The sequence below is a fragment of the Mus caroli genome, unplaced genomic scaffold, assembly GCF_978045245.1.
Source record: "Mus caroli unplaced genomic scaffold, Mus_caroli_1 scaffold_14, whole genome shotgun sequence".
NCBI classification, from domain to species: Eukaryota; Metazoa; Chordata; class Mammalia; order Rodentia; family Muridae; genus Mus; species Mus caroli.
This window is the reverse complement of record NW_028227269.1, coordinates 21,721,757-21,793,845: the sequence shown is the minus strand read 5'-3', so window position 1 is coordinate 21,793,845 and position 72,089 is coordinate 21,721,757. Positions and strand designations below refer to the sequence as shown.

The 72,089-nt window shown below is 44.6% G+C and overlaps 1 protein-coding gene across 2 annotated transcripts; it reads left to right on the top strand.

Annotated features, from left to right (window-relative positions):
• Positions 1 to 15,470: 15,470 nt before the first annotated feature.
• LOC147001199 (uncharacterized) lies at positions 15,471 to 59,138 on the top strand. 2 transcript variants are annotated; one of them, XM_085830243.1, is made up of 4 exons: positions 15,471 to 15,862; positions 32,364 to 32,490; positions 32,693 to 32,753; positions 58,290 to 59,138. In XM_085830243.1, exons 1-4 carry the CDS (start codon positions 15,737 to 15,739, stop codon positions 58,441 to 58,443), a joined length of 468 nt encoding a protein of 155 aa, XP_085686369.1. In that variant the 5' UTR covers positions 15,471 to 15,736; the 3' UTR covers positions 58,444 to 59,138. The 2 variants fall into 2 exon arrangements, with proteins under 2 accessions (XP_085686369.1, XP_085686368.1); XM_085830242.1 differs by lacking the exon at positions 58,290 to 59,138 and adding an exon at positions 34,076 to 35,920.
• The last annotated feature ends 12,951 nt before the right edge of the window (positions 59,139 to 72,089 follow it).

The window sequence follows — 72,089 nt, the reverse complement described above, 5'->3', positions numbered from 1 at the left end:
ATAAAGTTAAAGTGTACAGAGTTTGCTTATAAGTATATGTATATTGTTTCCTAAGTGAAAAGTATTTTAGTTACTTATGCTTTTAAGGGGAAATTAACTTTAAATCCTTGCTCTCACACAATGAGCTTTTAACTTCTGGGGGGTAGCTGTTACTCCAGATAAGATTCAGAGGCGATATCTTTTAATACTTAGGATTTTTAGCTATATTAGAAAATCGTGGCACCGAAAAGCTAAGAAGAAAAAAATTGATTTGCTTCAAAATTTTATTTTCAAAAGCTTCCAGGAGATGTTAATTGGCTAAGACCTCACTTTGAGGCCTTAAAGCGACTTAAACCTTTGTTAGGTGTTATCTAGTGGGATTCAAAATTACTGGTGAGAAACAAGAAGGTTTCACAGAAAGCAGAAGAAACTTCTGTGATCAATTGTTATCAATTATAATCAATGGTAATTAAATATTACCTGCTCATTTTATTTATGTGCCCACAACCAATCTTTGGCAAGAGAAAACATTGTTGTAAAATCATCCTTCTTCATTTCAAAGTAAAGTTTTAACAACCTATAAAGCCACGGTGGTGATAATAAAGAATTGTAAGATAAATTCATATATTTTTGAAAAACTATACGAAAAATTGTGTCTTAAGAACATGACTAAGTGTCTGTTCCTTGTTCCAAATAGCCATTAATTTGGTTATTACAGAATATTGATGTTTGATCTATTGCATACCATCATATTAAACAAAATTGATAATCATTATCCTAAGATAGTTAAAAATTGTTTTTATGCATGCTTCTATAACTTCTATAAATTCATGCATGCATGCATGCATGCATCCCATTTATTGTGTTTAAAAACAGCCCTTCTATGGGAGAAAAGTATATGTGAATTGGATCACACACTTATTCTTCTGAGTTTCCTCCTGTTTCAGCACAGATAATTAAATTGTGTGCTGTAGATGGTGTTGTAAAATGTTGAACAATCAAACTTTAAGTTGTATATTAATAGTCAATATTATATCTCAGAGCTTACAATTGCTTAAAAATTGTTCATCCCTCAGACGCTATTAATTCTCAAGCTTGCAATTGCTTATGAAACTTATAAGAAAAAATACTGTTCCTTTAAGAAGACTGTTTTTGGTCAGTTAAGAAATTGTCCTGGGTTGCCTGGAAAAGACCCCTAGGATTTGCTTTTGTGTTATAGAGGTTTACATAAAGCTTTAACTGATAAAGATTACAGATAGCTCCTGAAAGAATACAAACTCAAGATCCTTATAATTATTTGGGTTTTAGACTTACTGAACAAGCTGTTTTTCGCTAGAAGTTAGTTATTCGCAGAGACAACTTAAGGACTTTCTCTTATTTCTGATTAATAAATAAATAAATTTTACACATGTGACTATAATAACTTTTCAAGCATTCTAGTTTCAATCTCTCTTCAAGAGAAACAATTGAAAGTGTAATTAGTCACTGCCCATGTTATATTAAAACTGACTATAAGTCAAGTGTTTGAGATGATTTGTCAACAATTTAATAATTCTCAAAGACAAGGTATTGTGGAACTTTAAAAACTCTATCTTCTTAAAAACAAAAAAGGGGAGAAATTATACCCCCGTGCACATTATTTAAATCATACTTTTATTTTTAAGAATTTTGAAATTTGAATGTCTAAGAACTTAATAAATGCCTCCTAGTATCCTAAAACTAGACATAATTATGTCTAGGAGAAATGAAAAGGATGCACTTATTGACACATGGCATGAACCTGAATAGAAAGTTAATATGGGGAAAGGGGGGTGGTGTTTCTGTTTTTTTTTCCACAGAATGCTACAGAAGCATGCTAGCTTCCAGAATGATTCGTGTGACAGACTGACCTGTGAGTTCATGAGTGCCCTGACAGTGATGACAAGAAAACTGTGTTGAGTGTCCAGAGAAAGAGTAATCAGGGAGAGCATCTACTTGCAAACAAGATGAAGAAACTTCCCATCTCTGCCATGGGCAAGGAGAGCCAACCTTCTGTCAATTTGAGGACAAATATAAATGATGACCCCTGAGGCAGAGGGACTGCTACAGTGTATTTAACAAGATCTCATCAGATACACTGTTTTTGGCCATTCAGACCAACTCCCCTATAGCTGTGAAAGCTTTTGTACCTTACCTATATGCTATATTGTTAGATAATTTTAAGAGTTAAGATCACCAATCTTGACAAGTCTTTTCATATTCACTGTAATTGTTGTCAATTAACTAATTGTGTAGATCCTAATTTAGATAAGGAATCTGCTGTTATGATTTCATTATAGAGACCTGCTTATGTTTTGTGGCCTGTTAGAATTAGGAAATGATCTTTGGTTTAAAAATCTGGGAATGATAACTTGGAAAATGTCAAATGAGCAATTTTAAGATTTACTGCTTTAATTGCAATTTTAACTTCAATATCTACTACAGCTTTAAATCAACAGCTGCATACTGTTCATTTTGTTAATTATATGCATAAGAATATTAGTAACTTATTGTAGATAAAAAATTGGAGGCAAAGGTTAATGTCTTAGAAGTAATGGTCTCAACAATAAGGCAGGATATAACAAATATTAAGGCTACAAAGACCGAAATTTCAGATATTAAAAGAATGTTGTTTTTATTCTGATATGACTGGCTTAGTTCAAGATAGCATAGACAGTTAGAACTAGTTTAGAAGAGCGAAAACGTAACAGAGAGAAACAAGAATATTGGTATCAAAATTGGTTTTCTACTTTATGCAAGCCAGTTGCAGTTCACTACCATCAACTGGATATCAAAGACTCAGACGAAGATGATCTTCCTCCCACCAGTGAAGAAAAAGCAACTACTGGTCTCCGGTTTTCCACCCTTGCTGCTAATTCAGGGTCCCCTTGGTTCCTCAGGCCATGGATACAATAGGGATGAAGAAGGGTGACCTCCAGTTCCTAATATAGCCTAAGAGCCACAAATTTTGGTGTTACAATTGGCATAATTCTTGTAGAGGCCTTGCTGAATCTGAGGTTGACAATTCTCCTTTGGGAGCTGCACAGGACTCAGAACTGTACATGCTGGTTCGTGATAATATGAATTAAGTATGGGTACCAGCGTGGGTATGAGGCTAAGCACTGCAGGGGAAGGTCCAATTTGGCCGTTTCTGAGTTCCCTGAGAGACACACCCCGTTTGCACGGAGGTTGGCATCTAGTTCCAGTTACAAATAAAGAATCTTTCTAAGGCTCTGCCTCCCCTCCCCAAACGATACCAAGAGCCATAAGTGTGGGTCGTGACAGCACCCATGGGAGGAATCGGGTCAATGCTCCCCAGCAATGGTTAATGCCCACTCATCCAAGGATGAGAAGATCATTTGATCACCTCAGTTAAGTGTGGCCTTATTACATTTAATTGAAAAGGGGGAGATGTTGGAGACCATACCGTGAGAAAGCGAGCTTTTCACAGTTTCCCACCCTGACAAGACAAATGGCCTTGTGATAAGGAGACAGTCATCACTCCCTTCTCCTTGTTCCCTTCCTGGCACCTGAGGCAGTAAAAGCTGAATTATAGTCCCCTCTTCCTTATCTCTTCCTGATTCTCATGACATCCAAGGACATGAGTTACACACTGTGCCCAGCCTGACAACCAAGGCTGTTAAGGAGGGTCTATGTTCTGGAGATAAGACGCAGAGTGCCCACCGCCTGGCGCCTGACTTCGGCCCTCGTATCCCCCGATGCCCACTTCTTTGTTCTTTGTTAATTCCCCCTCAACCCCTCCCTATTCCCCTCGATGTATGCTTTAAAACACTGCGTTTCAGCCTAACAAACTGAGACCTTAATAGGACCCTCTACTTGGTCTCCAGCTCCTTTTTCTCTTCCTCCCATTTTCTCCCAGGTTTGCAGTCCCCCTCGCACCCAGGAATAACTGAGTCCCGAGGGACGGGATGTCTGGGCAGGTGGTCCTGGAATGTAGAAGTAGGCCGAGCAACTCATGAGGAACAAGCCAGTACATAGCCCTTCTCACTGGCCTCTGCTTCAGTACCTGCCCTGAGTTCCTGCCCCTACTTTCTTTTATAAGGAACAGTGATGTGAAAGCGAAAGATGGAATTAACCCTTTCCTTTTCTTCCCAATTTGCTCTTGTTCTTTGGTTTGTTAGGGGTTGTTTTGTTTGTTTTTTGAGACAGAGACCAGTTTCTCCATGTAGGCCCAGAACTCCCTCTGTAAACAAAGCTGACCTCAAACCCAGAAATCTGCCTGCCACTGACTCCCATGTGCTGGATGAAAGGTGTGTACCATCACCAGCTTTGGTCATGGTGTTTTGTCTCAGCAACAGGAACCCTAAATAAGACACAGGGTTTGTTGCATGCTAAATAGTCTACTGTTTCCACTGAACTTTACTTTGAATTTTCAGTCATTCTTAAATTTTTTAAGCTATACCCCAACCCATTTGATTTACAATTTTGATTGTGATAATATTTGTAGATGGATATACACACGTATTCATATATGTGTATATGTATATCTCCAGATATGTATTCTCTAGCTACCCAAATCATATACTTTATATAACCCATAGGCAAGTTTGTAGGGCATTTTCTTAATTAGTGAGTAATTAATTAGTGATTTATTAATTAATTAGTTAGTGATTAACATGCAGTTGACTGTGCCAGCTATTTTCAGCAAAGCTTTTAGAAAAATCTAAGATTGGTCTTGGAGGAGACACATGATGAGAATTAAGAATCCAATGAAAAGTGAGTGCATGGTCAGGAGGGGCTCTTCCAGAGCTCTGATGGTCTCTTAAAACCCAGCATCCAACAAAAAACTTGCATTCTGGGGCCTCTAGCTCATCACAATGCCCAACTTCATAGCTTGCTTGCTTAGCAGCAGGCAGGAAGGCCACCACTGCCTGGAGCCCCCTTTATCTGTAGTCCACTGTGGCTCCCACCTTTACTTCCTTGATGTGTGCTGCCAAAACACACCCATGTATAATTTGATAACGAACCCTGTCATTTTGTACAAATAACATAAGCTAATTAATTTAAAAGGTGGGTGTAATCCGACGTTCTATTACTAATAACTGCTTTACCATCTGTTTTGGCTCCATACTTAACCCATGAAATCATTTCTTTAAAAGCAGTAAAGGAATATTTGTGTGTGTGTGTGTGTGTGTGTGTGTGTGTGTGTGTGTGTGTGTGTGTAGCGTGTGGTGTATGCATGTGTGTGAGTATCTATAGTACTGTCAACATTGGATTATTGGATATCCCCTTTCATTGCTCCCCTGCCTCTTGTCTTGTTAATCTTAGACAGGGTCTCCAGCTCAACCTGATGCTCACCAATTGGCTACAGTGCTGGGCAGTGTGTCCCTGGGATTCTCCTGCCTCTGTCTATCAACAGTGGGATGAAAAGCTGCCAGACCCAGTTTGTACCCGAGTGTTAGGGGTCCCCATGCTGGAGCAGTGACCACTTTACCTGCTGAGCCATCTCCCCAGAGTCATGTCTCCTTTATTTTTAATGTGAAAGGACAGTTGTGTTAGTTGCAGACATGAAAAACCACACTCTAGAAGGTTCTAGGGCCCTGTGCAATCAGTGCCTGCCAATGTCTGCAGCACTGGCTTTCTTTTCCTTTGAGGGCAGGGCTCTAACCCAGGTAAGGCCTTCTTTCTCACAGCCTACAAATTCCCACCTCAGGGCCTTGGCTCTCTACATTCCTTTGGAGGACTCTCCCCAGCCCCTTAGGCTCAGCTGTTTCTTCTCTTAATCTCAGACTTAGCTCGAAAGTTGCTTCCTCTAGGAAGCCTTTTCTGACTGCCACTGTTGATGTCCTGCCCCTGCCCCAGTTACTATTACATCACCTCATTTTGTTTCTCTCAATAGGACTCACAGGAGGACTGGAGATGTAACTCAGTGGTAGAGTCCTTCTCCAGCATGCACAAAACTCTGAGTTTTAACTCCAACCACCCCCACCCCCTGTACTGACCCCAGAACAAAATAAACGGTGCATAGAGTGTATTCCCACATATGAGAGGTAGAGGCAGGAGGCTCAGAAGTTCAAGGTTATCATAAGCTATGTATCAATTTAGAGGAAAACCTGGGAGACACATGAGCCTAAACACACACACACACACACACACACCTTCAAAATGACACATTCATATGATAGAGACCCAAACATCTGATTTTTCTTAGATTAAATCCCAATAGTACAATAGAGTTCCCACACTTTGAAATAGTAGCCTTCTGACAAGATGAGAAAACAAAGTCCTTGTTTTTGGTGTATCCCTATGTAAGCTAGAAAAACATCTCTCAAAGGTTAAGTGCAAACGAGTTAGCTCGAGGTCTCCCTAAGTCTTGGTAGGAGTGAGTTCTGCATTTCTACCAGGCTCCCAGGCCGCTGCTGCTCTCCAGACAACAGTTGTCACACCACAGATTGAGGCAGGAGTTCCTTTATTCATATGGAACTGTGTTCATGGCTGTCGGACTCAATATTTGGCCAAAAACCAATCACTTCACATATCAGTGAGGATGGAGACAGGCAGAGAAATGGGTGGTAGGCGTCTCGCTGTGTACTAAGATCTATTAGTATTATTCTTATTAATAATAGTTCTTTTTTCTACAGTCCAGTCATTATCCCCCTCCTGGTCTAACCTCCGGCAGTTTCTCATCCCTTTCCTCTTCCAGTCTCCAAGACGATGTCCCTCCCCTCTACCCCCATGCACCAAGACCTTAGTGCTGTGCTCTGTTCTGTTTCTTTTCTGCTGCCTCACAGATTCTGTCTAAAGCTTCAAGGAAGGAGAGTAGCCAAGACCACCAATTTTGCCCAGACAGGCTGAGAAAAATTGAAAAGAGCTGGACCCTCAGGCTCAGGTTTGGGGTTGATTCTGAAAGATGACCAAAACACTTCCCAAGCAGTCAAGAAAAAGAAAGTGTTCCAGGCCAAGGATTTGGTGCGAGGGTATGAAGGTGTGTGAAGATGAGGAAGCTCACGACAAAGTTCCAGGGTCAAAAGCTAGCTAGTCTGTCCTACAGGAAGCCAATGAGGAGCAGAGCTGCTCTCAGTGGGGAGACACAGAGGGGCACTCTGAGCTGCAGGGAAGGGCAGCTTGAAGTCTCAAGGATGTGGCTGATACTCTCTGCTGAGCAGGTCTAGTGTACTGCAGATGCTTTAGTGTGGGGCTCTTGGGGGAGTGTTGCAACTTCTCAACTCTCTACATGTGAATGAATGGTGTGGTCAAGAAAGTTTCTCAGACTGGGTATGGTGGCACATGCCTTTAATCCCAGCACTCGGGAGGCAGAGGCAGGTGGATTTCTGTGTTTGAGGCCAGCCTGGTCTACAAAGTGAGTTCCAGGACAGCCAGGGCTATACAGAAAAACCCTGTCTCAAAAAAAATAAAAAACAAAAAAACAAAAAAACAAAAAAACAAACGAAAGTAAGAAAGAAAGAAAGAAAGAAAGAAAGAAAGAAAGAAAGAAAGAAAGAAAGAAAAGAAAGATAAAGTAAGTAAGTTTCTCAGGGGAAGAGAGGTAAAGCCGGGTGACCTCTGAGGATCCAGTGACAGGTTGGAGTGTGAGTAATGGTGTGGAGTTGTGGTTCTAGATTCTCCCTGGCCTTGCCATTATGGGGGTGTGCTTGATCATCCTTGGGGTGTCCACTGCATACATGCACAATTTCACCAACAGGGGCAAGGATACAGCTGCTCAAGTTCAGCCCCAAGGGCCTGGAGAACATTGACTAAGGAAGTGTTTTCTAGGCTGATGAGAAAAATCACTCAGCTGTGGTCATCTGTTCCTGTTAGAAGGTTATGCAGCATATTATATACTATGTGCATGTTATGAAATTCATAATAAAAAATGTTTCCCAGTCATTCATGGCTGAGTCCCACAGAACCTGTCGAAGTTATTCTTAGTGGAAAGCCCCTACACATGCAGGCAGGGTTTGGAGGTCCTTAGAGGTCAGAGGGTAGCTGGGAGAAGGGTTGGGGGAAGGGCTAGAGTAGAATCAAGAGCTTCACTTTTATTTCATAGACAATAGGAAAACACTGGAGAAATGCCTGCCCCATCTAAAGGAGAGGGAGGGAAACCTATGAATGCATCCACACGCTGAAGGAAGAGGGATTTTTTTATTTGTTTGTTTTGTTGTCTAGAAATAGGATCTCACTATGTCTGACTTCTAATCAGCTCTGAAGCCCAGAATTTGTAGCTTCAAATTCCTAAGCTTCCCACTCAGCCTCACCAGTGCTGGGATCACAGGCTCGCACCACCACACCCAGCTATGAAGAGAGTGCTGTGATCTAAGAAAAAAATAAAGTATGCAAGCACTCTTTAAAAGCTTTAGCAAAAGCTCTCTGCATATGGAGTGCTAATTAAACTCTTATTTCTTTTGGTTTGTTTTGCTTTCCCATGAAAACAAACCCCGCCCTTTTCTGGCACTTGTTTGTATTATTCTAAGTGCTTGAAAACAACAAATGGCATTCCCTTAATTGCTGAAAGACAAATAATATTTTTAACACTCATTGCATTTGCTTGCATTTCAGCATATCAGGGCTTTAATCCTATATGTATTTAATTCCAGGAGCATGAATCAGAGTTGGGAGGGCCACTGTTCTGCCCGTTGGCAGGAAAGATAGAAATGTATTCAAAGTGGGCTAGTAAATACTGAAAGGCTAGTCTCTGAAAATAGATGTGTGTGTATATCCATAAATACACTTATTTTATGTTTGCTGACTTACAGACTGGACAGCACACAGCCTGCAAAGGATTCAGAGATATCCACTACTCTATGTAGCTAATTGATTCTCATACATGCTCCCATTGATTTTTGCCAAGTGGTTACATCAATACCCAGTCTGCAGTTTAAACATGCCTGGACAAAATAAGACGTAGAAGAAATGCTTATTATCCAGCTCAGTCAGCAAAGAAGTAGCTGCTGTCATTGACAGGTGAGTCTCTTTCCGACATCAATGTCAGTTGGCATTTGTTTATGTTAATGAGCAAGCAAGGCTGGTAAAGATGTCTGGTGTAACTTCATCTGCCCATGACACCTGTGGCCTCCTTGATATAACAGAGAGGATTGGCAGCGTTTTCCCTCAAACCTCTTTGCTACTCACAATGCGGTGGCTCAGATGTGCCTGCGTGTGAATATAATCCTCAACAAAGTCCCACCACTCCCCTGCCTTGTTTGCTTAGACAATCAGTTAAGTAAGAAGTCCAGTCATGGTCAGCCGCTGCCCATTTCTCTGGTGTAAATACTCCTATGAAGCAATTTCAAGCTGCCAGACTATGGAACTGGGAAGAGATGCACAGTGACATACCACCATGTAGTATTTCTACCACATACACAAGTTCCCAAACCCAGCTTTCCTGACTGTGTGGCACAGCTCACCTGACTAGCCCCCACAGACTCCAGTTTAAGGCTTCTTTATCTAGGACTGTCTACTTTATTTCAGCATGGAGAGTCTACAGACTTTATTAAAATGACAAAATGAACAGTCTTTGTGTTCTGTTCTGTAAAATAAGCTGAGGATAGATCTGCTTGTCATTCATTTTCTAAAGTCAGTCATAAAGGTGACCCAGAAAACACACATTTTCAAATGTTGAGGCCTAAACTGGGCATGGTGGCACTTACTTTTAATCCCAGAACTCAGGAATGTAGAGGCAGGCAAATATCTGTGAGTTTGAAGCCGGCCTTGTCTACAAGAAAATTCCAGGCTATCCAGGCTACAAAGTAGATCCTGTCTCAAAAAATAAGAACAAATACAAGTGTCTGGGCCCAATGATGAGCTTCCTAAGGTATTTTTTTCTTTTCAGAAACAAACACAAAACATGGATAATGGGATGGTGAACACTAGAGCAGAGACCTGTGGTGTAGACATGAGCACATCTAGGACATATAGCTCAGTGGAAGAACACCTTTTAAAGGGGGGATGATTCAGAGGTTGAAAGCAGGTTCAATTCCCAGCACAGAAGTTTACAATCATCTGTCATTCCAGTTCCAGGGGATGTGATGCCCTCTCTGGTCTCTGAGAGCACTGCATGCATGTGGTGCACAGACATACATGAAAGCAAAACAGCCACATAAAAAATGACAAGAACTTTAAAATGTGTGTGTATGTGTGCATTATATGTGTACACTTGTACATGTGTGTGCATGTGTATGTGTACACTTGTACATGTGTGTGCATGCCTGTGAGTGTGTTTTAAAGATAGGGGTGGGGTGGAGAAATGATGACTCGGCAGTTAAAAGTACTTGTTGCTCCTCCCAGCACTCACTTGGTTGCTTACAACTATCTGGCCAGGCAGTGGTGGCACACCACTGGGACACTTGGGAGGCAGGGGCAGGGGCATTTCTGAGATCGAGGCCAGCCTGGTCTATAGAGTGAGTTCCAGAACAGCCAGGGCTATACAGAGAAACCCTGTCTCGGAAAAAAACAAAAACAAAAACAAAACAACTATCTGTAACCCCAGTGCAAGGGGATCTGACACCCTCTCTGGTCTTTGGGCACACCAGCAAAAGATTGACCCCCAGATCTAAATTTCCATCTCTGTTATAATTGTGTGCTGCCAAATCCTTCCCTGCCTCTGTCCCCAAAGCACAAACCATGAGGTGAGTGACCCATACATGTGGCTGTCTCTCACCTTGGGGTGTAAATGGCTTGCTTTCACAACATTATCTGGGGGTAAGTACTCTATGAGGTGGAGGTGAAAATCCCAGTGACATTTCGCTGTTCACATCACGGGTCCTTGTGGGTGTCCCTATTTTATTGCATAGTTTACCACAAAGTTCCTTTAAGACTCAGATCTGTTCATTCCAAGAGTAATCATTTACAAGTTAACTGCAAGCAAACTGGAAATGTCTGTGTTAAACCAGCCAAGCCTCCAGAAAATTCCGGAGCTGAGAACATTACCTTTTCCCTTGGCTGGACAGTGAGAAATCTCAGGTTCTTGGGAATTACTAGAGGCAGAACATTCCTCTGGAAAATGGGCTGTTAGTCAATCTTACTGGGCACCAGGCATGAGCTTTTCTATCCTCCTTCCTTTGGTTTCCTTAGCTGAATTGAGTAAAGGATGAAGCTTATGTTACCTACAGGATTAGAGGTTTCTGTCTTTTGGTCTTGCTGGTTTGGGGCCTGTAATTGAGGCAAAACATCCTGGTGGAAGAATGCAGGGTAGGGGAGATGCTCACAGCATGACAGAGGGGAATCAGAGAGAGGAGAGAAGCCAGACTTCCAGTATTTTCTTCCCTGAAAGGATCTAGTAACACTTGCCAAACAAAGGCCTGTCTGCTAGCTTCCATTATCTCCCAGAAGCACTGTTCAGAGGATGCTAATGATGTCATGAGAGGTCTACAAGTCGTTATCTAGACCTTTTTAGCTCTTCAAAGTCTCAAAAAGAATCCACTTGTCTGAGAGAGGGTCTCACTGTGCAGCCCAGGTTAGCCACAGCCTAAGAGAGATCTGCCTGTTTCTTTCTTCAGAGTGCTGGGATTTAAGGTATGGCCACCACACCTGGCAAAGGTCTAGTTGTTAAAAATAACTCTTAGTGGTAAAACTGATCTGAAGTGTGGGGCGTGGTGGTGCACGCCTTTAATCCCAGCACTCAGGAGGCAGGGGCAGGCAGATTTCTGAGTTCAAGGCCAGCCTGGTCTACAAAGTGAGTTTCAGGACAGCCAGGGTACACAGAGAAATCCTGTCTACAAAAAAACAAAAACAAAACAAAATAAACTGATCTGAAATGATCTTGTATGAATTTATGCATAGTTCTTGCTTATCCCAACTTCTGGGATAACAAACCCTTTCTCTCTCTGCTACTGCTCTGATGTGGTTTGTCCCCTAATGATCCTCGTATTGTAGACTTGGCCTTGGTGTCATGGTGGGGCTCAGGTGGGGACTAGGAGGAGTTAGGGCACTGAGGGTACTATCCTTGGAAGCAATTAAGGAAATTTTCTTGGGAACCTCCATTAGTTCTCATTAAAGCGAGTTCTAAAGTAGGGAGTTTGATGTCTGTTTTTCTGGCTTCCAGCCTGTGATCAATCTTACAAGTAAATAATGTCAACATTATGCTACCACCTACATGAAGCTACATGGAAGGGGCTGCTTGATCTTAGACTGTACACCTCTGTCCTAGTTTGTTTTCTGTGCTGTAATAAAACACTGATTAAAACTCGAGGAAGGAAAGGGTTTAACTGGGTTACAGGTTATAGACCATCATTCAGGAAAGCCAAGACAGGAACTGGAGGCAGGAGCTGAAGCAGAGACCTTGGAGGAATGATGCTTACTGGCTTGCCTTCCTTGATCTACTTAGTCTCTTTCTTACACAGGCCAGGCTCACCTGCCTAGGAATTGTGCCACCCACAGTGGACTGGGCCATCTACATCAATTAATAATCATGAAAATGTCATACAGACATGTCTGAATCCCAATCTGATGGAAACAATTCCTTGACTGAGATTCCCCTTCCAGTTATATCTAGGTTTGTGTCCAGTTGACAAAACTAACCAGGGCAGCTTCCAAAACCACTAGCTAACTTCCTCCCCTCTCCCCTATCCTTGCTTTTCTTATTTTCTCCCGGTGTAGAGATGAACCCACAGGCTCTATATACTCCAGACAAGCACTAACAATGTACCATTTGGGCAACATCCTAGCCAACCTCCTCTTCTTCAAAAATTTCAACCTCAGGTATATTATAGCCACAGAAACAGACCAGTACACCTAAGGGAAAAAATAATAGGAGTATAGTCTTTTATATGAAAAATATAGGCTCAAATATATATGGATTCATAATTTCTCAGGCTTTAAAACTAACATAGGTTTACGTGGTATGTATTTTGAACCAAGCCCCTAGTGAGGTCTACAAGAATAGTGTATGATCAAAGGCATTTATATTTTACAGCAAAACATAAATGTTTGTATAGTATGGGACAAGTGAAATTGTATATTGCCTCAAATCAGTTTTAGGACAATTTTATCCTTGAGAATTATTATATCTTTTTTGAGTCAGGGTTTCTCTGTATAGAGCCCTGGCTATCCTGGAACTCACTTTGTAGACTTGGCTGTCCTTAAACTCATTGAGACCAACCTGTCTCTGACTCCTGAGTGCTGGGGTTAAAGGGATTTGATACCATGCCCAACAAGAATTATTTTTAGAAATAGATATTTCAGGTTTTTTATAAACTTAGTGGTGTCCGTGTCTGTAATGGTAATATCAGCATCTTCTTTTCTCGATGCATTAAAAATATGTAAATGAGGGCTGAGTAGTAACTCTGTGTTCGAGCACTTGCCTATAGGTTCAAGGCCTTGGATTCAATCCTCAGTACCACATACAAAGGAGTGGGTAGTGCTCCCTTGATTCCTGTTCAACTTAAACCTTAAATTATGTTCATGTCTGTGTGAGTGTGTGTCTCTGTTTGTGTGTGTATATCCCTTTGTGTGTGTCTCTGTGTGTGTGTCTCGTGTGTGTGTCTCTCTGTGTCTGTGTGTTTATGTGTGTGTCCCTGTGTTTGTATGTGTGTGTATATGTCTATGTGTATGTCTCTGTGTGTGTGTGTCTGTGTGTGTGTCTGTGTGTGTGTATCTGTGTATCTGTGTGTCTATGTGTCTGTGTGTGTGTGTTAGACACATTGATTAGTTTGACTGGTACTATATCATGTCAAGGAAAAACACTACTTTCATTTAACTTCCCAAGGCATCACAGAGACGATGTCTCCAAAAATAAAACCTTGAAAAGTCACAGGGAATATTCTTCAATTTCAGAGAAGAACAAAAGCACTTATAGGTGGGAAGAGAGGCAGAGGGATCAGAAATTGCCTTGTGGAGGAGAGCCTGTACTATAACACAATACCCTCAAGTTATACATGCTGAGATAGGTGTGTCCCTGAGACACTAAATGGAAGGATGTTCACAGGCAGTGCTGGTAAAATACCAGAAGCCATACATAATGTCTGACCTCAGCTGCCACCTCATACAGCAGATTTGTACATGGGAGCCTTAAAAAGATGGACTGGTCTACTGTCCTATGGCAGCAGGAGACCACTTTTATTTCCCATGTTGGGCTTATAATGTCCCTCACATTCCCTTCTTTTCAGACCCACAAAAGGTTTTTGTAAAGTTTCTCTAGGCTGTATTGTTGGCAGCAGCAGTAACCATGCCTCTTGTCTTGGGGAGTTAGAGGGTGTGATTTTTGACTAGTGTCTTCAGAACCTCTGAGTTTTTAAAATACAGCTGAGGCTCTGATCTGATAAATGGTTGCTCTATGATGTGTTCTGACATGGGGTCTGGTTTTGGGGATCTGTTACTTTGGCACTATTCTTTTTTTGCCTCTTAGTGTACTATACCTCAGCCTTATTTGAAATACAGAAGTCTAATTGAAGAATAGTCCTAGGAAGATATATAAAATGATTTGTTTTATAGTTCATCCCCCAAGTCCAGTTTGGTTAGCTTGTTATGCAATGTAAGTGAAATATCAGGTTTTTTTCTCCTGTGCCCTTTTTTATCATTAAAATGAACACAAAATGTGAAAAAAAAATAAAATAAAATACAGCTGAGAATTCCTGAATGAGATATAGATGAAAATGTCCTAATTCAGATGATTTATTGGCCCAGTTGTGTCTGTGATCAGTCAGCTGTGGGTAGGAGTTCTCTCTGAGAACCATCTCTACCTCTGGTTCTCTTGGGTATCCCCCACTTCCCACACCACATCAGTGCATTCTATGATTTTCTCAGGGTGAAGCCTGGCCTAGCACCCTGAAACTGTCTTCAGGTAACTGGGAGTGTCCCTAATTGTACAAGCTTAGGAAACAGGATGCTTAATAGGGGTTGGAGTATTCTTCCAAGTCAAAGGTCATGGGTTTGAATTCCCATTCGGCTTGTATCATGGTCAACTCCCTATGCAAAACACCTGACTTTACCCTTTATCCCTGGCTTCTTAAGGCTGTGAGAAGGAGCACAAACAGAACATGGTCCCTGTCATTGCATCCCCAACTAGCTGTCCCTACATCTTGTCCTGCTAAAGTGCCCTGGAGGATTTCACTGTCTTGTAGGGGGCAAGCAACCCACACTGTCTCACTGGCACTTTCCTGAGGTTCTGATGGGGAATTCAGGGGGTTCTGAGACTAATGGTGAGATTGGGGAGCAAAAGGGTGCGCTCCCTTCCAGATGGGAAGCCAGTATCCCCGGTTCCACTCCACGCCCTCTGGGCAATGTTGCTAGAGGTCATGGCGGGTGCGGGGTGGGAGTTGGGCACCCCAGCTCATGAGAGGGCGCGCCCTGGAACCCCAGCACTTCCAGAAGGCAGACACAACCCAGCAGCCCACAGCCACCGACAGGCCCTGAGCGCACATAGCCCTCCTTGCTGAGGCCTCCGCTTCCTGGCGACGCGATAGCGGCGGGCGCCCCGATTGGCGGCCAAGCCTGCGCCCCGCCCCGCTGGGCGGGCCTCCGTGCCCTCCCCAGCCGGTCCCTCCCTTTCCGCCGGATGCGTCCGGGACAGCGGCTTGGTGGCGCGCAGTTCCCGTTGACTGTGCGCGCCCGCGTCTGGGCTCCTTTGGGAGGACTCGGAAGCTGCGGCTCCCGGAGCACAGCGGGCAGAGCTGCGGGCTGCGCGCGCCCCTGCTGCCACCTGGCCTCCCGCGGTGGCTCCCGCGCCCCGCGGCGACTTCCGCACCCGCGCTTCCCTTTGTTCAAGTCCCTGAGCGGCGGCGGGGTCGGAGCCCGCGCCTTGGGCGACTGAGGCGGCCGCAGTCCGCGCCCTGGCGCCGCGGCGATGCCGGACCAGATCTCCGTGTCGGAATTCGTGGCCGAGACCTTTGAGGACTACAAGGCGCCCACGGCCTCTAGCTTCACCACGCGCACGGCCCAGTGCCGGAACACCGTGGCGGCCATCGAGGAGGTGAGCGGTAGCGTAGCCCGCGCCGGGCGGGAGGCTAGGGTCGCGGGGATCGCGCTGCGTCCTGGGCACCCGGTAGGCTTCCGCGCCTGGTGACCGATACCCAGTGCCCTCCGCCTGCGCCCACACCCGGGAAAAGTTTCTGGTCCCCCAAAGCCGGACGCAGCCGGGCCAGCAGTGCCCGACACAGAAGCCCTTTGTTCCCTGCTCTAGGGAGAGGCTGCTTGACCACCTTGGGCCTTTTTTTGGGAACGATCCTGCCTGTTCCCATTTCCAGCGCAGGGTTTCAGGTCCTTTGCTCCCATCCTCGGAAAGGTCAACTTTGGCTGCATACTGCGTGGCGGCTGCGAGCCGGGGACCCCTGCGAGCTCTGCGGCCCCGGAGTGATAGGTCTCTCTGCGCGGACCTCTCCAACTTGTTCCGGAAGTAGCCCGGCGGGAGCAGCTGTGGCTTCTGAGCCAACATGTAGAGCAGTTCCAGGGACCCCAAGCTGCTTAGGCACGGGTGCCCATCCCATCTTGGGAGGCCTGGCAGTGCCCACTACTTGCCACAGAGCAGCGCTGTAGAGGGATGTGTAGAATGGTTTCTTTGAGGTCCAAAAGTTTTTTGGTGGCCGCTTCTGGGCTACCTGTGTGGTGCCTGTTGACAGTATGATCAGCTCCTGTGCCCTTAACCTGGAAAGGGCCTGCATAGTCATTGTATTGAGTGGCTAAGCCGCGAGCTCTCCAGATCCTGGGGAAGAGGGACTGCGAGAAGGAAGCAATTTGGTTTGAAAATTGAAGCAGGATTAGAAGAGGCTGTGTGAGTCCAGAGACCACGGCTGTCCACAGCTTGGGAAAGCCTCACTTACATCATTTTCTTTACCTCCCCAACAGAATTTAGAGTTTCGTGTTTTTGGTTCTGTAGGCTTTGTTCGTCCAGCTAGACTCACAAAAGGTAGCTGGAGAACGAGACACACATGTGTAGCAGTAGTGAACCGATGACTACATTTCTTTTGCTCAGAATTTTAAGATCAAGGTACATATTTTAAAATACTCTTGCCAGAGGTTGGTGTTCGGAGAGCTTTTAAATTAAGCTATGTCATTACATCCTTTCCTGTTGGTTGAACAAAGCATTCACTATTAGGCTTTGGCTGGGCGGGGAGTTGGGTGGGGGACTAGACTATTATTCTTTCGTGTAAAATATTTGTCTTTGTAGACCTACACAGTCAGGACTAGACTCAATGAAAAATACTAGGTTCAGCATCCTGCTCTTGGAAGTGAGCTAGGGTATCCGTTCTTCTCCTTCATCCTCCCCCCCCCCTTTCTTTTCTCTCACCTCTCTTCCAAAGGATCTGCTTGTAAATCTTTTGTAGCAAATTCAGTGAGAGCAGATTGCTTTAGTCCACTTTTGTCAGCCTGGCCTTTAGGTGCCACTGATGCCTTTAATGAGGCAGGTGGGGGATGAGGGGGATGTGAGCCCCTCCCCCACGAGGGCCTTGAAAAGCACTAGGAAGATAGTCACAGTGTTTTGAAAATACATCATTAATGCTTATGAAAATGATTACATCCAAAAAAGGTAGGATTCCCTCTGTGGAAAGGACACTTGTGTGTGATGTCCTTAAAAGAAAGCTCATGTTTATAAAGTTAGGACGCGTCTCTCATTGTATTGAATCAGTTAGGTATCAGTAATACTGGCAGATGTTGGAAAGCCTGGCAAATAGGAGTTGCAATTAAAGTTGGCATGGCCTCTCTCTGATTAATTTTAGTTTATTTTGGATGAACCCAAAGCTGCTTTTCCATGCAGTGCAGGAGATTACCCAAGAGCTCAGTTACTGAGTAGATTAAAGAGAGACTGGATTTGGTCTTTCTATCAAATAGCAGGCTGGCTTCACTCAGCCTCCAAAGCAGAAAATGGATTTGAGTTGGAAACAGGGAAAACCTGAACTCCTTGCAGGCTCATCTCATTTTAAGTGAGGCCAGCATCCACTCTAAGATAATAGTGTGTATGAACTGATTCGAAGGGTGAAAGGACTCAGTGTGGATTACTTAAAATAATGCTTTCTTTCTCCTCCTACATTATTTAATGTTTACTTCCAAAACAAAAAGTTGTTCTCTGTCTAGTGTAATAACACACCATGTTTACAATACTTAGACTTTAAGCAAATGTCTTTTTATGGTCGGATGAGACATTAGGGTAGGTTTTGTGACATACAAAAAGCTACGCATTTCATAGAAATACAACTAAAAAAATAAGTCCCTGGCCTTCTACTTAAATGAGTTATGGAATTAGTAAACTTATCTGATTAAGTTTGGCAAACCTGATTGCTCCCAATGGAGAATATGTCTAGCTGTTGTCATTTTCTGATTGAAATAGGCTTTCTTTCTTTTTTATTTTAAAGATTTATTTATTTTTATTATATGTAAGTATACTGTAGTTGTCCTCAGACACTCCAAAAGAGGGAGTCAGATCTCATTAAGGATGGTTGTGAGCCACCATGTGGTTGCTGGGATTTGAACTTCAAACCTTCAGAAGAGCAGTTGGGTGCTCTTACCCACTGAGCCATCTCACCAGCCCCTGAAATAGGCTTTCTTGACTTACACACCTTTAGCTAGAATATCAGTAATTCAGTCAGTGCCTGACCTGTATTACAGGTATCAAACTGTTGTGTTTAATCTCTATCCGTGATGTGCAGATGAGGAATTTGAGGCTAGGAGATCAGTTCAGGTTATAGACACAGCAAGTGGAGTTTAAACTTGACTGGATGCTGCTTTCTCAAACTGCATGGCTTTTTCTAATGCTTAGTGATGGTGCATTCTCAAAACTGCCCATAGCTAGATCAGCCACCTCCAAGTCAGGCTCCATCACTTTCCAGTTGTATGAATTGGGATGAGACCCTCCCCACCCACACACTCTTTTACAGTTTTCAGTCCAGTTCACAGTCTAGATAATCATGTCTATTTCTGAAGGTTCTGGTACAGTACCCAGTAGACTTAGTAAATGGTAGCTGCTTTACCAGATTTCACTGTAGTTACTGTATAGACCCTGGAATGAGAATGGAGCAGGGGAGAAGAAAATGGATGAATGGATGAAGGTGTGCATATAAATGGAAATTGTTGTCCCTCCCCCTAGGTGTGCCTGTGTGTGACTGTGAGAGTGTGTGTGTGTGTGTGTGTGTGTGTGTGTGTTGGCTCCTGTGCTGACCTAGCACAGAGGCTGACCTTGCAATGCTTTGCTGAGTAAGTTCCCCACAGCCTGTCTCTGCTTCCCATGAATCCTGGGGATCCCCATGCAGGTTCACAAGCTTGTGTAGCAAGCACCTGACCCCCTAAGCTCTCGTCCCAGCCCCCATGCATTCTCTCTAAGGAGCTTATTGTCTTGGTAACAAGTGAGAGTGTAACTGGTTTGAAACTTTTTACTTTGTGTTGACTTTCTCTGGGTGACTTACTTTGCACAGTCTGCAAAGTGCAGAGCGCAACTGGTGTCAGCTTTGTGCTTTGGAAATAAGGGAGAAAATAAGTAGTTGTGGCATAAATCTGAAAACTGAGCTGCGCCACCCCCACCCTCTTCCCAGCTTTGATTTTCTTCCCAGCTTTGATTTTTGTTTCTTAGTTTATTTGAGCCTCTGGTTACTACAAAATACTCTGGAAATAGAGAAACATTGTGTGCATTCTTGGGACACTCCTGTTGTTTGTTAGGGCTTCTTCATAGCTCCATTCATTCCTACTCTGCTTATTTGGTGTTGATGTAGTTTTAAAAATAAATTTGATATTGACTCTTAAGTATTAAAATTTAATCTCCTTCCTTCCAGGACTATGACTCTCTTATTCTATTGTCCTTGGTTACCTTGGAAATCGCTTTGCTGTTCTAACTGCAAAAGGAGAATGAACATTTGGACTGTACAGACTCTCAGGGGATGCTGTTCATGGGCCCAGGCTCCGCCCAGTAGTTCCACTGGTACTTGAAGCCTGGGTCTCCTATCATCCCCAAGGTAATAGTGGCACTGTCCAGCATGCCTTAGTGGTAGAGACCAGGTCTACTGTGAAGATTGACTGGCTGGAGGACTTGTATTGAAAACAGTCTTTTTTCTTTTTGTTTTTGTTTTTTGTTTGTTTGTTTGTTTTTGGTTTTGGGGTTTTTTTGGGGGGTGGGTTTCGAGACAGGTTTTCTCTGTATAGCCCTGGGTGTCCTGGAACTCACTTAGTAGACCAGTCTGGCCCCGAACCCAGGAATCCAGCTGCCTCTGCCTCCTGAGTGCTGGGATTAAAGGCATGCACCACCACACCTGGCTATAACTAGCATTTTTATGAGCTTTAATTCTATGTTAAGAAAATGTGCTTTTGCCAGTTAGTTGCCTAATACCAAATGGTCAGCACCGAAACCAGACATATAAATAATATTATACAGATTGTGCAGGCTGTGTTTACATGTTTAGGGAATATACATATATGTATAAAATAACAAAGGAAAAGAGAGGTTATGAATTTTAAAGAGGAAGCAGGGATATGCGGGTTGGTTTTGAGAATAGAAACGATGAGATTATATTACAATTTCAAAAAATAAAGAAAAGTAATTGTAAAGTAAGAAAGCATTAAATGGGCTTATTTAAGATTATTCCTTTTTGAGAGAGGTCATATAGGCACCATGGAGTCATGTGACTCTGGGTTTCAGCAGGTGACAAAACAGGAGTTCTGACCACTCTGGTTGGTTCTTCAATGTCCTTTCACTGTACTGGGGTGCGTTTCCTTAGTGCAAGCTGGTGTCCATTGAGTCTCTGCAGGCCAGCTTCCATTGTTGTCGACTTAGAGGAGCCAAGACTGACAACTCCAGAGATATCAAGTGCTAACCCCTGGGGAGGCATTAGAGGCCCTTTTTTAGAGGCTTTTCTTTTCTTGTTTTACTTTTTAGTCAGGGCTTCAGGGTTGCCTTGAACTCTATGTACCAAATATAACTTTGGATTTCAGATCCTCCTGCCTCTGCCTCCACCTTTGAAGGCTGCAATTACAGCATGTGTTATCATGTTTGTTTTATGTGGTGCCAGGGATCAAACCCTGGGCCTCTTGAATGCCAGGCAAACATTCTACCAACTGAGCTGCCTCCATAGCCTCTAGAGGCATTTACTGAGGAGAGGCCTTCACTGCCACGGAGTGAGTTGTCTAATAATACACCTGGTCCCTTAGGGCTGTGGGTTCCAGAAAACCATCTGGGTTGTGTACATAAAGGCCTCATAGTGAATGGACTGAGGCTGGGTCTTCCAGGTCAGGAGATCTGTGTGTGGTGGCTGCTGCTTCTTAGAGGGGCACAAGCTAAACCATGCCAATTAAGGTAACTGTTAGGGACAGACCTTCCACCTAGGGCTGTCCTAATCATCAGGATCCATTCTTCTCAGATCAAAGAAAAAGTCTCCAAAACTAATGCCCACAGGAACATGGCAGAAGAGGGGGTACAAAGAGCATCAGAGGACACATTTGGTAAAACACTTGCTTTCTGGATATAATGTGACCATTGCACCCTGGGCAGTGCCATTCCATTTATATGCACAAGATCCAGCCTAACAGATATTGAGTAATATTCCATCAGGCAGCACTAAGTGACCTTAGTAATGATGGTGATGGTGATGAAGAAGGAGAAGGAGGAGGAGGGGATGGAGAGGAAGGAGAAATGGGGGAACTAGAAAGACAAAGAAGACACAATGGAGACATGAAGGTGCAAGTGTCAGAGAGGATGTAGAGGTAGGAATGAGAGATAGAAACAATCAAGATATACTGTGTGCACATATGAATTGTCAAAGAATAAATTACTAACAAATAAATAATAAACCTTCCAGTCCAGCTCACCCCTGCTTCCTGACCATTGCCTTGCCTCTAAAAACCCTAACACTAAGAACCCTAATCCTTACCCTAACCCTCTAATAGGCTAACCCTAAGTCTAACCCTGCTTACTGTGAGGGAAATGTGTTCATTATACCTTTTGAAGTGAGAAACCATTTCTTAATCTTGATCTTTTGAGATCATCAGATCCACCTTTAATCTAGGCAATAGATTCTTTTGGCATCCTACATACATAAAAGACAATGAACAGGGTTGTTCTTTCATTTTTTATACTTGCCCTATTTTTGTATTTTAGAAAAGGTGATTTGCTAGTTTGATTTTTAAAATTGGCATTGGAAAGTACTTATTTCTTCAGAATTCTGGTACATAGTGAATATCAGCTGTAATAACCTGCAACATGAGATAACCCGCCCTTGATTTTTCTAAGTTCCCTTGGCCAAGAACCTTTCTATATTAGACATTAGAGAGACATTCTATTACATTTCCTTTCTATATCCACAGAGAAATTCATTCTGATTTGAGATATGTTTATCTAGAGAACCTGTCCTAATACAACTGTGGCTTTTCTCTACTTTGCCACTGATGGCGATGTGCTGGCTAACAAGATGGCTCAACAGTGTTTCCCTTACATTTCTGGCTTTCCTCCCAGGGTTGGTTGGTACCTATCATCTGGGAAAGGGAGCTGCAGTCTCCCTGAGCCCAGAACTGAGCCACAAACAAAACTCTTGTTTCCTAAAATCCCTCTTTAATGTTCATTGCCTGGGTACCTTCCCACTCAGATTGATAACCCCACTGCACCTTGGGTAATGGGCTATGCATGCTCTTCCCCTGGATTTCAGGAAGAAGAAGGCAAGTGATGTGAGGCAAGCTCAGGCAAGGTCTGAAGTCAGGTCCTGGTAATGCAGGATCATTGCTCACAGAGAACAGGAGCAGGCAGCTGACTAGCCTGAGCTGGAATGTGTTGGGAACTAAAAGGGGACCCTGGGCAAGAAAGGAAAGGGTGGGAAGGCCCACTCCCTGCCAGAGTTCCACCTATGCTCTGGACAGAGATGTGGGAGAGCTGCCATACACTCTCTGCTCAGCCCCGGGTGGGCATCTAAGCCTTTGGCCCCCCTCTTTGGGTCTGAACAAGGGGCAGTCCAACCTGGGAGCCCCAGGACTACTTTCCTAAAGCCCTGGGGTTAATGGAGAGAGTGATGAGGGATGAGAGGTTCCCACACCTGTGAGAGTGAGCACAGTGGATCTTGACTGGAGCACATGAAGGCCTTCCATCTGGAGAGTAGAAAAGGCTCATTATGAGAAAGCCTATCCCATCCTCCAAGCGCAGTGGGCCTTGATGAACGGAGACATTCTATGGTTTTAGAGCTTTATTATAGAAAGGCAGGGAGAAAGAGAGAAGGTAGAAGAGAGAGAGAGAGTCCCCCCTAGAAGGCTAGAAGTGGGAAGGCTAGATAGAAAGAGAGTAAGAGGGAGAGAGGAGAGGAGAGGAGAGGAGAGGAGAGGAGAGGAGAGGAGAGGAGAGGAAAGGAGAGGAGAAGACAAAGAGAAAGGAAAGAGGAGAGAGGAGTGCAAGAAGTGAGAGGTAAGAGATCAAAGGAGTGAGAGCAAGAGAGATAGGAGAGGCTGAACAGCCCTTTTTATGGGCTTTACTGTTGCTAGGTAACTGGGGAGGAGTTTAGCCTGAAGGTCAGAAGCTTGGGATATTGCCTACCTGACTTTTAGCCAGGCTTCTCTTGTGGTGGCTGGGGTGGGGGTGGGGGTTGGTAACTTAGGCAGGAGCCTGAGTTCCAGAAGCATGAGGGAATTGATGCCTTCCTTGTCAAGTAAGTGAATTATCACCCTCCCGGGGTTCAGACCTCAGCTCAACTGGAGACCTGCCTGTCTGTGCACAGCCCAATGCCCCACATGAATGGTGAGTTCTCCCCCAGGGCTGGGAGGGGTGAGAGTCCTCTTGGAGATCAGGCTCAAATGCTAATGTAGTGCAAACCACACCTGAGACCTGGAAAAGGTGTGGCCCTGGACAAGAAGCACACTTTAACCTTGAGGAAGGGTGAGACCCACTGGCCAATCAAGGTCTCCACAGGCAGGCCTGCCAGTCAGACAAGGAGGCAGGATCTTCCAGGTGCCTTTCCCCAAGTTCACTTTGGCTGTGCAGGCTTGAATGGTTCTCTGTGTCCTGCTCTGAGCTCTGCTGTTGGGTGCTGTGAGAGGACCTCAGGGAAGCTCTGAATTCCAGGCATGGTGAGCACAGGGTTACTGCCCACAGAGGATAGGGGCAGGGTGGTGCTGAGCAGTGGAAGCTGGGGTGGTGAGTCCTCTCTGGGGCTGGATGGGAAGTATAAGCCATATGTGAGCACCTGTGAGGTCTCTCGTGTTGCTCCTCACTTGCTCCATCAGGGGTGACCTCTAATAACTTCCCTATCATTTCCCAAATCCTTTGGACCTTAGTTAGGCTGGCTTGTGAAAACAAGGGTGGTTTCTTTGAGTCTGTAGCACACATGTCCAAACCCCTTTGTCTTTATTTATACATTACGAAAACAGGTAAAATTCTAATAGGTCTGATTTCATACATTATACTTGTTTTTGTTTTGTTTAGGTTTTGTTAATTTTTGTTCTGTTGCAGTTTTTCATATTTTTTGCATCACATGTTTAGTGAGTTTATTATTATTTGGGAAAGGGACTTTAATAATTTCAGAATTTTTTTGTGGTTTTATTGGAAAATGATAGACCTCTGAGCTGATATTCTTCTATTCCAATCATTTGTAATTTTCGCCTTCACATACTTTGCAGAAGTCCCAGTTGTTTATTGCCACGAAACTTTTAGAATCCACATTTTTTTAACTGAAATATCAATTTTTTCTCTTCGTTTTGAATCCATGAGATTCTGTCTTCCTTTCCTGTTCTGTGGGTGAACCTTGCCTCTGTAGTTGTCAGGTAATCTCATGTCCTGCTCTTAGGGACTTAGCAACTCCTTATGTCATTTCCTGCCTCCATCCCCTGTGTCTGTTGTCAGGCGTGCTTTATATACATCAGCCACCAGCTATAGCAGCTCTCTATTTTTGTTCCCTGTCTCTGTTCTCTGCACATGCACACTCTCTGTCATCTCTCCCCTCATGGCTCTCTTTCTCCTCCCTGTCTGTGTGTCTGTCTGCAGGTCCTCTTATGTATTTCTATCCCTTCCCCAGGTTCTCACTCCTCTCCCTTCCCCCAAACAACCTCTTTTGCACTTTATCTGTTGCATGCTTTAATTTCTCAGACCTGCTGTGATGGGATAGCTTGGATTTCTTGGTTGCAATTGTTCCTGGCTGTTACTCTCTATGTTGCTATGCTGGTGTGTAGCCATCTCTGTTTGGGTGATTATTGACCTAGGTACTGGCCTCTGGGTTTGTCTTTTTGGGTGGGAGTTTTGTTCCTGGGTTACTGTTTGATACATGGATTTGAAGAGAGTGTTCACTGACAGTTTCCTATTTTACTGACCTATTTTGTAGGTATGGTCAACAGGGGATGCTTTGTGATATTAAAATCTGGGAGAAGCGACAGGCAGGAACAGAAGATCTTAGTAATCCACAAGGAGCCGTAGTCAGAAGAGAGGTCAAGCAGCCCATGGTGTTTAATACGATGTTGGAACAACTGGGAAAATTGAATCTGGGGTAAGAAATCAATCATGCAGTTGATCTATGGAAGCTTACCTTGTGTCCTTTCAGGCATGGAATGTGGTTGAACAGGGAGTATCTGCCCAAGTGGGGGCTGAGACACAGGGATGAGGCAGGAATGGATAGGCAGGTGGGGATTGTCTGTGGTATCTATAGGAGGCTTGCACAGGAGGAGAGGATATTTCCACTGCTACTCTTTACCAGTGTTAAGGGCAGCTGATATTAGGGTCTGCAGTAACAGAGAGTGAGGTAGGTCTTTGGACAAAGTCTAGTCTACAGACAGGCATGGTTGTGGTTAACCAGGAGTTTCTGTCTATAATCAGGGGCTCAGCAACAGAGATGACTTTGTAAATCCCAAACAGTTTGCTTTTTGAGAATGTACATTTGTACATTCCATCAAAAATCCCATGACAAAATCCCCTTATCAACAGCCAGTTAAGGTACATCAGCAGGGTTAAGCTACATAGAGATAACTAAGACCTCCTATAGAAACCAAAAACAGAAACAGCTTACCCATCATGGTTGTCAGATTTTTTTGCCCCCCTTGCTTGGTTCCTGCACATTATGCCAGACATACAATTTTCAAAATATTACAATGCTGATTTGTATGCAAACTCCCCACTCTTGTTGTAACTACAATAAATACTCAAAACCTCTAGACTTGATCTCTCAGTTTGTACCTAATGGGAGTTTGACTGCTGAGAGTCCTTGTTACTGAGCTCATAAAAAAGACCTCTGTGTGTTTGCATTGCAATAGGCTCTGTGCTGTTCATTATAGTTTCTGTAAGTTAGGCATAAAACCTTCATGCTTTGACTGGAACCCCAAGACCCTCAGGACTCCCATCGGAACGCTTGAAAGACCGCTGTTAGGATGTGTCATTGTTGTTCTTTGCATCAGTGACCTGTCTGTCAGAAATGTGTCTGTGTACCTTGGTTTTTTGATTTTTCTTGAGTACTTGTGGAGTGAGATGAACATAGTGAATGTGGAACTCCAGTGAAGTGGAAATGCTGGCGAGTCGTAGCTACAAAGGGCTAGGAAGATGTTCCAGACCCTGGAACAGGGGTTGTATGCCCCTGGCCTTAATTTCTGGGAAGTTACAGCAGTCTTGGAACCCTGCTCCATGGCTCACAGCTGCCAATCCTGTCTTCATTTTCTCCTCTGTACAAGTGGTGGAATCTGCTGCTTAGCCTTCACCGCCCCCTCGTGGCCCTCTATTATGTGTGTGCCACTTTAGTATTCTCTTACTGAGAGAGGAAGTGAGACTGATTCCATCCCAATTGATATAGTTACTCACCTTCCACCTTGGGTTAAATCCCTCTTATCAAGAGGACCTGTACCCATTAAATTGCCCCTGACAGAGAGCTCTTTATGACCACATTCAGGGTAAAATCAGACCCTGCAAAACAGGGTGGAAAGGACAAAGAACTCATTTTGCCCCCTTCTAAACAACCCTGTTCTCAGTCTATATGTGACTCTGTAGTTTTGAACTTGGAGCTGTTAGTATATAGGAGGTTGTTTTTCATCCCTTCCAGAAAAGTTAGCATATCTTCCTTAGACCAGCAGTCTTATTTCCAGGTCTGTGGGGCAATCTACTCCTCTATTCACCTTCCAGCTGTTTGGCCACCTCTTTGGTCTCCCTGGCCTGGGAATCCAGGGTTAAGGACACCTTACCACAGGGCAGTGCAGCTTCCCTTCTCCCCATTCCACCATATCCTTCCATGCTCTGAGCCAGGAACCCTTCCCATTTTATCCTGGCTCAGACACTACTCCCACTCCCTGATGTGGTGGCAGGGGTCCTGTAATGATATGGTTAGATCATTGGTTTTGGAATTTTACAACTCTCTCGTTTATTATTGTCTCTGTGTCATAGTTGTTTTAACTCAACATTTCAGGCTACAGTCATCTGAAGGAGCCTCAGTTGCAGGTGTGCCCTCATCAGAATGGCTGGTTTCTATGTCTCTGAGAGATAGTGTTGATAATTGATATAGGAAGACTCTTCCATGAAGGGTGGCAATATTGGGAAGCAAGTGGACATGGGTTGGATGAGAGAGCTAGGTGAGCATTGTAGCCGCCTGTGGCCATGTGAACTGGGTTCCCCTGAAAGGCAGCCCGGGGCTGAAAGAGATCAGAGGGCAACAAAAGAATGAGGCCAAGACAAACCTTTCTGTTCAAAGCCTCTGAAGTTTACTGAGAGTCCCTGCTTATAAAGAGGGTAGGCCCATCATCTGCCAGCCCATTCTTTGTGCCTGGAGCCAGCCCATAGGCGATCTATAGGGCTTGTCTCCAGATAGTCTCCAGGACCTTTCAGCAGGAAGCAGAGTATTGGAGAAGAGCAAATAGGGCCATCAAGGTCAGAAGTCTCTACCCTAGGTGTACTGTCTGGTTTTATGTGTCAACTTGACCAGCTGGAGTTATCACAGAGAAAGGAGCTTCAGTTGAGGAAATGCCTCCATGAGATCCAACTGTAAGGCATTTTCTCCATTAGTGATCAAGGGGGAAAGGCCCCTTTGTGGGTGGGACCATCTCTGGGCTGGTAGTCTTGGTTCTATAAGAGAGCAAGCTGAGTAAGCCAGGGGAGGCAAGCCAGTAATGAACATCCCTCCATGGTCTCTGTATCAGCTCCTGCTTTCTGACCTGCTTGAGTTCCAGTCCTGACTTCCTTGGTGATGAACAGCAGTATTGAAGTGTAAGTCGAATAAACCCTTTCCTCCCCAACTTGCTTCTTGGTCATGATGTTTGTTTAGGAATAGAAACCCTGACTAAGACACTAGGTAATCTCCTTCTTAATGGCAGCAAGGTCAAAGTCTGGCTCAGCCTGCTTCAAGGCTGAGGGAGGCTACAGAGCATGAGAGAGTGACCAAGCAAGAAAGCAAGGCAGGAAGTAGTGTTTGTCAAATATTTTTGCCTTCATTTTCTAGCTTCAGTTTCTAGTCTGAGCTCGCAGTAGGATGTGCTGTGATCTGACAGAACCATGTAAAACAAACATTTATTACCTGAGATGCTTCTGCTCAGAGGAAACCATCACAGCAGCAGAGTTGCAAGGCAGAACAATAACAACAAAATCAACAACAACAGCAACAACAACAATTGTTTCAAAAGCTGATTTTGCTGCTGGACAGAATCTCTGTTCTCTATTGAAGGAATATGGAAAATATCAGAAATTGAGATGGCAAAAGTCATAGAAAGCTGTATATGGAGCTTAATCGGTTGTTCCCATAGGATCTGGAAGATTGGAGCATTTACAGTAATGCAGCCACAGGAATTGAGGTCATACTATTTCAGTGGAAAATAGACTGAAAACTTTAGGAAGAGGTCATTTCTGTGATATTTTGGCCAAAAAAAAAAAAAAAAAGAAAAGAAAACTAGAAAACTTTTGTACTTGGCTTATGCCCTGAAATATTGAGTAGGTCAAACAAACAAAAATATTGCCTGATTTGTATATTTTTATGCAACTGATAATTATTTGTTCAATCTTCCTATTTCTTTTTTTTTTTTTTTTTCCTCTGAGACAGAGTTTCTCTGTGTCTCCCTGGCTGTTCAGGAACTTACTTTGTAGACCAGGCTGTCCTCGAACTCAGAAATCCCCCTGCCTCTGCCTCCTGAGTGCTGGGATTAAAGTCCTGCTCCACCAAGACCTGACTTCCCCTATTTCTTTATTCAATTTACATTCTAATTGTTACACCCATCCCATTCCACCTTCCACAGTCCCTCATTACTGACTCCCTTTTATCTCCCCAGGGATGGTGGGAACCACTTTAGTATCCCTGAACTATGGCATGTCAAGTCTCTGCAGGGTTAGACACATCCTTTCCCACTGATGTCAGACAAAGCACCCCAGTTAGGGAAACAGTTTGCACAGTCAGGAACAGCTTAAGGGACATGCCCTGCTCTGGATGTTGGGGACCCCATGAAGACTGACCAGCACATCCACTACATATATGGTGGGGGCCTCCATCCCAGTCTGTGTGTGCTCGTTGGTTGGTGGCTCCATCTCTGAGAGTCTCCTAGGTTCTGGGTTATTTGACTCTGAGGGTCTTCTCATGGACTTCCTATTCCTACAGAGGCCGTCAATTCTTTTCCCAACTCTTTTAAAATACTCCCTGAGCCCTGTCCAATGTTAGGTTGTGGGTCTCTGCATATGTTTCAGTCAGATGCTGGATGGAAACGCTCAGAGGACAATGATGCTAAGCTACTATCTGCAAGTATAACAAATTATCCTCAGTAATGCCAGCCTTGGTGCTTGCCCATGGGATGGGTTACCAGTTGGGCAGGGTATAGTTTGGCCATTCCCTCAGTCTCTGTTTCAACTTTGTGCCTGCCTTACTTGCAGACAGAACAAATTTTGGGAGTAAAGGTATTTGGTTTTCTTGGTGTAGTGAACACTTCACTGGTGGTTCTGCCTGACTGCAAGATGTCACCTCTTCATGGCCCATAATTCAATACTTTATATCTAAGCTAAGATCACCTCCCTAGCCGCATTTGTGCCCTCCCATTCATAGTCTCAGGCACATTATACAGATGCCCCCACCCTAACCCCCCCCTCTCCCAGCATCTGCTGATTTCATTTCATTTTCCTGGCTCTCTGGCCCTTGTCTCTTACCACACTTGTTCCTAACACTCCCCTTCTTATTTCTTAACTACTGTCTCATCCAGTTTCTCCCTTCCATCTACCTCTTCTGTCTCTTTCATACCCCATTCAGTGAGATTCAACCATGCTCTTTTGTGCCATGTCTTGTTTACTGTCTTTCCGTCTATGAAGTGCATTGTGGGTATCCTGTACTTATGGTTATTATTCACTTGGAAGTGAGTATGTACATTCATGTCCTTTTGGGCCTGAGTTACCTCATTCCAGATATTAGTTTCTAATTGTACCCATTTCTCTGCAAAATTCATGATGTCCTTGTTTTTCATACCTGAGAAGCACTCCATTTTGTAAATGAAACATGGTTTTTGTGTCCACATTTTAGTTGAGGAACATCTGCATTCTTTCCTGTTTCTAACTGTTATAAATAAAGTGGCTGTGAACTTATTGGAGCAAATGCCCTTGTGGGTATATGCCTATGAAGGTACCCTGAGTGTAGTACTTCCTTTGGCTTGCTATGTTTTAAATTAATGGAAGGAGTATTCAACGTGTTTCCTCATCCCAGGATGGAACCTTAAACAAAACCTGCTGCAAATGTGGTCCAAGTGAGGCAGGGTCCGTTAATTTAGAAGCAAAACTTCACAGGATCATCCATATCGTGCTGCTTCTGGAAACTGAAAGATGAAAATACCATGGTCATAGATTCTTTCTCTATGGTTTCAGTTTAGCACCACTCCAGCCATCTTTTGACAGAGTCACGATCCCAGGGAAGACTCTGTGAGAGTTCCTTGCATTTAAGTGGTGAGGTTGATGCTTGAGTTGCATTTTGTGACCACAGGTTGTGGAGAAAACTAACGCATTGAGAAATCTGCCATGGAGAGAAGCTTACAGGGAGATGAAGTACCCAAACTGAGAGATGTATGAGAAGTTACAGGAAGAGCACCATCTATGCCTTTAGGAATTGAAGTCCAATGTGTTTGAGACAAAGCTATAGGATTTGGTGTTTGCCCTTCTGTTTCTCTTGCCTTTGTCCAATCTTCTCTCCCTGTGTGCACATTCCTATTGATTGGAATGGGAAGGGGTATTCAGTGCCATTTTAAGTTGGAAAGATATAGCTTGCTGTTTGATTTTGCAACTTTGCTTTCTGATGTGGCTGTCAAGATATTGTTTTGAGTGTCAGCAGAGACTTTAGACGTTTGAACAGTGCAGGAGTCTTTCTAGATTCATCTTGGGGAGATGAAAGTGTATATACACTCAAAATTTTCCTTTTTCTTTCTTTCCTTTTTTTTTTTAATCCTATAATTTAGATATTCATTATCACCCTGATCACTGTCCTTACTCTAGGTCCCTGCCCTCACAGACTCCCTCCTCCCAATCTCCTCTGTTTCTCCTTTGAGTGGGGTTGGGGCCCCCTATGTACGCCGTGGGCACATAGATTATAGTCTATTTCTTAGGATGGCATATGCTCATGACATCAATACTGCCTGAGGTTTCAGAGTCATTATATTCTGGGTGTTGATGTTTTCCCAAACTCTTGTGTTTGTTTTGAAATTTTTAAATAAATAGGAGTGTTTTGCCTGTGTGCGTGAATATGAATATCATGTGTGCCACCTCGTTAGTGTTGTTGGAAGGTGGACTCCGAACTCCTGTTCATAAAGCCATGGGTCACGGGAATGCTAGTATTTGACCACCATTTCTGGAAGACAAGCAATAGCTTTCCACGGCTGAGTTATGGCAATCTCCTGCCTTATGCTGCTTTTTATGTTCAACACTTATATTAATAATATTTTCATCTGACCATTGGTCCACTAAATGTGCTTTGATTGCCAGTAAAGTTTTACTAATGTTGCAGTTTAAAGCGGTACACTTCCTGTTTCTGCTAGATGAGTACAGAAGTGCAGGGAATGTATACTTCTTTGTAGGAACTGTCGTAAACAACTGAGTTCTTTCTATCATTTTTGTCTCCGTGGTTGATTTTTGCAGTGGAGTAAGGGTCTTAATATGTGACCTTTGCTGTCCTGGAATGTGTTACATAGAACAGACAGGGATCCAGTTCAATGACGTATACCTGCCCGTGATTCTGGGATTAAAGACATGAACAAATACACCCTGCTTGTCCGTGATTTTTCTCGTTAGTGATTCTTCTTACAATTTCGGGGATATGTGCTCAGTACTGTTGATCTATTTCACCCTACATCTCCCTCACAATTGAAATTCCTCTCGAAAGTCTTTCCCCTATTTATTTAAAATGATCATAAGCAACACAGGTGAACCTTCAACTCAATTTCCTTTAAAATGTTATAGTACTTAGGTTATAACTTCTGTGTCAGGAAGTCAGTGGAGGAAGCACCAGAATTACATGAATATGTAATATGAATATGGTCAAGGAAGCGTACATTTGCTTTACAATGATGTCAGTACCATGCTTTGTGATGTACACATGTATGGGATATTTTAGGATGCAGTGACTTATGATGATGTGCACGTGAACTTCACTGGGGAAGAGTGGAATTTGCTGGATCCTTCCCAGAAGAGTCTCTACAAAGATGTGATGCTGGAGACCTACTGGAACCTCACTGTTATAGGTATGACTGTGAATTTTCTTTTGCTTTTCAAAATAGTGGGAAGACATGTCTCTTGGTGAGTGTTGGTGCTCTGCTATTACAATTGAGAACAAGGAAGACTGAGCTGAATAAATAGTGTCCAGTGATGTGAAAATTCACAGTACCTTGAATTTTGCCTTATTTCCAATACTGTATCATTCATTATTCTGGTATTGTCTTTTAGGCTACACTTGGGAAAACCATCATATTGAAAGACATTGTCAAAGTACAAGAAGAAATCTAAGGTAATTTTCACGTGAAAGCTTATGCAATTATGCCTCTAAGGAAATTTTACTATGATATGGAAGCTCTAAATCAAAGCAGGAGTGTAAAATGTCAATACCTGAGGTGTAACTATAATTACAATATTTTTTCAATATTTATTTATTTATTATATATAAGTACACTGTAGCTGTCCGCAGATACTCCAGAAGAGGGCATCAAATTTTGTTACAAATGGTTATGAGCCACCATGTGGTTGCTGGGATTTGAACTCAGGACCCTCGGAAGGGCAGTCTGTGCTCTTTACCACTGAGCCATCTCTCCAGCCCTAATAATACTATTCTTAAAAAAAATGTACTGCCTAGATGTAGTTATGTGATTTATTTATCAAAGCATTCCTTTAAAAAAAAAAAAGGCGAGGAAACATTGCCTTAAGGGATACCTTTATTCAATTTCTACCTCTACTAGAGCTATACTGATCTGAACAATGTGTATAGACTTACAAGACTTAGATATTGCACATCGAATAGTGATAAATATATAAGCAAAACCTTCCGATAAGCAAAATATCCATGGGAAAGTTGGTGATGCTCATATTCTTATAGTGAAATTGATCATTTGTTTAGGGTACAGTTTATGAGAATCAAGAGTGTTGTCATAGGAGAAACCTTAATTCATATATTACACGTCTATGATTAACAAAAAGTCAAACAGTGTGAATGCATCTATTACTCTTCTATTAATATATATATCATGTGTCCCAATGGATAAAAGCTATTTGAGCATAGGGATATTGAAAGAAGTAATGTACCGCTTTCTATCCCAGAACTTTGAGAAAATTGTCATATTCTATCTTTGGTAGACATTCTGAATATGATAAAACTTTGCTATGAATTGGTTTTCTAATTTTACTGGGAACTTCCCAAAGCTCACACTGTAGAAAATCTTTATGGGTTGTAGGAATTTGTAAATTCTTTTGTTTGTCCTGGTTCACATTCAAATGTGGTACAATTCACGCTACAGGAAAAATTATGAAAGCAATTCCTGTTACAAAGCTATGAGTTGTTCTATTTTCCTCATATAGATGAAATACACCATATAAATATCCCGTATAAAAAGGATGTTATAAATGTTAGCCATGTAATAACCATCACAGATATCTCGAAAGATGCAAAACAATCCATAATGAGGGAGAACACCATGAACATATATAAAGTGACAAAACCAGATGATCCGGTCCATCTTTATCATTAGACCAATTTGTAAAGTTTATTCATCTTGATGGAATGATTGAATAGGGAAATTAATGTAGTAAACATATCACATGTACCAATTTTCATTGCAGGTATGTAAGTAATCATAGTGGAGAGAAACTCTATGAATGTAATGAACGTTCTAAAGCCTTTTCATGTCCCAGTCATCTCCAAAGTAATATAAGAAGACAAATTGGAGAGAAAACACATGAACATAACCAATGTGGTAAAGCCTTTTCAACACCCAGTCATCTTCAATATCATAAAAGAACCCATACTGGAGAGAAACCTTATGAATGTCATCAATGTGGTCAAGCCTTTAAAAAATGCAATCATCTCCAATGTCATAAAAGAACCCATACTAGAAAGAAACCCTATGAATGTAATCGATGTGGGAAAGCATTTGCACTTCACAGTCATCTACAATGTCATAAAAGAACACATACTGGAGAGAAACCCTATGAATGTAATCAATGTGGTAAAGCCTTTGCACAGCTCAGTAGTCTCCAATGTCATAAAAGAACACATACTGGAGAGAAACCCTATGAATGTAATCAATGTGGTAAAGCCTTTGCACAACTCAGTAGTCTCCAACGTCATAAAAGAACACATACTGGAGAGAAACCCTATGAATGTAATCAATGTGGTAAAGCCTTTGCACGACTCAGTAGTCTCCAATATCATAAAAGAACACATACTGGAGAGAAACCCTATGAATGTAATCAATGTGGTAAAGTTTTTACAAGTCACAGTGATCTCCAATGTCATAAAAGAACACATACTGGAGAGAAACCCTATGAATGTAATCAATGTGGTAAAGCCTTTGCACACCTCAGTAATCTCCAACGTCATAAAAGAACACATGCTGGAGAGGAACCCTATGAATGTAATCAATGTGGTAAAGTTTTTACAAGTCACAGTGATCTCCAATGTCATAAAAGAACACATACTGAAGAGAAACCCTATGAATGTTATCAATGTGGTAAAGCCTTTGCACACCTCAGTAATCTCCAATGTCATAAAAGAATACATACTGGAGAGAAACCCTATGAATGTAATCAATGTGGTAAAGCCTTTGCAAGTCACAGTCATCTCCAACGTCATAAAAGAACACATACTGGAGAGAAACCCTATGAATGTAATCAATGTGGTAAAGCCTTTGCACAACTCAGTAATCTCCAATGTCATAAAAGAATACATACTGGAGAGAAACCCTATGAATGTAATCAATGTGGTAAAGCCTTTGCAAGTCACAGTCATCTCCAATGTCATAAAAGAACACATACTGGAGAGAAACCCTATGAATGTAATCAATGTGGTAAAGCCTTTGCACTACGCAGTAGTTTCCAATGTCATAAAAGAACACACACTGGAGAGAAACCCTATGAATGTATTCAATGTGGTAAAGCCTTTGCAGGTCACAGTAGTCTCCAACGTCATAAAAGAACACATACTGGAGAGAAACCCTATGAATGTAATCAATGTGGTAAAGCCTTTGCACGACTCAGTAGTCTCCAATGTCATAAAAGAACACATACTGGAGAGAAACCCTATGAATGTAATCAATGTGGTAAAGCCTTTTCACAATACAGTCCTCTCCAATGTCATAAAAGAACACATACTGGAGAGAAACCCTATGAATGTAATCAGTGTGGTAAAGCCTTTACAAGTCACAGTGGTCTCCACCATCATGAAAGAACACATACTGGAGAGAAACCCTATGAATGTAATCAATGTGGTAAAGCCTTTGCACGACCCAGTTATCTCCAATGTCATAAGAGAACACATACTGGAGAGAAACCCTAAGACCGTAATTGGTAAAGCCTTTGCACCTCACAGTCATCTCCAACGTCAGAAAACTAAACGTACTGGAGAGAAGCTCTATGAATGTTATCAATGTGGTAAAGCCTTTACAGGTCACAGTCATCTCCAATATCATAAAAGAACACATACTTTCCTGATAAAGCTGTTTCCTGTGATGCTATTCCAATACCTGGCACACAGAAGTGGATGCTCACAGTCATCTATTGGATGGAACACAGGGCCGTCATTGGAGGAGCTAGAGATAGTCCCCAAGGAGCTGAAGGGGTATACATCTCTGTAGGCAGAACAACAATAGAAACTAACCAATACCCCCAGAGCTCATGTCTCTAGCTGCATAAGTAGTAGAAGATGGCCTAGTCTGCCATCATTGGGAATAGAGGCCCCTTGGTCTTGCAAACTTTTTAAGCCCCAGTACAGGGGAATGCCAGGGCCCAGAAGTGGGAGTAGGTGGGTAGGGCAGTGTATAGGGGGACTTTCAGGATAGCTTTTTAAATGTAAATGAAGAAAATATCTAATAAAAGATTGAAATGTAAAAAAAAAAAAACATAATGGAGAGAAACTCTACGAATGTAATCACTGTGGTAAAGCCTTTGCAGGTCACAGTTGTCTCCATTATCATGAAAGAACCCATAATGGAGAGAAACCTTAGAAATGTAATCAATGTGATAAAGCTTATTCTCAAAGTTATTGTCTCTATAATCAATGTGGTAAAGACTTTTTACAACTCTATAGTCTCCATTATTTTTAAAGAACACATAGAAGACAGAAACCTTAGGAAGGTAATTGGTGTTGTAAAGCATTTGATTTCACGGTCATCTACAATGACATAAAAGGTCACATACAAGTGAGAACCCATGTCAATGTTATGAATGTAGTAAAGCCTTTGCATGTCATAGTTGTTTAGGCATACACAAGACAAACTGCATGGCAGAGAAACCCCAATTTAAATGTTTGCTTTTCTGAGAGTTGGTTTGGTCATGAGATCTGTTCCTAGCCACTGAAAGGCTGAGGGAGAAACCCTCTGAGTATATTTAATATGGGAAAGCCTTTGCACAATTTTCTAGTCATCTTCATCATGGAAGAATTTGAACTAGGTAGAAACATTGTGAATCTATTTAGTATGGTGAAGCTTTTTCATTGAGCTTTTTATGTATATTCTTCTTTTTATGAGACTATTCATACTGGAGACGGATGCTATGAATGTCAGCAGTGTGGTAAAGCCTTTACATTGTTGGGTCCAGTCAGGTTCAACACAACTCACACACCAGGACAATGGAAAGGATAAGAATTTATTGGGCTGGGTGGTGGTGGTGGTTCACTCCTTTAATCCTAGCACTTGGGAGGCAGATGCAGGCTGATTTTTTAATTTGAGGCCCAACAAGTCTAGAGTGCTTTCCAGGACAGCCAGGGCTACACAGAGAAACCCTGTCTGGGAAAACAAAAAAAGCAAAAAAAAATTTATTGGAATTAAGTCACTACTGATCAGTGAGAGACACAAAAGTATAGTCAGAAGTTTATCTTCAAAACCTCACTGCCCACACCCAACCTGAGACAGAAAGTTGTATAGCTTTCAAACACAAACACCTCAAAGTCCTGGGCCAACTTACAGCTACATTTTCTCCCAAATCAAAACATTTCTATTGAATGAGTCAATAAATGGTGATTGCTAACTCCTTGTATTTTGTTGCTGTTGTTGTTGCAGCTGTGGGTGGTGTTGGTGTTGGACTGTGTGTGTACTTTCCCTTCTTTTGTAGACAGTAAGAGATTATTTACTACCCGTGTTTTCCTTTGTATCCTTAACTTCCTCAGGTTAGATTCTATCTCTATCTCTTTGTGTTGGTCAGTATATTTAGTGAGAGGTTGTTTAAATTTGAGTTTATCGTGGACTATCTTAATTTTTTCCATTTACAGTATAGTCATTTTTTTACATATTAAAATCCAGGCACCTGTTGTTTCTGCGGCACATGTGTGCAAACCCTTCTGGTGTCTACAGACTCCAAGAAGACATCTGCGATCTTAATAGATCTTCCTTTATGCTTTTTCTGGCTTTTTGCCTTTGCAGCTTTTAGTATTCTTTCCTTGAACTGTGTGTTTTGATTATTACACAGGGAAGAGACTTTATTTTATGATCCCTTTCGTTTGGTGTTTTGATGATTCTTGTGTTTTCTTTATGTTAGGAAGTTTTTCTTCTAGGATTTGGTTGTCAATACTTTCTGAGACTTTGAGTGAGGATTCTCCTTCCTCTCTTCCTAAGTATTCTTATGTTTAGTCCTTTTACAGTGTCTTGGATTTCCATGATATTTTATATCAGGAAGATTTAGACTTAACATTTTCATTGTCTGATTTACCCATTCCTTCTATTGCTTATTCAATGATTGAGATTTTTCTTCCATGTCTGTGTTCTGTGGGTGAACCTTGCCTCTGTAGTTCCTTTTTGCAGTCCTAATTTTTTTTTTTTTTTTTTTTTTTTTTTTGGTTTTTTCGAGGCAGGGTTTCTCTGTATAGTCCTGGCTGTCCTGGAACTCACTTTGTAGACCAGGCTGGCCTCGAACTCAGAAATCCACCTGCCTCTGCCTCCCAAGTGCTGGGATTAAAGGTGTGCGCCACCACACCCGGCTTAGTCCTAAATTTTTATTTCCACTATTTCCTAAGATTTAGTTTTCTTTTTTGTTTCTATTTCCACTTTTCTGTATTGAATAGTTTGTTTACCTCACCCTTTGGTGTGTTCTTTCTTGGCTTTATTTATAGGAATTTTGGCTTCCTCTACTTTTTGGTTTGTGTTTTCCTGGACTTCTTTGTGGAATTTATTGATTTCCTCCAATTTTTTTTTGTTTTCCTGGATTTCTCTAAGTGATTTGGTCATTTCCTCTTTAAGGAACTCTGTCATCTCCATACATTTGGGGTTATAGTGTTTTTCTTGTAATGTAGCTTTGTTGGAATATTTAAGACCTTCTTTGACAATATAAATGAGCTCAGAGTCATTAGCCAGAGAGTGATAAATGCTGGTCCTTATTACATTATCGAGTACCATTGTCATGGAATGGAATGGCGCTATCTAAGCTAAGTATTCAGCTTCGATTTAATCAGATGTGTGATTTATCCCAAGGTGTTCTTTCTCCTTACACTGGACGGGTAGCCAAGTGAGGCACTTTTTGAAAGAGTTACTTTTTGTGAGACACCTGTTTTTATCACTAACCTTGGAGTCACCATTAAAAAAAAAAAAGCTGATGGTGACAGGGTGAGCAACTTTGTAATTTTCCAGCGTGTATTTATTCATGTCAGGTGAATGAAGACAGACCAGATTGATAGATATGCAAATTGGGGTCTTTAGCTTGATCCAAGCAATATTGAATTTCTGATTTTGGAGATATGTCCAATGCACCTTCAGGGTTTAGTTAGCTCAGATGATTATGACACAGGCCATTGGCTGTAGTTGTGTGTCATGTGACAGATCACAGTAACTGATATTGCACACAGGAGCCAGGTCAAAGAGTATTGATTAAATGCCATTTTTTTCTGCCAGATACACACACACACACACACACACACACACACACACACACATATATATATATATATATATATATTCAATTATGTTTCAATTTTTCCTTTTTTAATTAATTTTTTTATTTATTTAAGTACATCCTGTTCCTGTCCCGTTGTGCACAGAGAGACAAGGCAGTCCTCTGCTACACATGTGCCTGGGGCAATGAGCCAGACCCTGGATGCTCCTTGGTTTTTGGCTGGGAGGTCTGAAGAGTCCAGGTTAGCTCACAGATTTGTTTTTCCTATCTGATTGCCATCCTCTTCACCCCCTGACGTCAGTACACTGACCTGTCCTTGTGTGACATTTCCCCCTACAACAATATATCAATATATAGATATATATCGATCTATATATTTCTATATCTATTCATCTCTATATCTTTATATCATCAATAGATCTTCAATCTATACATCTATATATCACCTATAAATCTGTATATCTACTTATCTATACATCTATATGTATATATCTATATATGTATACCCCTATCTATACACTATAGATCTATACCTATATCACTAAATCTATACATATATCATCTATATATTCATATATATATATATAAATCTATATATAAAGGTCTATATATCTTTAAATTTATATATATATATTTATCTATCTATCCATCTATCTATCGATAAGTCTGTCTATATGTTTAGCTTGATGTAGCCTTGCCTAAAAGAACTGTTACGTTCTAGGTTTTAGACGTTCTGTCTGCGAGGAAATAGTATGAGTAACATTTGATCTAATACCAGATCCCCGACTCTGGACCCATATTTTACGATAATTTGGGGATTATGATTATGTCATTTTTACCTTCTGTGGTCAATCAGTAAACACATCTAATGCCTGCAGCTGGCAAGAAGAAAGGTTGATGGCCTTTAAGTTCCGGGCCTTGGTGTCTTTGGAAGAGACCATGAAGGAGAGGAAAGAAGAAGGAGCAAAAAGGTCCCATGCGTGGATGGATTGGGAGAGCATGGCCAGGAGGGCTAGCCTAGGAGCATGAGCAGCCAGGCCAGAATATGGCAAGTGAGCCGGGCATGATGCCACTCGCCTTTAATCCCAACACTTGAGAAGCAGAGGCAGGCGGATTTCTGAGTTCTAGGCCAGCTTTGTCTACAAAGTGAGTTCCAGAAGAGCCAGGGCTATACAGAGAAACCCTTTCTCGAAAAAATCAAAAAAAAAAAAAAAAGAATATGGCGAGTGATATCTCACAGTTCTTAGTAAAGAAGTAGAGAAATTAGCATAGAGGAATGATATGTGCCCCATGATGGTGCTTTAATGCTTATAATCATTATTATTACTAATCATAATTATTATTTCTTATTTTATTATTTGATATTATTTCACATTATTATTGTTTAATATATTATTACATCATATTAATATTATTTCTTATTTTATTATTTCTTATCATTTCATATTATTTATTATTACTATTTCTTATTAGTTTATTATTCTCTTCTTTGATTATTATTTAATACCTCTATAATTTATGTGGTGGTAAGAAATCCACAAGTAATATTTACCACAACAACTTGGCTGTAAAAACCGCTTGTGCCCAATGACTGAAATGCAATTGAAAGTAAGATGTGATTTTGCCCACTTGTAACCTCAGAACCCAACAGACAAAACAGAAACATGGCCAACACTTATTTTCTTGTAATAAGAAACAGTTGGGCCCAGGGAATGTCTCTGTGCCTGTCTCTCAATGTTTCTATTAATCTAAAACTGCCCTAAAATAAAGTCAGTTAAAAATACATATGGGACCCAAGGAGCTGAAGGGGTTTGCTGCCCCATAGGACAAACAATATGAACCAACCAGTACCCCCAGAGCTCCCTGGGACTAAACCACCAACCAAAAAGAATCCCATGGCTCCAGCTGCATATGTAGCAGAGGATGGCCTAGTCAGTCATCAATGGGAGGAGAGGCCCTTGGTCCTGTGATGGTGCAATGCCCTAGTATAGGGGATTGCCTGGGCCAGGAAGCAGGAGTGTGTGGGTTGGGGAGCATAGAAAGGGGGGCAAGTGATAGGTGATTTTCAAAGGGGAAACAGGAAAGGGGATATTTGAAATATAAAATAATGAAAATATCTAATAAAAAATACATATGTGGACTGGTGGGGTGGCTCCATGCTTAAGAGTTCTTACTGTTCTTTGAGCAGATGCTAGTTCATTTCCTCCCGTGTTGAGAGGCTCGCAATCACTAGTAACTCCAGCTCTGGGGAATGGTGTGCCGTCTTCAGGCCTCAATGGGCACCTGCATTAACGTGCACATTTCCACACTAATGTGCACATATCTGTTAGGGAAGTGCATGGATTTTCTAGTCCAGATCTTGGATTTTTGGTCTTTGTCTGAATTCAGGGGTAATCCTTTGTAAAGCACTGAGTATTGAGTGCCTGCTTTGTTTATAGCTCCTGGTTAGGCACTGATGCAAGGTGATGAATGAAGTGATGCCCTCTTGACTTCATGGTGTCCAGTCTACCTGGCTGGGTGGGAGGAGGGCAGACACACAGACTCCACCACTATCCCGAGTCTGCAGAGCAAGGGGAGTCCTAGGTCCTCCTGCTCTTTAGAACAGACTCTGGGCCAAACCAGTGCTTGGTTCAGTAAGAACATTGCAAGTATGATCATTGCTGGGAATGGAGAGATTGCACCATAAGGGGAAACTGAGACAGTGCTGTAGCCTAGGAAGAGAAGTTGTGCTCGGGTGACAGGACTTTCCTATCCCATTCTGACTGCCACTTAGCTCTTGAGTCAATTACTAGCCTCCCTGTGAGCCCCATCTTCCCTCTCAAGAAAATGGAGGTAACACTGGGCCTCCCTCCTTGGTCTGTCCCGAGTATCTCAGGGTACAATGACAGCTTTGAGTGAGGTACAAGACTATTTAGGAACAGTCCCATAATACTGTTCACTGGGAAGAGGCCTCCAGTCCCCATATGGGGAACAGACAGGGAGGAAAGAGATGGCCTTCTGAGCTGGCTGTACAAGGTTGGCTAAGTTATATTCATGATGCCAACTGTGTGTATCTTTGACCAGATTGGTGACAGTAGTGTGCTGTCTGAGTTGGGACATATTTTTATTCCATGTGTATATTTTCTATCTGCCATTTTCTGACCAGCAAAGCACGTCTGGGCAATATGGGTTTTGAGGAAAAGGCCTGGCTCGGGTCACTCCTAATAAGTTCCACAGCAGGACCTTGGGTGCTCCTTTGAGCCTTCCCAAGCCCAGCCAGGATACTCTATCAAGCATCCTAATGACCAGAAAAGAAAAAGGTCTAGGAGCCACACACAGCTGCATCTGGATAGCCCAGTCACCTGAATCCATAGAGCAATGGCCATGACCATCACCCACATTGGCTTTGTGACAATGTTATTACAGCTGAGGGTGACCAGTATCTCACCAGGCTTCTGTTAATGGGGGATCATAGGAATTACACACACACAGAGAACATGCATACACAAATGCACACATAGTACACACGTGCATACTCACGTAAACACACACACAATCAGCTTTACTTGGGTACTTGGGGTACGTGAAGGGATGTTGTGAGCTCACCCAGGTGCCAGTGCCCTATATGACCTGTGGTCTTCTTTTCCATGGGCATGGTCTAGCAGCTTGTCGAGCCTGTGCATCATCCCCCAGTGGGTCTGATCCCTGCTCTGCCTTGGCCTCCACTTGGTCCTAGATAAGTCACCCCGAGGCCAATAGGCCTGCAGAGCATTAGAGCTGAGGATGAAAGGGTTGCCATTTGCAGAGACTGTGGGGACAGTCTCTTCAGAGATCTCAGAGGACAGGTCATGAAATGGAGGCTGAGAGGTAAGAAGAACCCTGTAAGTACCAGGATGAGCCAGGCCTACTTAACCATGAGGCCAGCAGCACCACCATTGTTTCTGAGATTATGCATGTGTCGTGGTTCTTTCTAATCCCAATGGCTGCTACCTCAAGAGGTCTGCAACATGCAGAGGCAAATGTCAAGCAGTACTTCTGTCCCTGGCTCTGGTAAATGCAGCTAGTTCCCTAGAGACTTAGACCAGCAGTTCCCAGCAAACCTAGGAGTGGCTGGGTCTCCCTCACCCCTACACCCAGCCCCAGACACCGAAGCTCCTATAGCATTCATAGAGGGATTTTAATGGCACCTGGTGTCCTCAGGACTTCCTCTGGGTGGAGTTCCTTTCTGGCCTTCATCTCCTGGAGGGAGAGGATATCTCCTGCTGCCTTTTTCTTCACTCCCCCACATTCCATAGACATTCTGTCCAGGTTGTAAGTAAGTCTGAAGGAGATAACCTGAAAGAGGCCCTTGTCTTCGGAAAGAGGGTCTTTGAGTCCCTTCAATCGAAAATAGACACAATGGAATATGGTGTGCACTGCTGGGGCTAAAGAGAGCAGTTCTTGAGTCTATATGACTGAATGTCAACTGCATATGTACCTCCAGGCCCCAGGGTCCTCGACTCCAGATGCCATCCATGCACAAGTGTATGGTAGGGTCCAGTCAAGCCTGGAAACTGATGTCTGGAAGCTGGAGCAGACAAAGAGGTCAGAGGAGTACAAGTTCTAGCCTATAGTGCCTCTTCTCATCCTGAGGCCCTTGGATGCTTTGGTGTACACCCAGTGACTCCTCTGTAGCCACACACACCTCGGCACTGAATGAGGAGAGTCTGGGTCAGATAATTCTTAATCTTATGTCAGAACTTTGCTATGGGGTCAGAAGTCAGAGGATGATCAGTAGAAAGATCCCTCTGATGATTGGCACCTCCACCATTCCCACCCACCTGCCTGTGGATGAAAGCATGTACAAGTCTGGGGCACAGCCTTCCTGCTAGCTGTCTACCTTGGCAGACAGTATGGCTATGCTCAGCATGTATTAAGAATATACACTGTCCCAAGTGATCTTGAGTGCTCTGGTTTCTAATGGCAAAGAAAAGCAAAGTAAAGCCTGGGCCTTGAACTCATTATAATATTGGAAAAAGTAAAGCTGGAAAGATGTTAGGCATAGAAGGTTGTATGTAGAGTCTTCCCTTTTCCTCAAAGTATTCCAGGAAGGCTAAGAGATGTGAGCTCGGAGAGAGCCTGAAGAAGGTGTGGGAGCAAAGGCCCAGTGGCAGCCATAGGGATGGATACAGAAGCAGTGGAGATATTCGTGGCCAGAGAGGATGGGAAGAAGGGTCATGCTGATGGGGTGCAGTGAATCTCTGCAGCTCAGAGCTCAATGTGTACTGAGTGACAGCTCTGCGGTAGTAGATAATGACCTACTCCCTTCCTCCCTAATTTCTCCACATGTTCCTGCTCTCTCTGGGCCATAGTGATTCACCTCTGAGCACAGTGAGGCTTCCTCTCAGCATCCATCTTTCCCGTCCACCAGTCAGCATATTCTCCATCTGCCGAAGTTTAGGGTCATTCGCTCAGCACATCTTCAGGCCAAGTCCATGCGTACTTGGTAAAGGTGGCTGGATGAATGAATGAGCAAAGGACTCATATTCCTGTGTGTAAGAATAGCGAGCTCCCAGGACAAATATCTTCCGGAGTCTTATGTAGTGCTCTGAGGAGTCCTCCTTCTAACCGCTCTTCCTCCTGGGCTATCACAGGAGCCAGGAGGGATGGGAGCCTCTGAGTAGTCAGTGAGGTAACACATCTCTGTGTTGGTGAAGGGGTGTTCGGGTGTGTGTGTGTCTGTAAACTTTACAACGTGTATGGTGTGAAGTGTGAGCCACTGCCTGAGGGTCCCTAACCCTCACACTCCTATTCCCAAGCAGTAGGCATGGACCTCCCAGGATACCTGCCACCATGAGAGAAGGGGCCTTCCTCCTGAAACCCCAACCCTGTGTCTAGCAAGCCCTTGGTGCTTGGGCCCCTGTACTAGACCTGCCCCTCAGCAACAGGAGCCTCTGTGGTCCCTGGGCTGATGTTTGCCTGGCTACATCATTCCTTCCCTCCCCTCATTTCCTGTTTGAAGTACAGGAGTTAGGACGTCACTGACCCTACCCAGGGATGCTTCCAAATCACAGTGACCCCGGGCTCTTTACCAGCACAGAACACGGTTTTTAATGGCACTACACTAGGTGTGACCTGCAAGAGAAGATTTTCAGTTCGGTGGCTTCCCTCCTCACAGGGTGCTGTACTCAGATGGAGCTCATTGAGGAAGCCTGTGGTCTTTCACAGTAAAAGTCCTCTAATGTCCCCACCGAGCATTTGCCTGTGGTTCAGTTTGTCTGTCTCCTCATAGCTTCTGTTTCCTTTCATAGAAATAGGCTGTAAACTCCACACACAGGGACCTTCACTCTTGGTTTACAGCTAAGGAGACAGGACTCAGAGAAATCAAGGTAGCAAGAACATATGGCTAGAAGGGAAGGCTGTAGGCAGGGATTGACCCAGGGACTACCAAATCTGCATGTCCCATTGCAGCCTGACGAAGTAAACTGCAGTTCCTTTTAGAGAGGGACACACATAGGCTCATTCACAAGCAATGAGAGATATTCTACCATGCTCTATGCTAGGCCTGGCTCAGCACCCTTGGGTTACTGCTGGACCGTCCCAGGAGTGTTGGGTGCTGGCCACTGGCTAGGGCAGCCTCAGTCATTGACCATGCAGAACCAGTCTTAGAGGCCCCGTGCCATTCCCCTGGCTACTGGGGGAAGGCCATTGCTGGCTTCTTGGCCTGCAGCATCAGAACACTGTTGATATGACCTGTCATCCCAGCCAATCAGGAACCCATGTGTGAGTCATTACATAGCTGGCTCAGGGATCCAAAAGAACCTGCTGCATCAAGCCTGGTTCCAACATTCCAACCTGATCCTGGATGCTGAGCAGCAAGACAGAGAAGCCTATTCTGACTCCATCCCACAAGACATCCATCTGTAGAGGGACTGGGGGAACGAATTGGAGGCCTCTGCCCTTTCCTGCTTGCAGCAATGTCTTACATCTCCTTCAAAAGAGCACTTAAGGCATGCTGTGCTCCAGTAATTTCAGCAGACTGAAGAGTGTCTTGAGTTCAAGGCTGGACTGGGCTGTTTAGAAAGACTCTATCATAGCCAGATGGTGGTGAGGCTCTTCTTTAATCCCAGTACTCATGAGGCAGAGGTAGATGGATCTGTGTGAGTTCCAAGTGAGCCTGGTCTCAGAGGGAGTTTCAGGACAGCCAGGGCTACACAGAGAAAAGACTGTGTCACATGAAAATGTGAGGGGGAGGGAGAGGAGGGAGGGTAGGCTGGAGTTGGCTACGACTGTTGGTAGAATGCTTGCCTAAGATTCCCCGAAGTCTAAAGTCTATCCCTAAGTTCACCACAAAATGCATTCCTCCATGAGTCTCTCTAAAAAAGCTGAGGGGGGCTCAGTTGGCCCCTGGATAACTTGTCTTACCTTAGCCAAATTTGTGGGCCTATGAGCGGCCCCTCTGAGACCCGTAACTAGTGTCTGTTGGTAATTGGACAGCCGTTCTCTACCTTGTGCTGTGTTATAATCCCACTGAGGATGAGTCAAAGGAAATCCTTTGTCTATCTTGACCGGGGTCTGGACTGGCCAACTGGCCCCATCTCGGACGTTCTTCCGTGCCTCGAGGAGAATTCTTTCTCTCTCCTAGGTGGTGTACAGGGTTTGTAGGAGCTGTTGGGAACCATCCTAGGTGGGCTGGTGTGAGTACATCAGAGACTCTATCAACACTTTAAGCCCTGTAGGATTTTCTGAGAAAGGGGGGTGGTTTACTTTCCAGTTATAGAGATCACAGGAAGAAAAAGGCCAGTTTTGCAGAAGCTGTAGATCGTTCTGGCTGGCAGGGGGGAGCTCCAACAGCCCTAAGGGGAAGTGCCACCATAGAATCGGCTGGCCCCTCGCTGGGGGCTCCCCGCTGGCTTCTTGTTCCTGCTGAGGGACCTCCCTCCCCGATCCCTAGAACCGAAGGTGGAGCCATGGGAGCTGAGGGTTGGGGTACAGGTTGGAGAATCAGGGGATAAGGTGGTGGTAGAGAGTTGGGCCATTCAGGGGGCCACTCTATTTCTGGGTAGATTTTAGAAATGGCCGCTGGCTGCAGCGGAGTAGATTTTTCACTGGCTTCTACAGGTAGTAGTTTCGATTTCCCCTTCTCAGCATTCTCTCAGACCATCAAAACCTTGGTACATGGACGTACTGGTGGGAGAAATGGACGAACCCATGCAGGCAGAAATCGCGCTAAATCTTCCCACACTGTGATGTACAGTTGCTGGTCCGGGTGCGATCCTGGTCCTTCCTGAAAAACAACGGCCTTTACGGCCCTAATGGTGGGGAGATCAAACGTTCCTTTGGGAGGCCAACCCACCCCAAAAATGGGCCATTCCGAGGTACAGTAAGTCTGCCAAGGTTTCTTCTTAACTCTTGCTGATAGATTTCGTCCTCTTGCCCTAACGTGTGTCCAATGGTCCTCAGTCAAAGATAATGGGGTTGAGACAGTCTGTCCCATGACAAAAATCAGAAACAAAGACAAAATGAAGACAGAGACAAGGGACACCAGAACGTCCAAGCACACTCTTCCCTGCCTGGAACTATACAACCAGCCAAACGCTACCTCTGATGGGGTGGGTTTCCGTGTCCACTCTTGCTCGGCAGAAAGAGCACCTGATCTTCCTCACTCTGCCAGAGGACAGCCAGGTCATCCCGGCTGTCCCTAACCCTGAGCACTTCCTCCAGGGTCACCCTTGGAATGTCTTCCCAGGATTGCAGCTTGTGGACTCAGGACATCTCCTTCCACAGCCACTGGACTCACACGGACCTCAGCGGTAGTTGCCAGAATACTAAAACTGGAAAACCGAGACACAAATTCAGCAGCACCGCACTCAGACACACCAAACTCACACAGACATACCTCAAAGGGATATTCTTGGGGTTCTGGGCGCTTCCAAATCCCGGACAAGCCCCTAAATGTAGGACACCCCCATATAGCGACCCCCACTCTAATCCAGGGATAGGGTGCACCCACGAACACGCAAGAATCCTTCTTGTTGCAATACACATGAGACTTTATTGGAATATCTCTGGGCCGACATGTACCTTACACAGACGGCAGGGGAGTCAACTCAGAGTCTCCAGAACTAGGGGGGTTCTTATGAAAGAAAACGGGATAGGAGTGCAAGGAATTTCAACAAAGGTATGGGATTGGCTCATTCAAACATTAACAGTAAGATTACATGTCAGCCAAAGGGCATCATGACCTTGTTCCTGTGGGCTGGGGGCTTATCTTTGTTCACATAGCAACCAGTTTATGTATGACATTACCCCGGCGCCAAAGGGCAGTAGACAGAGGGGAGGTTCTGGCCAGATGGTGTCAACTCAGACAAGATAGCCTTGCCTGTGTCCTTGCATTCTTTTTCATCTTTACAGAAGAGCCCTGCCCTGGCATCTGGGCTCCTAGACAACTCTTTACATGAATCACAAGTTACAAAATCTCATTTTCCTTCACTAGCTGAAGCATGTGAGATGGTTTACCACTCACTGGAGGCTCTGTCATCTTCCAAAATCCCCTCTTGGCCTTCAGTTTTGACTCTAAATTCCATCTTCTTGGCCAGAGCACCTAGTTGTCCTGCCTAGGAATGTGCATTTGTAGTGCAGAGCACTCGAGAGTAGGGACCAAAATCCAGCATGACTCAAGCATCTATACTTCAAGAACCCAAGAGACTGGAAAACACTGAAGCAGGTCCTAACTGTCTGCTCAAGTATGGGCTTCTCTGGTGATACACTCTCCCAGGTGAAGGGGTGTATCTGTCAAGAAAGAGGCTAAGGTGGGTGTAGGGGGCTTTCTGCTTCTGGGAGCCTGCTTTCTTGTCCTTCTTGGAGGGTTATTTGGCTAGCTTGCTATATGATTGTTGGTCCTTTGTCCCAAGTGTCTGTACTGAATCCTTGTCCCCTTTGGAGGGGAATAGGGGTCACTGTCACTGACTGCAGTGGCTGAGAGTTCCTATGGCTCAGGGCTAGCTGCTGGATATTGAAGAGTCTCAGCAGCACTTAGCATTGTAAAGGTGTGTTTTCCCATCTGGGTGTAGTGGAACATGGCAGGGCAGGAGGACTATGCTCCATGGAGTCCCTCCATGACTGAGGCTTCTTTACATAGAGCCCTTCTTTACTGGAGTTTTAGAAAAGGGTCAATCCTACCCTCTCTTCCTCCTTATCTCATACTGTTTATGCCATTGGTCCCAGGTGCTTAAGATGGCCAGACACATTCCCATTGTCACAACCCATTCTTTGAATGACATTGCATGCAGGAGCAGATCTTCAAGCCATTGCTCCTCAGAACCAGGTCCTAAGGATCAGACCCTTCCTTTTCCCTTTTCTACATCCCATGAACCCTCAACACCTCAGGGATAGCCCTGAAACATGGATTGAATTTTCCCGGGTGATCTCCATCCTCCTGATGCTTACGCCTTGTTCTTTGATCCACAGAGGGTCACTTGGGATCTGCTTGGATGTGAGCTATGTCAAAATTCTTCCTGCCTCCAAATTAGTATTAGTACATCCTGAGAACAAGGCCATCTGTCTCTGTGTGTGTGTATGTGTGTTTATGTGTGTGTGTGTGTGTGTGTGTGTGTGTACTATAACCACAACAGCAAGAATGTCCAAAACCAATGCAAAGCATGAATTCTAATTAGCAGCCTGATAACAGGGAGGAGGCAAAGGCTGGGCAGAGGCACAGCCCTGTGTTCTGGAGCTCCTACCTCCGAAATATTTGGTAAGGAGCAGATCTTCAAGCCATTGGGAAGGGCATGAGAAATAAGGGAAATGAAGCCTCTCCTCCAACACCTCCAAGGCTGTCTGCACTGCAGCCTCCTCCTGGCAGGTTTTTGCAGAGAGGGTACAAGGAGTTTGGCATTCTAGTAGCATCTGTTAGATGATAGATCACAGACACAGCAGTGATGTGTGTTCAATGAGGTGGGTGGATGCTGCGTTCATGAGCTGGAAACCAAGGGTCTGTGGCAAGGCAGTGGGGTCCAGGGCTGTTGATCATGAAGAGGAGCCACAAGCACAGGGCTAGCTATGGTGGCAATGCAGCTGTTTCCACATTGCCCTCTCTGGGACTGTCATACCAGCACAATCCCATACCTGGGTATCCTGGAGTCAGGTCCTGGCTCACTTAGGAGAGGTTCTGCAGCTCTCTGATGGTCAGTTCTCTGGTTAGCAAGATGTATCTGATGGGTGACATTTCTAAGTGAACTCCAGGCCAGAGACACATTGTAAGTTTCCCTGTGTGAATGGCTCAGTGGTGAGGGCCTTGGAGCTACATGGCTTCACCGGGTCTAGATCTTTTCTCTTCAATACTAGTATTTGAGCAGAGGACCCCACACCTCCCATCTTGAACCAACCTGGCTTCTCTACCTTTTACCTGCTACCACCCCAAACTCTGCCCTCTTTTCTGGGGTCTCCTGTTCACATTGTTTCACAGTTTTGTCTCCTGCCTGAGGGTCTCCTGAGGGCCTGCCTCTGACAGTAACATCCTAGTAGTCACCTCCTGGGCTCAGCTCATTGTTCCTTCGTCTAGGTACTCCAGTTCCCTTCTCCCTCCCATGCCCTCCTTTTCCCTCTCCCTCATTTCTTCCTTCCTTCCCTCCCCTTTTCCTTCCTTCCTCCTCCCCTCCTTCCTCCCTTTCTTCTGTATCAGTATTCCTGGATTGTCCCCAGACATCTCTTTTTGTACCTCTTTTCCTGCTCCACTAAGGGATTCTTTGGACCAACCATCACCAGGTGTACCACCCTCCAACTGTTGGCTGCCCTATTCTTACCTACACCTCCGTGTTCCCAGGGTGGCTTCAACTTTACATGTGTTTTCTTAATTGAGTTTCCAAAATGAATTACCTACAATAAAGCCAGGACATTTCTATCCCTTCCCAAAGAGTCATGATATGGTCTTACTCTATGTTGGGGTGTGGATTAGAGCCCTGGGTAGTGGGATCCATGGAGAGCAGCTCATCTGTATGCTTATACTAGGCCTGCGGTGACCCCTCAGCCACCAGTAGTCGCCTTTGTCCTCTTAGTGCAGACTCTCTGTGGCTGGGGAAATTGGTATTGTGTGCTCCTCTTCAGAGATGGATGTAGCTAGCTTCTGAGGATACTTCCAGCTAGCACTGGCCACCCTGTCAAGCTCAATGTCCAGTGAGCAAGGGAGAGGTTGGCTGACCCGTGGTTGAAGCCCAGGCTGTAGGTGATAAGGAAAGAGGACAATAAACCGTGGTAGAAGCAAGGCTGTGAGATAGGAAGTGCATGTAGCAAGAAAAGAGAGGATCTGACAGTAAGCCATCACCAGGGGACTCAAGAGAGCCTTCACCCCTGTATGCAGGTCCTCTAGGACCCTAGTTCTGCGTTTCGGTTGTTTTTTGTTTTCGAGACAGGGTCCTCTCTCTGTAATCCAGGCTGGCATGGAGCTCAAAGTTATCTGGCTGCCTCTGCTTTCTGACTGCTGGGATTAGAGCTGTGTGCCAGCGTGAAGGCTCTGTCTCTATTTCTTGTTCCTGAAGCCCCTCCCAGACAGGCCTTAGCTTATAGTGTCCTATCAACTCAGAGGTTCTTAGACATGCCACCAGTCAAGAGTTAGAGGCTGGGTGACTATGATTTGGGGATTCTTCTTCTTTGAGTAGAAAATGAAATCTAAGGGGAATGGAATCCTGGAGAGAGGGCTCTTGCTGTTCTGGCAGAGGACCCCAGTTCAGTCCTGTTCCCTACACCCACATGGTGGCTCAAAACTTCTGTAACTCCAGTTCCAGGGATCCGACATACTACTCAGGCCTTTGCAGGTACCAGGCAACCTCAGAATGTATTATATAAAAAGAAAATCATTTGTAACATACTATATAGATAAATATTTTTAAAGCTTTGAAAGAGAAAAAAGGAAAAGAACACATGTACACATTTTGACATCTTAAAACTGTAAATGACGTTTTATCACAGCACTAGGGAGGCAGAGTCAGGGGCATTTCTGAGTTCGAGACCAGCCTCATCTACAAAGTGAGTTTCAGGACAGCCAGGGCTATACAGATAAACCCTGTCTCAAAAAACAAAACAACAAAAAACCAAAGAAACAAAACAAAAAAAAATCTACAAAAGAGCCAGGCTTTGTGGCTCACACCTGTGACTGCTAGACAGGGGAGGCAGGAAGGTAAGGGTGCAGGTTGTCCTCAGCTACGTAGTAAGTTTGAAGTCAGAGTGAGCTACTGTGGGGAGCAGATGTGGCAGCAGTCCCAAGATGGTGCCTAGGACTGCAGCCAAATCTTATGACTTGCCCCTGACTTCCTCATACACCTGAAAATAAGCCATGACCATTGTGAGAACTGCGCAGGCGCACCATGATGCAAGATCAGACCATATGACGAGTGATGATTCTGGCCAATGGACTGCTGTTATGTGGACTGTGCTGATGGGGTGTGGATGAGGGGTTATATAAGGGATTGCGATTGGGGGCAAGGATATACACAAGAGACTATTCCTGGAGGGAGATTCATGCATGCATGTTGAAAGGTTCCTGAATAAACTGCTTTGAGAAGAATGTAGTGTCATCACTTCTTTCTGCTGGTCGGAATCGGAGGCGACCAATGGTGGCCCATACGGGGACGTTCAGAACTCATCACAGTCTGGGCAGCTAGCTGGTAAGGTTCCCGGGTAAGTGGGACAATTTAAGTTCTTGGATTGAGACTATAAGTTTCCCGGTTTGGGTACAAGTTAAGGTTCCCGTTTTTGGGACAAGTTAAGGTTCCTGGTTTTGGGACAAGTTGCACCAAGCACCATGGGGAATTCAACCTCAGGTCAAACAGTTAGCCAAGCCCTTAAGGACTTGCTGAAAGTGAAAGGAATCAGGCTGAAAAAGGAGACCCTGTAGAACTTTTTAAAAGTAGTGGATCAGGTCGCTCCTTGGTTCTCTGTATCAGGACTTCTTACAGGGCTCAGGTGGGAGAAGTTAGAGAAGGACTTGAAGTTTGCAGAAGAACAGGGAGTTCTTGCTAAAGGGGTGCTGCCAGTGTGGAGTAGAACTCCAAAAGGGCAATGAGGCACTGAATCAGGTGAGAGAGGCGCGATCCCAAAAGTCAGAGGCAGAAGGAAGTTCTAGTGATGGGGATATGTCTGAGGACAATCTGGAGAGCATAGCTGACAGTCTAGAGAAACTAAAAATGAAGGTAGAACCTTCAGGGCCAGGGCCGCTGTGGCAGCCTCCGTGAGCCCCTGACAGAGGATCTGGGCATAGTCTGCATTTAGAAACCTGGAGGGAACTGGGAGCCCAGTGCTTTCCTGTATTTAAGGATGCACAGGGAGGTCATTATCATGAGCCACTTGATTGGAAGATTGTTCAAAGATTAGTGTAAGGAGTTCGTACTTATGGTGTCAGTGCTGCTTTTGTAAGAGTGCAGTTAGAGAACCTGCACCGCTACTGCATGACTCCAAGCAATTGGCAGAATCTGGCTCATGCCTGATTGTCACCAGGCCAATATTTAGACTGGACGGCATTTTTCATTGAGGTTGCTGCTGAGCATGCAGCAATAAATGCTGGCAATGGCCAGGCAGCCTGGGATCAAGACATGCTGCTGGGACAAGGGAGATTTGTAGCGGCTCAAACTAATTATCCCATCCAAGTGTACTTCTTGACTGGTTGTTGGAAGGGCCCTGACCCAGTGTTGGTTTGGGAGAGAGGGTCTGTTTGTGTGTTTCCCCAGGATCACCAACTACTGCTGTGGATCCCAGAGAGGCTGACCAGAGCAATTCAGGGCAATCAGAGCAATGAGGACGTGGATATTCCTGTGGCTGGGAATGGTCCCGCTAGTGAGAACTGAAGAGCTACATTGGGGAATTATTTCTGTGTTCCTGAAAACCATGCCGTTGACGCATTTGGCACAGGTGTTTCCTCAATTCTTTACATCTAATGCTTTGCTACAATTGCCTTTTTTTTATCATGGGATGGAGAGATAGCTCCAGTGAGGGAATCTATGCTGCTTCAGCTAAGGGGATTGTTGTGTTTTCAGATGATTCAAAATATTTCACAGATGAGTGATTGTGTTCAGCTGTATCTACTAAAGCTGTTGCTACCTGGATTTGAGGGTTGTGGCCTGCCAGAATATCCAAGGGCAATAGCACCTATCTAACCTAGATGGGCCCCTTTTTTGTAGGAGCGTTCGTGATTCCCTTCCACCTTGGACCGGCTGTCAATCTAGAAAAGTACCTTGGGCAGTGAAGAATTATTTTTCATTTTCCCCTTATATAGGTACAGTCCATAATAGTTCCTTTTCAGGGTCTAATTGGACATATCAAAATCCAGCTCAAGTAGGAGCTAGTAATCCTTTTAATATATGGTGTTAGGTGGGGTGAATGGTAGTTGCACTGATCTTTCCCCCTTAAGCATGGTGGCGAGAGGGGCCTGGGGCAATGCAAGTTTTAATTGGAATGGACTAATGTGTTTAAAACTTCTGTATTTCAATTTGCTGGAGGGAGGAATGCTTCTTTTCAGGCTATGCCTGTTTGTATGTGGCCTCCTTTTGTGTTTATTGTTTATAATGGTAGTTATGAGAATAATGTTGTTAATTGTAGTAGTGATATTTGTTATTATAGTATGTGCTGGAATGCATCTAAATATCATTTAGCTGTTGTGACTAGGATGCCTCGCTTTGAACCTTTGCCTGTTCAGGCTCCTTCTGCTATGACTTTGTTTGGACCTAAGAGGGATTTTTGGCGTTGCTGCAGCCATTGTCACTGCTGTAGCAATCTCTGCCACTGCAGCCACCAGTGCGGCCATATCCCTTACAAACTGCCGTGGCTGTGAATAATTTAACCGTTGGAGTTGCAGAAGCTTTGGATTGCTGACCGCTGTCTCCCGCTTGAAAGAGTGAGCCAGAATTGATGGACTTGCCCTGTGTTTGATATTATTCAGCATCCTGGCCTTCTGGTGCACCTGCCGCAAGCAGAGTCATCAGTGCAGAGCCCAAGCCTTTATGATACAGGCTTTTGCGCCAGCCAAAACAGGACAATCTCCTCATGTGTGGCTTGGCATGCTAGAGAAGTAGTCAATGACGGGTAAGACTTCCTGGGCATGTCACCAACCTAAGACAGGGATCAAACCAATGCTTTTTGTCTCCCGATGATGGGTAAGGGGCATTGCCACAGGGTGCGACATAAGACAGACATTCTCTCTGCCAATAAGTACAGAAGGGGGAGATGTGGGGAGTGGGTGTCACAGCAGTCCCAAGATGGCGCCCGGGACTGCAGCCAAGTCTTACGACTTGCACCCAACTTCCTCATACACCTGAAAATAAGCCACGACCATCATGAGAACTGCGTAGGTGCACCATCATTCAAGATCAGACCATATGACGAGTGATGATTCTGGCCAATGGACTGCTCTTACGTGGACTGGGCTGATGGCGCATGGTTGAGGGGCTATATAAGGGATTGCGATTGGGGGCAAGGAGATACACAAGAGACTATTCGTGGAGAGAGATTCATGCATTCATGTTGAAAGGTTCCTGAATAAACTGCTTTGAGAAGAACGTAGTGTCATCGCTCTTTCTAGCTACATGAGACCCTATCTCATAAAACAAACAAACAAATAAAATTACAAAGGAAAACACGACAGAAAGTCCTACAAGGTACCTGTCCATTCAGCCAATTCCCCACTTAAACTTTACCTTTCCAGTAAGTTCTTCCACAGGAGGCCTCCACTCACAAACCCATCAGACTTGTTCTCATAGATGGCATCAATCACCACATGCCCTTGTGCATAATCTTCCATTTGAAGATCTCTCTCTGTCTCTCGGTCTCTCTCTCTCCCCCCCCCCCGGTCTATGTTTGTGTGTATGTCTTTCAGAGAGAGACAATGTTTCTCTGTGTAGTCCTGGCTATCCTAGAACTTGCTCTGTAGCCCAGGGTAGCCTTCATTGAACTCCTATCTGTCTGCACTGTCACTGAGTGATGGGGTTAAAGGCATGCACCACTATTGGACTTCCTGTTCTCTTTCTTTTAATATAACTTTGTTAGACAGAGTCTCATGTAGCTCAGGCTGGCCATGAACTTGTTATATAGTCATAGATGACCTTGAACTCCTGATAATCCTGCCTCTACCGTCCAGTTCTGGAGTTACAGATGTGTGGCACCTGACTACATGAGTTGATGATTATTTCTGATCAAGATACTGTGGACATTTGAGTTGGTTGTTTGTACAGGGGAGGGCATGTTTAGGTAAGTAAATGTGTTCTTTGAAAGGCAATATCAAGGTGCCATATGTCTGTGTTGGACAAGGAACTTTAAATATCTCCTAGTCCTGTGAATAAGTAAATAAAATATGTACATAGAATGCTAACATCCTGGGAAAGAGGTGATGAAGACGGGCGGTGGCAGGTAATATTGAGTGCATGTCTCATCTTCCTTAACAGGACCTAGCACGTAGTGCTTAGAATTCATAAGCCTCTGAGCACTTCAGAGTGGTTTCCTTTGGGACTTGGGTAGAGGAGACTCACCCACACTAGTTCTTCTACACATTTCAAAAATAACTGAGCTATACAGGTGTGTTACTGTGAAAGAAAGAAATCAAAATTGAGGTAGGGAAGTGAACGAGTATTAATGGCCAATGGCCAATCACTGCAGGATCTCACACTTGGACCTTGTAGAAGACTGTAGTGTGGTGTGCTGGCCAATGAAGCACAGTCCTGAATTTCCATGGGGGCTGTTTCAGCTGTTAACATTCACATGGACATTCACCAACTGATTGATACTAATTCTAGATCTCCCTGGCAGAACAATATCTCATAGGCATAATAAAGAGTGGGGACTCCCATAAGGTTCCAGGTGTCTCTTCTAGGGTTAAAAATAGCATGGCATGTGCTGATAACTTCTCCCAGTATTGTATGGAGGGGGATAAGGAGGTCTTGGGGGGGGGTCTAGAAACCCCCTATCAACATGCTTCAAAGCTTTAATACCTGGGTCCCCATGAAACCCTACATACCCAGATTAACCCAGAAATCTGGGTAAGAATGGGGTTTTTAAATGTCATTTATAAAATTAAGGTTGCTGATAAATGAAGTTGAACTTTGAAGGGCTAAAGCCATGTTCCTGTTCTCTGGTATCATCCCTGAGTCCACTCAGGATGGGTGTCAACCTAGTTCTAAATTTACCCTAGCTGTGTTAGGTAGGAATGTGAACCACTAACATCTGCCTATGCAGGCAGGATTTATTTACTATGCAGCATCAGCAAATGTATCTGTGACAAGGAAACAAACACACCGGGTCCCCCACGAGAAAAAGAACGAGCTGTTCAAAGCGAAGAGTCAGGATTGGGTCCATGAGACCCCTTTACCCCAAGCTGATGAGCTGAGGGGTTTGTCTCAATCCTGCCTCTTGTGTAACCCTTACAGGACATTTGACAAAGCTTCATTCCACTGATTTTGGCTTGCCTCTCCCTGTCTCCTTATACCATGATTCTGCATGCATGCTCCAAGTAGACTGTATTTAGCTATAAAAAGATATTCTTTCTGTCTTTCCTAGAGTGTTCTGGGTTTTGCCATGTTATATACAGCCATTTTGTACCTCCTGAGGAGAGCCATCCTGGAAATACTAAAAGCCAGAGCTTGCACTATCATGGTCTTGAGTTCTTCTGGCCCAGAAGATCTCAACCTTTGTTATCATAACCCCTTTGACAATGGAATGACCCTTTCAAAGGGAGTCACCTAAGACCCTCCTGCATATCACATATTTACATTATGATTCATAACCATAGCAAAATTACAGTTATGATGTAGCAACGAAAATGACTTTATAGCTGGGAGTTCACCACAACATGAGGAACTGTATTAAGGGGCTGCAGCTTTAGGAAGGCTGAGATCCTCTGCTGTGATGGATGGCACTGGACATACAGCAGATATTGCTTAGCCAGCATGGTGGTAGAGTGTGATAGGAAGCCAGACATGGAGTTTCAGTTATCCACAGCTTACCTTGTGTCTTGGCCTTGCAGGTTTAGTCTCCACTGCCAGCTGCCATGGGCAAGCAGAACAGCAAGCTGGGTCCTGAGGTGCTGCAGGACCTGCGGAAACACAGGGAGTTCACCAACCATGAGCTTCAGGAGTGGTAGAAGGGCTTCCTCAATGGGTGTTCCACTGGCCACCTGACCGTGGACAATTTCAAGATCTAGGCCAAATTCTACCCCTACAGAGACACCTCCAAGTTCGCTGAACATGTCTTCCACACGTTTGACACCAACAGTGATAGCACCATCAACTTCCGAGTGTTCATCATTGCTCTGATCATGACCTCTTGGGACAAGCTGAAACAGAAGGTCAAGTGGGCCTTCAGCATGTACGACCTAGACAGCAATGGCTACATCAGCTGCAGTGAAATGCTGGAGATAGTGCAGGTACCTGCACTTGACAGGGCCTGGCGCATGGGGAGTCAGGGATCCAGGACCCCCATCCCCGGCCCCATACACCAGGTCATTCCTCTGCCCACTTGCTACCTGGTATACTAAAGGACTGCATGTCTGCAGAGAATAATGATAAAAGCTAAGCATCTATCGATTGCTTGCTGGAAATCAGGCCCCAGCTGAGCTCATCCATCAGGTTTATTCACACAATTCTATAAAACGGGTCTTTTTTTTTTAACCTCTAATAAGATCTGAGGCTCAGATAGGTGATTAAGAATTGTCAAAGCAAGAACTGGGAAAATGGCTCAGTGGGGAAGAACACTTGATACTCAGCATGAGGACCTGAGTTCTGAATCCCAACACCCACGGAAAAGGCAGGAGTGGCTGAGCATGCCCGAAACCCTAGAACTAGGGGACAAGTGAGTCCCAGAACCTTGCTGAGCAGGCAACCTAGCTAAAATGATAAGCCCCGGCCGGGTTCAGTGATAGAGAAAGGGAATCTTGTGAACACCGGTATTCCTGTTTGGCCTCTGCATGGGTGTGTGATCATCTACACACATATGTATAACATACACACACACTAGCTGTCTATAGGGCTTCCTATAGAAATCAGAACGGCACAGTAAAGGATGAGTCAGCAGTCAGTCCTTCACAGGAGCAATGCTTATGTGCACCCTGCATCCTTCCTACTCCATGCTCTAAACCATCTCTGTATTTGGTCCAGTGAGCTGACTCTGTGGGTAAAGGTGCTTGCTACCAAGCCTGGCAGCCTGGCTTTGATCCCTAAGACCCACATGGTAGGAAAAGAGAACCAGCTTCCACAAGTTGTCCTCTGAATTGGTCGTGAGGTCATCTCCCTCAAATAAATAATTACATACATCCATAAAATAAGTAAAGTAATTATATACAGTGCCTAATACAATGGCTATAGATGTTAATAATAATTTGTATTATTTGGGAAATAACAAGAAACTGTGTACCTCCAGTTTCGTTTTCTAGACTATTTTCCACCTGTATTTTGTTGAATCTGCAGATTCAGGACCCATGGGTGGGCAGGGATCAATGGATTTCCCCTTTGACCTTCCCTCAAGGATTTCCCAGCTCCCCACCAAAGACCTTCCTTTCAGACAGATGCTTTCCCCCACAACCTCCCCTCTACTCAGAACCAAGGAGCCCTACATTCTTCCATGCCCCAGCTGTATCCTGTGCTCTTGAACATCACTTAAACTTTCCTGGCTCCCTTTACCCAGCACCTTGTTTGTGAGACTTGTTCTGATGAGAGAAGGGTCCTGACTCTGCCCTGTCATTGCTCCTTGGTTAGCTGAGCAAGGACCGTAACTCACCCTCCGTCCTCCAGAGCACACTCACAGATGCCCCTTTGCAGGCCATCTACAAGATGGTGTCCTCCGTGATGAAGATGCCTGAGGACAAGTCCATGCCCGAGAATCAAACAGACAAGATCTTCAGGCAGATGGAAACAAGCAATGAAGGTAGGAAACATGGTAGGAGTGAGCAGGTGGAGTGGGAAGAGGGGATTTGAAGAGGGGGTGAGGGTACGGAGAGGGGAGTAGGTGAGCCTGTGAAACTGTTGATGGCACAGAGGTTTTTGGTATACACTCTCTGCCCTATGCAGGCCTGCCCTTTTCCAGCCCACTTGATTCAGCTCTGATAGAGGTTGGAGGAAGTTTGGAAGCAAGATGGACTCCTGAGCCCTCCTGGAGGTTCTAGCCAAAATCACCTGTTCTATTTCACTCAGTGGATTTTTAAGAGTTATTTTATTATTTCAATTGTGGGCATGTGTGTGAGAGAGAAAGACTACATGCATTTGCATATATGCATGCAGGTGCCTGTGGAGGCCCAGAGCAAGATATTGGATCTCCTGAAGCTGGAGTTACTGGCAGTTGTAAGCCCTGGTACTTGGATGCTGTGAACCAAACTCTGATCCCAGCAGAAGTGGTAAGTGCTCTAACCATTGAGTTTCTCTCCAGCCACACCTCATCCACTTTGAGCTTAGACCAGGCCAAACTCAATAAAATGCACTCAGCACGTGGGACAATTATTACTAAAATGCCTTTGTACACACAGTTCCTGCATCTGGACTCCTCTTCCCCGTTTGAATGGAAAACTCCTACTGACCCTGTGAAACCTTGTCTCTCTGTCTCATTTGTGTAGCCTTCGATGTCCCCCATATCTCCTTCTTAGTCTTACTAGCTACCAGTCAGTAAGAACTATATATGCCTTCCATTTGGAGGCTCTATTATATGTTCTTTGTGGTTCACATATTTTTAATGGCCATGCTGGCCTAATTAGGGTCAGATCACTAGTCCTGTTTCCCACTAGGTATTAAAACCACTAGTCTCCAAAAGTTTAAGTGGTCCAGTCATGATGGTTCAACTTTCCAATCCCAGCACTAGAGGAGCTAAGGCAGAAGAATCTCAAATTTTAGGCCACCTTTGGCTCCCTAGGAACACCCTGTCTCATAGAATGAATGAAGAGGCCTAAGTAGCTTGTTCTAGGTCCAGTAACTGACAAGGGACAGACTCAGGACTCAAACCCTGTGCTGCCTGACACAGAGCCCCTAGATACTGTCACCACTGCTTAGCTCTGTCCTCATCCAAATGGTGTGGGAAGCCTTGTCAGCTTCATCTCACGGTCCCCTTGACACCCAGCTTCTCTACACTAGACTTCCTTTTTCTGGGAGCCATTGAAGTTGACTGAATTGTTCCTATTGAAAGGCCCAGGAACAGTCTAACAAGTCTCGATTCCAAGATATTCAAGAGCCACCCTATGGTGCAACACTGAATGTGAGCTGAAAGAACCTAGTGGGGAAACCCCCACTCAATTCCTGATTCGACATGCACCCAAGAATCACGAACAGACGACCAACTTGAAGTAAGAACAGGAGGTAGTTTAATGGCGGAGCTCTGGGTCGAAATGTATCTCAGGGAGGAGACAGTGGATTTGACCATGAGGCTTGGAAGCTAGGGGTTTTTAAAGAAAAGGGGTGGTGCTGGGGGAGGAATTGGCGCGGTTTCACATGATTGGTTGATTTAAACATCAGCAGACTGTCAGAAGTGCAGGAGATAGGGAGGCAACAGGCCAGTCAGGACATGTAATGATGGGCCTGCCCGGGCATGTCCCGGCCTTTTCTGCTATTTTCTCAGCCCCAGGTTTCAAAGCTCACAAACAACTCTTTGGGCTATTTGACATACATTACATGAATCACAGATCTCAATTTTTAAAATTTTCTTTCATGAGCCTTAGATGGCAGTGGTGCACTACTCAATTGCTGCTTCTGCAGCCTGAAGGACTATTTTTCCACTGGGTGAATCTGTGGCTTCTGTTATGGACCTCCAATATCAGAATTCATGGATGGAAGAATTAATATGCTAGTGAGTGACCGAAAATACGTGGATCCAAAAATTGATATCAAGAAGATAGGGTGTTTCCCTCCCCCTTGTTTCTGTGGGAGTTCACTTACTAGGTTTCTCAGAGACTGTCTCATTTAGGAAAGACCCCTCAAAGTGTAGAATTTAGCCAAAAAACAGAAGCACCCCCAATGGTGTCACTAGTGCACGGAGCTCTGCTTTAACCTCTTGACACGGACTTCAGGGTCACTCCAGCGTCAGCTGCAGCTGTTAAATGTAATCGACAAATCATGAAAGTGTATTTTCTTTGATTCAAGCTAAAATTAGCACAAGGCCCTGCAAAGCCTTCTAGACATGTAGCCTTTTCTGGTAAATGCAGCTTAGAAACTAGTCCATTGTCCTTTCTAAGCTGGTTATTTACCACAGGATGGACCACAGGGGGAGGGTACTCAGAAGTGAGCCTGAGCAGAAAGCCGCCTGCACAAAGGGTACAGAGAGGAGGATGGGGCAGGAAGGAAGGGTGCAGAGCCGAGGATGAGGCAGGAAGGTTCATTATTAAGAGACCCTACGGTCACCTCCCCACAGAAACTTCTCTGCAATTTTCTAACCATAGGAAGAGCCTTCAGTGACAGTGACAAGGCAGATCTACACATGCTCTGAAACTGCACCAGATACCATGCACACAGCATGCATGTGTATGTGTGCGCACACAATCATGATATGAAAAAGCTGTGTGGATGGTAGCAGTGTCCCTATCCCTGACTTCAACATCACTGTAGCTGTGCAGGACAGGACCAGGGGTGAATTTGAAGGACAGATGCATGGACCCAGCTGCAGCTTCCCTTGGGTCTGTCATTACTCAAACATCAAAACTTTTATTTAATTTTTTAAAACAGGGCTGTGGGGAGACAATGGCTTAGTGACTAAAACATGTTCGATGTAAGCATGAAGACCAGAAATCAGATCTCTAGAACCATGTAATAGCTGGGCAGGTATGGCAGTTACCTGTAATCCCAGCATCTGAGAGGCAGACTGGACATCCTCAGGGTCAGCTTCCTGGCTAGCTTAGCTGGAATCAGCAAGCTACAGTTCAGGAGACCTGGCCTCAATAAATACAGTGGAGAGTGGGGTAGGGAGACACCCAATGTCTACCTTGAGCTGCCCACACATGCACATGTGCCTACAATATGGAAATACACATGCACAGTGCATATGCATACACATGCAAAAACATTAAATCAGAAATGTAAAGAAATCTGTAGGCCCGGGTGTCTGTGACCAGTCCATTCTTCTGACCTCCAGCTGAGGTTTGTAAATCTGGCCCTTTCCTCTCTACATATCTCCCAGCTTTCTCAAACTAACTTGACCTGAAGGAAACCCATCACTGCCTTGGTACTGAATTCCAGGGCCACTCCAGGATAGAAACTGGGGTCCTCCTTAGCATCTCCTTCTATGTCCACTTAAACAATGATTCTCAACCTTCCTAATACTGCGATCCTTTAATACAGTTCCTCATGTTGTGGTGACCTCCAGTCAAAAAAATTATTTCCCTTGCTACTTCATAACTGTAACTTTGCTGCTATTATGAATTCTAATATAAATATTTTTGGAGATAGAAGTGTACCGAAAAAGTTAACCCTTAGGTTGAGAACTGATGAATTTGCCTTGCTGTGGTTGGTGCTAGTTTCTCCATCGTTAGACCTGTCAAGAGTTCAGGCTCTTGACAATTGTCATCTTGAGCAATGACACTGAGAATAGACCCAAAGTCCAGACCCATAATCCTGGCCAGGAGCCTTTCCCGGCAGAAAAATCACCTGGCATTGCCCCCTGTGGACTGGGTACCTGCCTTACAGGGTAGCCCTATGGTGGACACAGGGTTTGTCTTCGTAGGTAATGTCCTCCTCTTTTGTGGAAATTTTAGATAAACTCAGTGTCTGAAGCAAAAGACATGAAGATTTAAGGAGAGTTTCAGACTGAAAGACAAGGAATCTCTAGAGAGACCAGGTTCTGTCTGGTCAGAACCAACTAGCCAAATCTGATCCTCTGGTTCCAGAGCCAGGGCTGGCTCCAAAAGTCCACTCAGCACCTCTCAGGCATTAGGCACCAGATAAAAGGCCTGGAGCAACTTCCAAGGGAGCAGTTGGCCATGTGATAGGGGAGTTTGGAGTTTAAGGACATTTTGTACCTCAGCTGCTTTTCTCACCCACAACTAGGACCCGTGTGACATATGTGTGAGCCCACAAGTCACACAACTTCCCAAACCTCTGCTCCTTCCTTTGTGAAGTGAGACTAACTAAACACATGCAGTACTAAAATCCCTCCTCTGGGAGACAAAATGGTACAGTTCCCTCTAAGGTCTCAACGTCAAATGGAAACAAGATTTGCCAAAGTCCATTCTGTAAAGCCAATGAGGTTATTGAGCTTCCTTAGAGAACATAAGGGGGAGGTGTTTGCAGTAGTGTGGGTGCTCCTCACCCAAAAGGCTGCACATAGAAAGCCTTTATCCTGCAGGGACCAGTTCTTCTCCATAGCCATATGGATGATGGAGCCCCGCCCCTAGTCTTCCCGATGTCCTGGCCATCTTGGAGGGTGTTTGTTTAAGCCAGGATGGGGCAGTCTTCCTCAAACCCACAGATGTGCAGGCTGGGATGCAGGAGATAAAGAGCAAGCAGGGACCAACCACACCCTAACTCTCTCATCTGTTTTTGCAGTTGTATAATCTACTGGTGCACAGACATAGCCAACAAGTTTGGATTTTAGTTGATGCCAGATGCAGTCAAGATAACTGGCCAAGATCAGTGGTCATGGGGTTAAAGAGAAGCTGGGCAGCACTTTCTTCACTGTCACCAGTTGGATACCAACTCGGATGGATTTTGTTAAACCTGGAACGGTTCTGGCATGGAAGAGGTGCACAGTGAGAGTTAACTGTGGCAGGGAGCTTGGGTAGGAGGTCAGCAGTGAAGACAGTTAGTCCATTCTACAGACACTGTGCTCAGGGGCCAGAGCCGTGCTACAATGGTGGCTCTTGTCAGGAGTTCAGGCTCCACTGTGGAAATGGACATCAGGAGTTGGCTGTAATATGAAACTATAGCCTGTGGGGATGTGGTCTCTGAAGGGGTATAGCAAAGACTTGAGGAATGATGCTTGGGAGTGGGCACCTCACTCTAATGGAGACTCCAAGCAATTACACACTCAGTCCTTCACTGAGCCACATCTGACATCCCCTAGGGCAGATCTCTTAGAGACAGTTCCTCAGCTCAGAGTGGCTGAACAATGCAGCCAGAGCTGGAAGGGTTTGCTGGTTTCTTCTCTGGTGTCTGTGACCAAATATCTTCAAAAAGCAACTCATGGGAGAAAGGGTTTCTATGGAAGATGGTTTAAAAGGATGCAGTCTATCATAGCAGCAGGAAGCCCAGAGAGATGAGTACTGGGACTCAGCTGGCTTTCTCCTGTTTATGCTCTCTGGAACGCTAGCTGGGGGAATACTGCTGCCCATATTTAAGGTGAGTGACTCTTCCCATTTCAATTAACCTGACAGATAATCCCCTGAAGACATACCCTGAGTCATATCTCTATGGTGATTCTAGATCAGTGGGTCTCGACCTGTGGGTCTCAACCACTTTGGGGTTGGTGGTGGGGGTCACATATCAGATATTTACAATCTGATTTGTAACAGTAGAAACATAAAGTTTTGAAGTAGCAACAAATAACTTTGTGGTTCGGAGTCACCACAGCACAAGGAACTGTATTAAAGGGTCGTAGGGTTAGGAAGGCTGAGAAGAGAATTGCTACACTAGATCCTGTCAAATTAACAACTAATATTGAGCAACCACAGAGGGTCAATCACAGATCTCTTCCAATGGAACTCCTGGCCCACTGAGCCTCACTGCACTGATTCTTAAAATTTGGGTAGAAGAAAAGTTGCCACCAATGTGTCTCCCCGGTGGGCACAGACTAACGACAGTGAGATAAATGCCTTTCCTGACCTCCAGTATCCACTGTGAGCATGGGTTGTCAGGGGCCTTGGAGTGAGGAAGGCCAACATTAGGTACTATAACTGTAACTCAGCGTGGAGATGACCGCCCCTTCAGGTCTTGGGGCTGAGCAGAAATCAGTGTCAGAGGACCAAAGGAGGAAGAAAACTCTATCGTGCTCAGGGCTGCATGGAAAAGGAATGGAGGTCAGAGAGCCACAGTCCAGAGATGCAATTACACTGCACAAGTACTTAGAACTGATGGTTCCCTATGTTTCTCCCCAGCCATGACAGGCAGCTCTGTTAACAACAGTGTTCATGTTCAAGGTGTGGTTGATCCATTATTCCTGCACTAGCTGTCAGAGTGTGGCAGCTAAGGCCAGGACTATACAAGGCTTCCATTCAGAGTTTCAGGTGATACCTGCTAGTGGAGATTTCCCAGGCCCAGAAAGACAGACATGGCAGATAGTCCTGAGGTAGTCTCCAAGTTCTGAATGGAACCCTGCTCAGGTCTCTGTGGGACCTGGAAGAGAGATGCCCAGTCTGACCTGGAATGTTCATACAGGTTGCCTGAAGCTGGTACGGGGAGTTATGGAGCTTAGGTGGCAAGCAGGGCCACCTGGGGAAGAACAAGATGCATAAGATAGAGGCAAGATGATCAGTGGGGGGGGAGGGGAGGGGAGGGGAGGGGAGGGGAGGGAAGGTGTGGGGAGGAAAAGAGGAGGGGAGGGAAAGGGGAGGGGAAGGGAGGGAAAGAGGAGAGGAGGGAAAGGGGAGGGAGAGGGGAGGGGAACGAGAGGGGAGGGAGAGAGGAGGGAGAGGGGAGGGAGAAGGGAGGGAGAAGGGAGGGAGAAGGGAGAGGAGGGGATGAGAGGAGAGGGGAGGAGAGAGGACTGTCTGGGCAGAGAGTCCCCTTTCTGGTATTTGTTAACAAGCTATGAGATGAGCCAGGGTGCAGGTCAGTTAGAGGTCAGAGGGAGGAAGGAAGGAGACTAGACTGACATCAGAGCTTCCTCCCTCAGCCACACAGACATAACTGGCAAACGCTCACTAGAGCATTCTTTGTCATAAGAACTGAACATCAATCCTGAGAGATGCAGTCAAGCAATTTTGGGGTATGGAAAGCAGTATGCAGAATATGATACACAGAATGTGATACACAGACATAGGTACATACATTCACAAGACTAAGATATATCTAAATAGCCACATGAAAAACCTTGGCATGCTTCTGTGTATAAGAATAAGGCACCAGGCAGTGGTGGAGCATGGCTTTAATCCCAACAGGAGGCAGCAATAGCTGAATCTCTGAGTTTGAGACCAGCCTGGCTACAGACTGAGTTCCCAAACAGCCAAGGGTAACCAGAGAAACCCTTTCTCAAATAAATAAATAAATAAATAAATAATAAAAATAAAGGAGAGAGATGAGAGGCAACCTCCTTAGGGGTCCTCATGGGTTCCAACCTCAAGCAACGGGTGACTTCTAACATCTAGTGATAAAACAGGCCCCTGAGTTGGTCTCTATCAACTTATTGCCCACTCATTATGAGGAGGGAGGCTACCTGCCAGTGTTAGGAGCCCTATAGAGAGGCCCAGGTAGCAACAGCCCACAGGAACCAGGGCCTGCTGGCTGCCACCTAAAAACACACAGAGAGAAAGTTGCCCTGGCCACAGCCCAGATTCTGGGCCAGCTGAGCTACTGCATTCCTGAGCGACAGGAATGCTGGGAGAGCAAACACTAAGAGTTTAAGGGTAACCTTTGGAGGAGGTCCACTGTCTAAAGGCACACCAGTGGGGACCCATGGGGAATGTGAATGCTTCCTGAGAAGTCCTGGGCTGCTGACAGTCACTAAGGGCTCTTCAACAGTTACAGACATTTAAAACAAAAATAAGACAGGCTGGAGAGATGGCTCAGTGATTCAGAGCACTGGCTGCTCTTGCAGACAACCCCATTTGGTTCCCAGCACTCACACAGCATCTCACAACGGTCAGTTTCTCCAGTGACTCCCTCTTCTGGTTTTCAGAGGTACTGCACTCATGTGGCACACCTACATACATGTGGACCAATGCTTATACACATAAAATTAAACAACCCCTTTAAAAAAAAATGCAGAAGCCAGGCACGGTGGCATATACCTTTAATCCCAGCACACAAAGATACAGCCTGATCGACAGCCTGTATCTACATAGCGAGTTCTAGGACAGCCAAAGTTACATTATAGAGAGACCTGGTCTGCGCTGAGAGATGGAGAGAGAGAGAGAGAGAGAGAGGACGAGGGCGAGGGAGGAGGGAGGGAGAGGGAGGAGGGAGGGGAGGAGGGAGGGGAGGAGGGAGAGGGAGGGAGGGAGCATTGGGCTGAAGTAAAGAAATGGCCCACTCATCCCATCCTATTTCCCACCATGACAACTGCTGGTCTCCAGCACAGACTGGCCAGCAAGTAACAGGGAGAATCAGTCCCAAGAGTTTCTCAAGACACACTGAGATAGGTGCTCAGTGCTCTCACCTTCTGTCTGTCTGTCTGTCTGTCTGTTTGCCTGTCTGTCTGTCACTGTCTGTCACTGTGTCTGTCTGTCTGTCTGTCTGTCTGTCTGTCTGTCTGTCTGTCTCTCTCTCTCTCTCTCTCTCTCTCACACACACACACACACACACACACACACACACACACACACACACACACACACACGAGTCCATCTCACTGCCTCCTCTGCCCACTCGCCTACTCCAGAGTTGTTAGTGACGTGGGCCTGCCTGTCTGAGAGCTGGGATCAGTAGAGGAAGCACAGCAATTGACTGTCTATGGTTTTGTATGAGAAAAGAGAAACATTTGGTCTCAGAAAGGATGGCATTGCTAGGAGTACCGGGGTGGAATGGGCTCCCATCCTGGCAGGGACTATGAGGAAGTCACCTCCCTCAGTGTGGGGAGAGGGCCTGGGAGGTCACCTGGGACTGCAGTTGTCCCTCTGCTGTGTGATCTGAGGCCAGTTTGGAACCTAGGAGAGTCTAACCCAAAGTTCACCTGCTTTAAAAGGTCTCTGATTTGTATGGGATATCCTTTCTCACAGCAAAATACAGACCTAATACATCAATGTAAGTTAAACCTTCTCCTTACCAAGGGAGGGACTTAGAAGGGCCACGCTGTTCCTGTACTTCTACTCCATCCCAGACACCCTTGCCCCATTTTGGTCCTTAGAGCCAGACCTTTAATGAGTCCCATGTAGAAGGGTCTGTAGCAGTGACATTACAGAAGACTATCCTGTGGGACAATTGTTTCCTCTTTGTGTTTCCTCATGAGCTTTAAATAGACAGGCAATCACAGTGACACTCTCCCTGCCACCAAGACTGTGCTGTCCCCTGTCCCCAGAAGACAGACTGGTGAATCACACAGAACCATAAAGACTGTCCCCTTGGCCATGATCTCCATGCCTCCTCCTGTCCCCTGTAGCTTAGGGTTTCATCAGTACCAAGAGTATGTTTTGTTTTTTGTTTTTGTTTTTTTTTTGTTTTTTTTTTTGGCTTTTTCGAGACAGGGTTTCTCTGTGTAGCCTTGGCTGTCCTGGAACTCACTCTGTAGACCAGGCTGGCCTCGAACTCAGAAATCCGCCTGCCTCTGCCTCCCGAGTGCTGGGATTAAAGGCGTGCGCCACCACGCCCGGCTTTTTTTTTTTTAAGATTTATTTATTTATTATATGTAAGTACACTGTAGTTGTCTAGATATTCCAGAAGAGGGAGTCAGATCTCGTTACGGATGGTTGTGAGCCACCATGTTGTTGCTGGGATTTGAACTCCGGACCATTTGGAAGAGCAGTCGGGTGCTCTTACCTACTGAGCCATCTCACCAGCCCTCCAAGAGTGTGTTTTAATGAGTAGACTCCCCACAGCAGTACATCAATTAGTTTAAAATTGCACCCGACCCACCCCACACACACCTTGTGAGCTTGGGCTGAGGCCACATCTCCAGAAAGAGCATTGGCTGCCCTCCCACGTCTGTCTCCTCTGCTGGCCAGCGACTTGTCAAAGGGTAGAGGGAAACAGCATCTAAAGTTAGGAAGAAGAAATGCCTTTTGTGTCACTGACCTGCATTCTTTCCATATATTTGTTTTCATAGCAACAAACCAAATGTTTTAAAACAGAAACCAGAATTGATGTGAAGCAATTTCATCACCTGCCTTCCACAGAGCAATTGGCGCCTCCATATTAAGTCCTGTGTGTCCTCTGCTTCCTCCTTTTGGGGCCTCTGTTGGACACAGTTTTCTCTTTTGAGCTACTCACTTGCAGCTGAGAAAGAACCTTTCTTCCATAGTAGCAAGACTCAGAAGTGGGTAATCCAAGACAGCAACATGTCTTTATTGCCATCATCAGAAAAGAGCCAGGCCCCCTTCCACCGCACAAAGTGGCACAGACCTAGGAAATTCCCAGCTCCCGCTTTCTCCACAAAGCTAGCTCAGTGACATTTTCCAAGTGAGGAGGCAGGAGAGGAGGTGCAGTCTGTCTAGACTAGACTGATGAATAGGCTTTCTCAGCACACCTACAGCAGTATGTGTGGACACTGACATGTGGGGCTGCTTCTTGACTTTGCCCCAGAAGACACAAGCCCCACAGAGCCTCACCCAAGAGCCTGAGTACAACTAAGTATTAACTAACTCTCTTCCTTACTCACAGATACAGCTCAGTCATGGGCAGAACAGACATGCTCATGGGAATTCAGAAGGGAAAACTGTTAGCAATGAGATGGGTCCTATCCTTCCTGAGGGAGCTGGTTACAAAATTCAGGCAAGGCAACCTCTGAAAAACAAACATGTCATGCTTATGCAACAAGGAGAGACCTGGCCCTGATAGAGCCAAAGAGGATGTTTGGAGTAGGAGAGGGACAGAGAAGATTATAAAGAGACCTGTAGATGGGTATGAACAGGAACACCAGCAGCATATACATCTTCCAGAAGTTAATACATCTTCCAGCAGCCAGGGATTTCAAAAAGAGGTGAGGGCAAAGAACGAGAACCATGCCTATGGTTTGTGAGGTACAGGCATCCTTGGGGCTTTTGAGGCTTTAGGTGACTCTCAGAAACCTTATGTCATGAACCCAGGTGGAGATGGAAGTTGTTGGGTAGAAATTTAGAAGTCCTCATTTGCAATAGAAGTGTCTGCCTTCTCACCACCCCTCAGCAGCCCAAGAAAGTTCTTCAGGCTCCAGCTTAGCAAGGCTTAAGCAACTGCTACGAATAAGAACAGGTTTATTTTTAAAGCAAAATCTCCCTTGAGTTACAAAAATAAATCATATTCGGGCTGGCATGTAGCAAAGTTGGTCAAGGGCTTGCCTAACTTTCATGACACCCTGGGTGGAGTACTCAGTGCTACATAAAACTAGGCATGGTTGCACACATCTATAGTCCCAGAACTCAGAGGTGGAGGCAGGAGGATCATAAATTTAAGGTCATCGTCATCATCTGAACAGCAAGCATGAAGTTTGGGTCTACTTTGGGCTATATACACCCTATCCTGGAAACAAACAAACAAACAAGCAAATAAATGACACTTGTAAAATTTCAAATAAGCCAGGCAGTAGTGGGGCACACCTTTAATCCCAGCACTTGGGAGGCAGAGGCAGGTGGATTTCTGAGTTGGAGGCCAGCCTGGTCTTCAGAGTAAGTTCCAAGATAGCCAGGGCTACACAGAGAAACCCTGTCCCCCCCCCCCAATTCTTCAGATGGTTCCAGCCCCCTCAGGAGCCTCCCATTGCCTTTTAATAATCATATACCTCTCTCTCTCTCTCTCTCTCTCTCTCTCTCTCTCTCTCTCTCTCTCTCTCTCTCTCTCTCTCTCTCTCTCTCTCTCTCTCCTCTTTCCCTCCCTCCCTCCCTCCCTCTCTCTCTATTTCTCTCTTCCTCTCTTCCATTTTGGGATATTTTTTCACTCCATAGAATTCCCTAGACATTCTTTATGGCTAAGCTGCATTCCACAGCACCAATGCATGGCATCTGGGTTACCAAGTCACTATTGAAGGACATCTGGACAGTGCTTATGGCCATTACACACAATCACTGTGAACATTTACA

Coding starts and splice junctions, on each gene's coding strand:
- LOC147001199 (XM_085830242.1), top strand. CDS start 15,737: ATGCCGGACCAGATCTCCGTGTCGGAATTCGTGGCCGAGACCTTTGAG. Junction 15,863..32,363: donor CCGTGGCGGCCATCGAGGAG/GTGAGCGGTAGC, acceptor GGGATATTTTAG/GATGCAGTGACTTATGATGA. Junction 32,491..32,692: donor CTGGAACCTCACTGTTATAG/GTATGACTGTGA, acceptor ATTGTCTTTTAG/GCTACACTTGGGAAAACCAT.